This window comes from Rhinichthys klamathensis, unplaced genomic scaffold, assembly GCF_029890125.1.
Source record: "Rhinichthys klamathensis goyatoka isolate OS25496 unplaced genomic scaffold, OSU_Roscu_1.1 h1tg000289l_1, whole genome shotgun sequence".
Taxonomy (NCBI): Eukaryota; Metazoa; Chordata; class Actinopteri; order Cypriniformes; family Leuciscidae; genus Rhinichthys; species Rhinichthys klamathensis.
In genome coordinates this window covers 2,880,431-2,952,519 of record NW_026606808.1, presented here as the reverse complement: position 1 = coordinate 2,952,519, position 72,089 = coordinate 2,880,431, and the positions used below count along the sequence as shown (strand labels likewise).

The window sequence follows — 72,089 nt, the reverse complement described above, 5'->3', positions numbered from 1 at the left end:
GTGTTTTTCTGCTTTTTTTTTTTTTTACAACATGAATGTGCTGACTGCTGTCTCGGTTCGTGACGTCAAATTGCACCTCGGTTAATGTGTGAGGCTGGTTCGTGCGTTGAATGCAAAAAACCCTCACAGACACATTTCCTTTCCATCATATTTATCTGTCCATTGTGATGCAGAACATGACGACTTTAAAGGACAAAATAGATAGTCAAAATTTGAAATATTTTCCAATTCAAACTCTAAAAATTCTTCATGTTTGTTTTTGAAAAACGATGATGCCAATGTTTCTGGTTTTAAACTAAAATTTGGATTTAGTGATTATGTCAAGTGGTGTAACGGTGACCTTGATACTCAGCCATGAGGGTGAACAAATGGGTGAACATCAATATAAAAAATCTTGTCTCAAGGAGAACACATGATTGACAAATTTTTTGGATCAAGAAATGGATTTCAAAATGGAATCAATTTTATTAGAAACAAATAAATAGCTAAAATACATGCCATTATGTACGTAAGAAACACATAAGATTTGAATACATTTTGTATATTAAATAAACAAAACTATTTTTGTTATTTTTTCAAGCAATGTTTTACCAATTTAGCATGATTTCAACTCTTTTTGTAGCTCGACCACAAGCAGAAGAGGTTAGCAATAGCAAGATCCTGGGTCTGATTCTCAGAAAACACATGACAAATATATGCACTGTGTAGAAAGCAGCAGGGACTGGATGTGAGATAATTGTTTTGTAATCAGAAATACAAAGATACTTTTTTTAATATCTTACAATCTAAAAAATGCTGGGTTGTTTCAACCCAAATTTGGGTCAAATGTGGACAAAACCAAATGTTGGGTTAAAAATGTAATTAAAAAAATTACAGTTGAAAGTGAAAGTTGAAGTTGGGTTAACATTTTAAATTACATCTTTAACCCAACATTTGGGTTTGTCCATATTTGACCCAAATTTGGGTTAAAACAACCCAGCATTGTTTACAGTGTATTATGGCCAGTCGTTTATGTTTATATTATGATAATTATACCTGTCTGAAAAAAGCCTGGGAAAGATCTTCGACAGCAGCCTCAGGGATACAACATCCATCAAAAACACCTGCAAGGAGCTGGAGAGATGGCTGAAGAATGTCGACAAAACTGGGCTCCCTGGAAAATTTAAGGCATGGGTGTACCAACATGGGATTCTGCCAAGGATACTGCGGCCTCTGCTTCTTTACGAGTTTCCGATTTCTACCATCTCAGAACTAGAAAGGAGAGTCAGCCGCTATAAGGAGATGGCTGGGATTCCCGAGGAGACACCTGCAAGCTGGAGCTCCTGCTAAAATCCATCGAAGAGGAGTTCAAGGTCTTGCCCGCAAGAGAGGTGCTGAGCTCCATGAGTCTAGGGACCCCAACGTGTCCGGGCCAGGTGTAGAGGTCAAGACGGCCAGGAAATGGAGGGCTGAGGCGGCAGTAGACCAGGCAGAGTCACGACTCCTAGTGGGAGCAGTGGCCAGAGGAAGGGCTGGGCTGGGAACCTTTCAAGGGCCCCGGTTCGACAAGGCTCGGGGGAAGGAGAGGAGGCAGCTAGCTCAAAGCGAGGTGAGGGTGGCGGTGGAGGAGGAGAGGTCCAGCAAAGCAGTGGGAATGGCACGTCAGGGTGCCTGGACTAGATGGGACCTCTGGCGAGCAGAGCCACACCACATCAAGTTCCTTGTCCAGGCAGTCTATGAAGTCCTCCCCAGCCCGTCCAACCTGCACACCTGGGGTCTGGCCGATACACCAGGATGTGCCCTGTGCCTGAGAAAGGGAACCTTTGAGCACATCTTGAGCTGCTGCCCGAGAGCTTTGGGGGAAGGCTGATATCGCTGGCGGCATGACCAGGTGCTCAAAACAATTGCAGAGAGCATCCAGGTTACTATCAGCAGCTGCTGGAGGTCAAAGCCCTACAAACAAACCATCAGCTTCATCAGGGCCGGAGAGAAGCCAGCAAAATCTTCCAGGATAACATCAGGGCTTCTGAACACTGCACAGGATTGGCAGCTGCAAGTGGACTTGGGCAAACAGCTTAAGTTCCCCCAGCATGTCGTCGAGACCTGACATGTCTTGGTATCTGAGGCGACAAAGAACCTGATCATGTTGGAGCTCACTGTGCCATGGGAAGACCGAATGGAGGAAGCCTTTGAGAGGAAGAGGGAGAAATATGATGGCCTCGTCAGCGACTGCCACAACCAATGCTGGAAGGCAAGGTGCTTACCTGTGGAGGTGGGGTGCAGAGGCTTTGCAGGGAAGTCCCTCAACGGGGCTGCACTCGGCATCACAGGTGAGAGAAGGAGAAGGGCTGTTAGCAATAGCACAGAGGCTGCAGAGAAGGCTTCGAGGTGGCTCTGGATCAAAAGAGTGGATCCGTGGTTAAATGCTGCTAGGGCACAAGCTGAGGCCTGATCAACCTCAGCTTGGTTGCCTGAAGGAGGGTGTCTGATGTTTCGAAAGACCTGAAACACACCCAATGAGATCAGGAACATCACTGATGATGTGTCCTAGCTTAGCATCAGAAGATGTATCATTACAAAAAAATGAATGAATGAATGATAGATACATAAAGGATCAGAAAATCTTTGATGTGGAACTCGGTGTTGAGTCATTACAGTCAAACCGGATACAGACTCATCGAGCTCATCTCTCACAACAGGCTGTGCCGTGATACTGTCAACACACACTCACACACATCTGAAACGCTTCAGGGAATCAGTGTGAGCTGTCCATCTTCTACACCAATCAGAGGTTCAGGTTCACAGGTTCACTCAAAAATGAAAGACTCTGCCATCATTTACACTATTTAAAATAAAGGTTCATATAGGGAGGTTTTTCGCAGCGATGCCTTAGAAGAACCAAAGAAGAACTTAAGAACCTAAAGAACCCTTTATCCACTATAAAGAACTTTTATCAACTATAAAGAACCTTTTGTGCAGTGGAAGGGTTCCATGGAATGACAGATGCCAATAAAGAACCTTTATTTTTAAGTTTGTACTGTAACAGATAACTTTACAGTTAATTTTAATGTTAATAGTGATGTTACATGATGTCCAGAGTTACATGGGTTACAGAAAACATCTTAATCATCAGCAAAAGTCAAATTAATGATACTTTATATACTGTACTTTTGAAAAATGCTATATTTTTATCTCCTCCATCTCTTCGCCCTTCCCTGCTGACTCATTTTTATTCAGAAGATTTCCAAAATAACCAGTGTAACGGCCTGACAGCTAGGGAAAACGCAACGTGAGCGGGATATTTTGCATAAATCATGCATATTTCTGTTGAAATAATTGTTTTGCTTGTTTTTCTGTCTCGTTTTACTCACTTTCCTCTCAATTCGGCCAGCAGGAAGTGCAGAGTGAGACACTGTTTCCATTCACCTACTTTTATGCAAATTGTGGGATATTGCATAAAAAACATTGATAGAAACGCCAAGATGCACATTTATTCTAAAAATGCAAATAAAAATGTGCCAGTTTCTAAGGAGACAATTTTGCTCTCTTGAACACATGGGACATAACTCTGGAGGGTACATAATGTGCTTTCTTTCTCACAGATATTATATCACATCTCCATAGATTCTCAGAAAGTCTGATGTAATTAGAAATTTGTGTGTGCTATACGTTTTAGAATATCACGCTGTTAGCTAGCTTAGCAACATGCTAATGTCAAACTCCACTGAAATCAACTGTCAAGTCTCAAGTAGAAGCGTTATGGATATGAACTGACTAGCTTTACTAGCCCAACCCTGACAGCAAAGCAGCTCATAGGTTTTGGGTCAGCCTGTGTGTGTGTGTGTGTGTGTGTGTGTGTGTGTGTGTGTGTGTGTGTGTGTGTGTGTGTGTGTGTGTGTGTGTGTGTGTGTGTGTGTGTGTGTGTGTGTGTGTGTGTGTGTGTGTGTGTGTGTGTTGTCCTCTGTAATTGCTGTCGTCAAATCAGTTCTCTTGTTGTCATCACACACACTTCAATTTCCTTGTCCATTTCACGGTAATCTTCTAGAAAACTGGTTTGTGTATTTGTGTGTGTGTGTGTGTGTGTGTGTGTGTGTAGTATGTCTTTGTGAATCATTCTTGTTGCGGACGTATTTGTTTATGTATCTGGGGAAAAAGCCTCAGCAAACTGACTGGAAATTGATGTTTTTCTGTAGTTTTAACTAGACCATTGGTCCAAATTTGAAGTACGTCATGCATTTCGCTCATTTCAATCACTAGCCGTCCCACATTGCAGCTCTCTCTCTCTCTCTCTCTCAAACACACACACACACACACACACATATAACACTTTATGAGATGACACAATGCTGTTATGGGGTGTGCGTCATCATTTTTGAAAATTCACACATGTCCACAACACACGTAACTGTTTGATCGGCAAGCGGGACCATGGAAATAGAGGCCCTTTCATTGACGTTTAGCCATACTGTGTGAGAAAGTGTGTGTGTTTCTCCATTATTCACCTCACATCCAGGTTCTGATGCTTTTGAAGTGTTTTACCTGGAGAATACAGGCAGTGTGACTCACAAATACGCTGGCTCTGTTCCAGGAGCTGCCAGCATTTTAAGGCATCAGTGCTCTCGGCACAACGAAAAGTATGCAGCATATTTAAGATACCTAATTTTGACCAGTATTTTAAAGCAGCTTCACATCAACATGGACAGACAGTAATCAGATACATTACGACATGGTGAGTGAAAAAATGGCGGATGACGCAAGAGAAATGTTGAAATTAAGTAAAAATATAGTTAATTTATTAAAGTACTTGGATAGTTATCAAATAACATCCATAATTTTTTGTACAAAGTCAAGATTTTACATTAATATATATATATATATATATTTAAAACTAATAAGAATGACAAAAGCAAATTACTAAAACTTAAACTAAAATGCTAAAAAACTAAAAGCTAATTCAAAATATTAATAAAATACTAATAATAGTATAAAAATAATACTAAACTAAAACTGATTTTAAATGCTGTAATTTTTCCACCATTTTTAATCAGCTTTTAGTTTTGCGGTTTGTTAAAATAACACTGCGGTGTGACAAATATTTTTTTAATAAATAAGTAAATACTAATAATACTATTTACTATTTAAATACTATTTAAATAGGGTCCTTTCATTAGAATATCTCAAATATATTCTAAAAATAAACATTTAAAAAATATTATTACAGTAAGTAACATTAATTATTAATGTTATAAAAATAAGCAGCAATTATATACAAAATGATAAATTATAATATGTATAAATGAGTACAAAAAATACAACACACATTTTTCTATAAAGATAAGCAATAACTAAGATTATAAAGAGCATATATTTGAAGAAATGTTTCAATATTTTGCACACATTTTTGTCAGTTTTACGTTTTCACTAATTTATTATTATTTCCAAAGGTACAGACAGCAAGGCAGCTCAGAGAGCAGAGTCACTCGTGCAGGACAACGTGTTCGGATACACAAATAGTGGATGGGAGGAGAAACCTAGATGACGCCACAGTGCGAACGGACCCACACACAATGGGCCAGGGTCCTTTGTAGCTCAATGTAACAACAATAGACAGACGTCAAAATGAATAAATGTGGCGCCCTTCTAAATATGTCAGTCTGCTGTTTTTCAGCAACATAAATGGAGTTCCTAACGATTCAAAGAAACATATGAACCTTTTTGCCACTTTTATGAACAGTGATAGCGAGCCTGATATGAAATCATATTGTGAACGCAACTGCTGAGCTAACCACGGCACTTTTCTAAAGTCATTTTTGTTTATCTCCTTGATTTGTATACTGTCTCTTCATGTTGCTCTTTTTATCTTTTAAATGAGCAAACGTAGTGTGTGTGTGTGTGTGTGTGTGTGTGTGTGTGTGTGTGTATGTGTGTGTGTGTGTGTGTGTGTGTGTGTGTGTGTGTGTGTGTGTGTGTGTGTGTGTGTGTGTGTGTGTGTGTGTTATTGCGTCAATGTGTGCTGTCAGACAACTGGAAGCAGATTTTTCACTACAACGCCAGTGTGTGGAGGTATTGAGGGGATATTGCGTGTGATTACCCGTGTGTGTGTGTGTGTGTGTGTGTGTACACGTGTTCTCGGTGGGTAGCGGGGCGATGGGCAGGATGCTGCTGCATAAACAGTGGGCTCCAGAGCCGAGCCGTCTCTCTTGCGTTTCCTTCCCTGGCTGGGTGGTGTTGCCGGGGGACTCGTTTGCTCTTTTGACCAGCCAATACACCATAGCACTATCCAGAACACCCTAGCATCCACATATAGTAACATGCTAACATCACCCCCTAATAACTAATGTTTAATTAATGTTTGCATAATCAAGAAAGACATTAAAGGCCCACTGAAGTGCCTTTAAACGCACAGAATTATTCAATGTGTTGAGGCAATTTCCACTGAAACAGGAAGAGAGGGCGGGGCATATCGATCAGCTCCTCCCCTTTTTAAAAATAGTCAATAGTGTTAAGTTTATATCAAAGCTCAGCCAGAGCCGTTGAGCTTGATAAAGCCGCAGTTATAGCATTCTGTGCAGAATTCAAATGGGTCCGACACATTTTCTGTTCTGCGGCGACTCGATCATATGATCCGCTCTGTGTATCGTGTCTCTGGACCGGAGCTGCGGGGGTTCTTCATCTGACAATAACATGAAACCAGACTTCATTCGCCCCAATGGAAAGCATATTTACACTGTCTGAATCTTTCACTGTCCCCTATATAGTGCAATATGTGCCATTCACCATGTAGAAAATAGTGAATGTGTGAACTAGTGACTGATTTCAGCCGCAGCTTCAGCATCTATTTAGGGGGCGGGGCTTCGGATTCTAGAGAGCATTTGATTGGACAGAAAATCTGATGAGACGCTAAAGTACAGAGCGATGTCATCAAAATCATTGATCCATATTGGCGGAAGTGAGAGATGCAGTTTTGAATGCTTATATCTTCTCAATGCGAATTTTGTCATTGTTTTGGAGCAGACTAGATCACAGTAAGGCTAACATAATCATATACTAAAGGCCAAAAAACTGTATATTTTAAACATTCAGGGAACATTCCGAAATAATGTTTTCATAACTTCATGAACATTAGCTAAACGTTCAAAATGAATTTGTTTTCCAAAGATGTGCTTATGTTAACAAAGTATTTGAATGCTAGCATAACATTTGAGGTCAATTAGCCTACAACAACTGCAGTAGTAGGAACATGTGCTGACATGTCACAGCTTTGTCAGAGAAACAGACAGCTGAGTAAAAGCTTCCCACATCACACACACTCGCACACACACTTCGAGCAACAGATGAGAAGATTAGTCAGTGGCTCATTAGTAATAACCCCTCACAGACACACCTCAGCCCCACCCTGCGCACCCATGCAGTGGAATGGGGGTTTTACGCCGCGCTGGTTTCATTCTCACTCTTAATGGAAAGTGTGGGGGGACTCTCCCTTTTATAATCACACAACCTATTTTGTGTAAGATATCCACAAAGTGTGACATGAATGTCATGTACAGTTAAAACGATCTCTGTTCTTGTTGAGTCCTCGAGGTATGGGATTGGCTTGCGTTGTTTACATGCCTTGAGGATGTGCATTGTTTCTGATGCCTGGTTTCGCATAGCAGCCCCTCGTTGCCAGTCTAGATCTGCTGAGAGCTGTTCCCATTTCCTGTTAAACAGGAAGAGCCTCCCCCCCCCCCTGGTCTTTGTCACTCAGAGAGACAGGAAGAGGAAACGGCCCACAGGAAACGGCTCCCCCACTTGCTCCGAATCATCCCGCTGTTCGCTGCATGAACTTACATGCAGAAACCGTCCTCAGTCAGTTGCCCAACGGTAAAATACACTGTGAAAGTGAAGTTTACAGAGCTTATACTTTCATTGTTGTAACACAATGCAATCAGGATGATTTAGTCATATTAAAGAATTAGTTTGACTTAATTTAAAGCAATTAATTTAGGTCAATGTAGAAGCAACATTATAGACATCCGAAACTAAAATGTTGTATGAATAGTGAAAAATGTGTGTACATATATAATACATATAATATATATATATATATACACTACTGTTCAAAAGTTTGGGGTCAGTGAGAATTTTATTTTTATTTTTTGGAGGAAAGAAATCACTACTTTTATTTATAAGGACAGTAAAGACATTTATAATGTTACAAAAGATTCTATTTCAAACAAATGCTGTTCTTTTGAACTTCCTATTCATCAAAGAATCCAAAAAACAAAACAAAAAAACTGTACAACTGACAGACCAACAACTGTTTCAACATTGATAATAACAATAAATGTTTCTTGAGCATCAAATCCTCATATTATACTGATTTGTGAAGGATCATTTGACACTGAAGACACTGACACTGGTGATGCTGAAAATTCAGCTTTGATCACAGGAATAAATTACACTTTACTATATATTCACACAGAAAACAGCTGATTTACACTGGAATAATATTTAATACTATAACTGATTTTTGTTGTATTTTTAATCAAATAAGCGCAGCCATGGTTAGCAGAAGAGAATTCTTTTAAAAGTATTTAAAATCGTACCGACCCCAAACTTTTGAACGGTAGTGTATATATATATATATATATATATATGTGTGTGTGTGTGTGTATTTACAAACTTTTATGTTAGATGCAATTAATCGTGATTAATCAATATGACAACACTAATATATATATATACTTTAAGAAAAAATAATGACAGTATTCAATATATTCATTGACAGGGAACAATGAAAACGAAACCAAAACACAATGAAAACTAAACATAACGCTGACACTTAGTATGTGTTTTATTGACTTGAATTTTATTGTTGTTGATTAATGAAGTTTTGTATTTTTACTTTTTGGGACCCCAGGACGAGTAGCCTAGCCATTAGGGCATCCAAATAAACAAATAAATAAACAAATATTCTGTTTATTAGACACTCACTGGCCACTTTATTTAGTACACCTTGCTAGTATTGGGTAAGATCCCTTTTTGCCTTTAGAACTTCCTTAATTTTTCACAGATTCAACAAGGCGCTGGAAACCATATTGATTCTGGTCCATATTGACATGATACCATCACGCAGTTGCTGCAGATTGGTCGGCTGCTCATCCATGATGTTAATCTCCCGTTCTTCCAGCACATCAAAAAATCTGCTCTATTGGATTCTGGAGACTGGAGGCCGTTTGAGTTTAGAGAACTAATTGTCAAGTTCAAGAAGCCAGTTTGTGGTTTTTGAGGTTGAGCTTTGTGACATTATCCTGCTGGATAATAAGTAGCCATCAGAAGATGATACACTGTGGTCAAAAAGCGATGGACATGGTCGGCAACAGAGTCAGGTAGACTGTGTTGTTTCAACCAAGAACATATCCCACACATAATGGTGAGTTTATTTTATCCGATGTTGTAAAGCACATTGGTCAGCTGCTGCTGTTTTAATGGTGCTATATAAATAAATAAAAACTTGAAAACTTGAAACTTGATTACACCCCCACCAGCAGCCTGAACCGTTGATACACGGCAGGATGGATCCATGCTTTCATGTTGTTTACGTCATACTCTGACTCTACCATCTGAATGTTGCTGCAGAAATCAACTCTCATCAGACCAGGCAACGTTTTTCCAATCTTTCATTGTAGTTTTGGTGAGTTTGTGTGAACTGTATCCTCAGTTTCCTGTTCTCAGCTCACAGCAGTGGCATCTATGTGTGTGTGTGTCCTCTGCCGTAGCCTGTATGCCTTAAGGTTTGACATGTTGTTCATTCAGAGATGCTCTTCTGCAAGTCCTCAGTTGTAACAAGTGGTTATTTGAGTTAATGTTGCCTTTCTATCAGCAGAACCAGTCTGGTCATTTTCCTCTGACCTCTTGCATCAACAAGGCATTTTCACCCACAGAACTGCCATCCACTGGATATTTTCTCTTATTCTGACCATTCTGACCATATTAGTATGACCTTGTACAAAATGAGAAATAAAAAAAACACTAGAATAACCCCTACATTTGCAGAGTATTGTTCCGAAACTTTGAGTTCAGTGCACCCACTGACTGCATGTTGTAATGTTTCTTTCATTTTCATTCTGTCATACAGGATTCTTTCTTTTAAAGGGAAGTAACACAGGTGCAGTGTCACCACAATCTGACCAGAAAGAGATTCACATGCACACATCTGTGACTGACGCACCCACCCCAACCCCCATCGGTCCACACTGCTCTCAGCCCTCCACTGCGCCGGCAGCCGCTTCTGGACTGTGAGGGGGTGTTCGTGGTTAGTTTTCATATCCACATCCACATTTTGATCTCGAAAGCGATACTGAGGGAGAAACGAAGGTTGTTTCTGCCTCATTGTGTGTGAGGAGACTCTCATTGAAACTCCTCAAACCAAATGCCAAAAATGGATCATCAACATTTGTTCTCGGCATTTAAAAATAAGGAAGCGTTATTAAAATGACGGGAATTCACAGATATCCTTTATCAAAATACAGTAGTGTCATCAGTTTCTGTGACTGCACAGCGAAAATCATTGAGCTTCAAGATGTTTATATATTTTAATGAATGAATGAATGAATGAATGAATGAATGAATGAATGAGGCATTTATATAGCGCTTTCATATGTACTACTGTACACCCAAAGCGCTTTACAATCATATCAGGGGTTCTCTCCTCAACCAGCACCAGTGTGCAGCATCCACTTTAACGCATGGTTGCTATACAAACAAATTCTGATCAATTATTGTACAGATTTATATCTGATATATGTTTGGTATTATATACAGTACTATTAATACAACTTCCCCTTGGCATTTTTGAGATTTGAATATCTTGAGCGTTACGTCAGCACCCTTTGTTTCAGAGAAATGTATCTTCAAATAGGCTGTGTCTGTGTGTATGTGTGTGTGTGTGTGTGTGTGTTTGCTTTTCAACAGTCACATGAGTCATCGGCATGGTACTTCCAGAAAAATTATTCAAATGCTGCAAAAACAGTGTGGTCAAACACACCATGGTGTATATTTTAAAAAATAAATTCTCTATAAATGAGGGGGGGGTATTTGTGTATACGACGGGCCTATCAGGTCTCAAACACCCCGCTTCATTACTCCAGTGCAAGTGCTTTACTCATATAGCTTGTGTGACTCAGGTTTGGTATTTACTTTTAAGTGGTTGACTCATTGTAATCATACTTGCATAGTTTTAATAAGATGGCGGATTTTAGCACTTCACCAGCAGTTCTCCCACTCAACAGGTCTGTCTGCACCGAGACTGTTCATCTGCCATTTTCAGACAGTGCTGTCCTGTGATATTAATTAGCACCAAAACAATAATACGGTTATATAATCATACACGACTTGAGCACCACAAACTGCACTAAAAATGCTATTTTAAGTGCGGTCCATTTGACTTATGAGTTTCATTTATTAAAGGAAGATTTTTAAACCTTGTTTTACACCTGATTTACATTCTCTTGAACACAAATAGAGTTATTTAGCTGAATGGGGACTGGGCTGGTAAAAAATAATCCCACCTATTTCAACTTAAAAAGTTAAGTCCTCTAAACTATAGGCTACCTCAGCTTCAGTTCCCAACTTAAACAGCTTCAGTTCAGTTGCTGCCTTTTTCCTTTTAAGTATAACTTAAAATTGCTTGAATTAGTTTGATGAGTTAAAGTAATGTAAAAAATACAGTATGAATAAATAAATGGAGGAATAAATAAAAACAAACAAACAAATAAATAAATAAATTGATCCAAAAGGCCCAAAAGATCCTCATACAAAAAAATACATAAAGTTAGTTTTAATTAAAATCATTGATCAAGCTTAATTTGACCTACAGAAATGTCTAGTTATGTTAAATAGACAATAATGCAAACACCTGGCAAAAGGTATTTTTTGTTTAGTTTTTTTGGTGGTTAAATTGATATTTCAAATTTATTCAATTGATAATTATATTCAGAAAGGGCAGAAAATATGCTGTGGAAAATTAATATAATGTGTATAAAATGTAATGCTTGTATAAAATGTAATGCTACTTTGTTTATAAAAAAAATTTTGATTATAAAATATATTGTGTCTGTCTGTATGTATGTACGTATCTATATATGCGTGTGTGTGTGTGTGTGTGTGTGTATGTATATATGTACATGTGTATATACAGTAACAGTATATATATATATATATATATATTACGTGTGTGTGTGTGTGTGTGTGTTAAATATATAGTATTTTAAAGCAAAGGCAAAATGGCAAAATTAAGTAGAAAAACAGATTTGTCCAATAGCAGAAAATTACCAGTACCATTTCTGTTAAGCTTACGGACAATTCCTTCAAACCTAAAACGCAACACAATGCAGTGAGTAATTCAAAATTGTGCCTTATTCATACAGGCTTTTCTTACGAGTGTTCAAAAATGAACCCACTCCAGTTATTCAATATTATTCCCTACTGGTTTGAAATCACCACACACACACAGCCTGTCACAGCGTAATTAATGTTTTTCTCTGCGACACACATTTGAGAGTTTTACAGTTTGTCAGAGCCACCAAACTCGTCTTGAAGAATGTCATCGTCACCTAGAAACACATCCAGACACACTCGCACACAAACACACATGTGTGCGCCCACGCGCTTCTCACACACACGGTGAGTCACAGCAAGGACATGCAGACGAGCAACCATCCTTTTCTCTTCATCTCATGTAGATAAAGGCCGATGCATGTTGTGTTTGGTAAAACTGTATTGCACGTTGTGGGCGAAGAGTGTGTTTGTGTGTATGGAGAGCCCTGTCTGGTCTAATGAAGGCACTAGGTTACGATATTTTTAGATTCTGCCTCAGAGGAGGGGAGAAAACCTCCAGCTAAGAGATGTCACTCGTCTGTTGCCTTTGCCTTTCTCCACAACACCCACTCCAGCCCTCCTTCCTCTGATTCTTCATCCCTCCTTCCCTCCCAAGGGATCTCAGATCAAGAATATAGAAAAATGAGTCATTCTCTTCAGTTCTCCAGTGAATATAGGGATGTGGGATGCCAACTGCAAATGTGAAGTAGGCCTATACAATCCATATCAGGCTTTCTAAAAATACACAGAAACTTGCAAATGTTCAGGGTTCAAAAGAAGTTCAAAACACTGTCGTCGGCATCTTATTTTATCTTGTCAAAATAAATAAAAATCATGGATCAATCATTACAGTAATGCGCTTATAGAAGGCTATGGGGAAAGACATTCTGAAGGCTTGAAAAGCAGAAATATTCATTCTACAATACAAAAATGTGTGTTGTCTAAATCATCCAAGTGTTGGAACTACTTTTCTGGGACGGATGGACATTTGTTTATTCATTAGCCTATATAACAACAGAATTGGGCAGGCTATTCAGAAAATGTTGGTACCAACTGCACTTTAAAGACATCGTCTACATCGTTCTTTTAGTGGTGGAACTACTTTTCTGGGCGTATGAATGTTTGTTATTCAGAACATAAGAATGCTATTAGGCAAGCTATTTAGATTAGCTAGTTACTAACTGCACAATAAAACATAGCTAAGATTAGCTGACAGCTTTAGCAAAAGCAGCTTAGTGGTGAAACTACTCTTCCGGGCGGATGAACGTTTATTCAGAACATAACAACGGTTTTGAGCAAAGTATGCAGATTAGCTAGCTAAGCTACCAACTAAAAAGTAGGCTATGTTTACACATAACGATGTACAAAAACTGGAAAAGTGTTTTCTTTGTACAGATGACTGGGTTGTCAAAACCATCCCGTTAATAGGGCCTACGGATCAGTGAAAACGACTGAAATGGTTGTATTATTCATGCTAGGCCAGTATGGCGATGTCACTTTGTAAAGAAACACTACGCGTATAGACTGAACACTTAATACACATGTGCAGATGTCACTGGATTTGTAGTTTACACAGAGACGATAACGATATCATATTCAAAAACTTAAACTTGAACCCCGTTTTCAAAAGTTTGCACCGTTTTCGTGTAAATGATCGGCCAAGCCGTCAAAGTTTTCAGTTTTTAGTTGAAAATGGTGTCATGTAAACGGCCCCTTAGATAAGCTGAAAGTTACACTTTAACAAAGTTAGCTTTCCAGTTCAAGCTGTATATAGCAAAAGTATCTTGCTACCTTCATAATTTTTTCATATATGATACAGTAAAAATAGAAGGCAGGTTGATGAAATGCCTATATTTGGTAGACATCTTCGGAAGAGGTATAAAAACATTACAATATTGTCATTTGTTGAAAATACGAGGTAAAACACGTCATCAACAATGCTAAAACGCTAATTCTACCGCCTCACTAATGTTAAATAACTAAACTAATGGCTAATACAATTTTTTGCGATGCTACTGTCCATGCAAAAACAACTTTGCCATTTCTGGTACAATTTTGCACATTGTAGCAGGTTTTCTGGCTTTAAATGGTTATTTAATACAGTTGAGAAGTGGATATAACTTTGCTCGTAAACATTTGTATAGTCGCATGCTAACACATGTATACTGTAGAATTATGTTATAAACGTATTTCAAAAGTCATCTGACTATAGTGTTGTGCCCCATTGACTTTCATTGTACACACAATAGCCTATACTGTAAACATGACTTGAGTGAAACGATGAAATAGTTTCTGTGGTAAATGAAAACATGACACGGATGCTGTCAATACAGCTTAACTTGCATTGAACCCGAAACATTCCTTCAAGAAGAGTCATTCCCTGTGAAAACATTTCATGAAGGATTGTAAATGGTTGTCATAATAAGGGTCTTCCAGGGTGGAGAAAGTAGGAGGGCCGTTCAGCCCTGGCCTGCAGCAATCTCCCGCGCCATGGGGTGAGATCCGAAATCCCTCGGCCTCTCATTTTCCCTGTTTTTCCCTGTTTTTACGTATGTGTGGGAGTCAGAAAGCCAAATCCACTCAGCTAAAATTAAAGGCAGTGACCTGCGAAGACGGACGAGGAGGAAACAAAAGACTGAATCAGCTTCATCTGTGCCAGAATCATCAAAATCTTATAGCTGTCTGCTTTCTATCGCAACTGTAGGTAGTAAAATAACAGGCTAATGAAGAAATTAGGTATTTATTGTCACCATGAAATCAAACTGGACAATTTATGGAATATTGCAATATTTCTCACTCTAGCAGCGACATCTCTTTTCTTCCCTGATGATGCATTTACTGGCGCGAGGGCGGGGCTACCTGTCACTCACATGAGATCGACCAATAGCAAACCACAACCATCCAATCAATTCCCAATTGTTACGTTCCCTAGATAAACTAGATAAATAAATAAATGAATACGTCCCATGGGACGTAACACAATGGACAAAATCAAGTTCCGTCCTACATTTGTTCTTGTTCGAGAAGCAGTTTAACTCAGATTTATGTCACAATAGTGAAGAAAAGATTGCAACTTCCGCTTTGCGTCAACTTTAATCAAATGCTTGAGGGAATTCAACAGTGAATGACCAAGAATTCTGTTTTAAAGCTGCTGTCCGTAGCTTTTTTGGGTTAAAAATTATCCAAAATAATAATAATTAAAAAAAACATAACCAGCCAGTGTTCAAAAATATCCGCTTGCTTTTGCCCGATTCAAAACGGTTAGCTTGTAATAATGATTTTAATTCCAGTGGTACTGGTGGATTTCCGCGGGAAATTCGAGCATGTCTTTGCCTCATTACGTCACATCTGTACACATAAAGAAGGCGTCCCGGCTAGTCGGCTATATTGCGTGTGGATGTTGGAGGTGGACATTTTTAGCCTTTTCTCACAGCATTAAATAATTAAACTTATGGCGGATCCAGAAAGGTTCAAAAGACAATCACCAGTGACAACTGGACATTCACCACTTGTAAAACCCCAAATAATTCGGACTTCGGAGTGGGTAACGTTAGAGAAAAAAGAGACTGCAAACTGGCCCACGCGAAAACAAGGATAAACATCGGTTCAAAACGGACGCAGAGACGGCTTTTTTTCTTTTAGGACAGGTAAGACATTTCAATAGTTCAATCGTGTAACAGTAGCACACTTGTTCGCTTAATTCACACAGTTACGGAGTTTCCTGTCTTTATTCGTTTAGCTATTATGGTAAATATTTTGTGCTAGCTATGAGAGGGAGCAATTCACCTCTACTCCAAGCAAACCAAACCGGCCTCCTCCGAAATTATATATAGTTTTAAATATGCATCGGATTACAGATACGTGTTTTTTTTTTCTTTTCTTTTTTTCTCAAAGAAAACCAGTAAAGAAACATTAATTTATTGGTATGACAATTAGAAATTAGACTGCACAGAAATAGAAACTGAACTACAGGGTAATCATAATACACATTAAATGTAGTCACAATGCTGATGTTGATAATTTGAGAACAAAGTATAATTTGAAAGGTTTGACGCGATCGTTATATTTAATCAGCACGATTTACTGCAAGGCTTTCCCCCGTTAGTTGATGTGGATGTTACTTACTTGTTCAGATGACATTTTCCGATGAAAATTCGTATGTTGTCATGGTCATACTGTAGGCCTACTTCCAAAAGTAGAATGTGTGATTCTGAATGCCAGTTTCCACATCGGTGCGGTGACTGACAGACTCGCAGTCTCAAAACATTGTGTTCATCCGCGCTGTTTCATGCCGATGTGCAACTCACGCAAATTTAATAATTCCGCGAATAACTGCAATTACAGATTTCAAACAGAGATGGCGACAAAGAGGAAAAATGCCGGACTGCAGCTTTAAGTGATATTGGCAATACTCGCTTTCTAGACAAGGGAATATAAACGTGACATACCAAGTGTCTGAGGTCAGTATGTCTGTAATGAGAACAGCTGTAATCACATTTAAACGGGACAATAAGTTCATACCAGGTAGAACAATAGGGTGTTTTTTTACATCTGGAGTTTGCTCAGGGAAACCCCTGAAACCCTCGAAACTTTCCAGCTGAATGTCTTTGTCATCTGTGTAGATGATTGTCTCAGATGCTCATACATTTACAATAAGGTATGAGAATGTGCTTCCGTAAACAAAAGAATGGACGATTGAAGTGAGGGAATACAGAAACAACAATGAAGATCTATTCTAAGGTCTCGTTTTAAGTCTTGAAATACTTTTTGGTATTGATTGAAATATAATAATATAATGTACATATGTTCCATCACTCAAAGTCAGCAACTCTGTGCTCCAAACACAGTTGAATCCAGTAGAGTTTGATGTAAGCATGCAACAACGCAAGTCTGACGTCACGCGTCACAGTTTCCGGGTCGAACAGATCCCAAAAGCAAAATGGCTGTTGAGATTAAAAGTACTATTAAAGTGGTCCAGACCATTAAATTCCAGGCCATACGATAACTTTGTTTGATGATCAGACCAAAATTGACTTGCCTCAAATTCTTCCCCTCCACTCTTGCTCTCAACAGGTATAAATAATAATAATAATAATAAAAATGTGTTGCCTTAAATTGCAAAGTTTTACTTTAAAAATGGTCTTAATTCAATCTGCTCATATTGCATAAGTGAAGCTCAAATAAAGTCATACAGGTTTGGAACAACATGAAGGTAATGACAGATTTTCATTTAGGTTATGTGAACTATTATTTCAATTGCGACATAACAAGACACAGTTCTCCACTGTTGACACCGACTTGACCCACTGTGCCATACACTCACAACAACGTGATCTGATTATATGTAATTCTTAAGCTCTGCTGGCTGCCTCATGTTTCATTCTTAACCCGTTACTTATGGTTATCTGCTTGTGCATGTAAAAATAAACAACTGAAGCTCTTATTCTGACTTATATGATCCAGCTCTTGGCCTTAATGAAGAAATATTAGTGAGAGCCTGTGAAGAATCTTGTGACTGCATCTTCTGAGCTGGAGGTTGAGTTTGTGCCATTACTCATCTCGACGTCGATCCATTTACAGCGGCCAGTCATTTTCCACCCTCCCTCACTCAGACACAGAGACATCCTGACTGAGAGAAAGACTTTAGCTCCGATTTCAGTCAATTCCAATAGAGTTTGATGTTAGCATGTTGCTAAGCTAACAACACAACACTAATAAGCACACAAATATATATCTCACACAAATATTGAGTCGATTTGGTCCAAAATAGTACATTTGGATATTATATAAATACTTTATAGGTAATTAATAAAATATAAGCAGATTCACACTCAACATTTCTTTGGACTTGGTTCCCATGGTTCGCCATCTTGAACAGATTTTCCATTCTCTGTGAATGGCGTAGTACATGGTGCTTCAAAATGATGGCAAAACATGGCATCTTAGGGTGTATTCACACCTGCCTTGTTTGGTTCGATTGAATCGAACTCTAGTTCGTTTCCCCCCTTTGGTGCGGACCTTTTGGGCAGGTGTGAATACAGCAATCGAACTCGGGTGCGGACCAAACAACCGAACCGAGACCCAGCTGAAGAGGTGGTCTCGGTACGGTTCCAAACGAACTCTGGTACGGTTCGTTTACGGTGTGAACATGAACCGACCCAATTGCAAGAAAGCACTGCGCCTTTGAGTTAGGCTTCCGTAGTCGGAGTTGCGTTATGGGAAAGTGATCTGTTGTAGCCTACTACATTTGATAAAAATGAGTCGTGGTTTGACCTGGAGCTTCGAAGAGACGAGCTGCGTTATTAACATTTGGGCAGATGCCATGTAGCACAGCTGCCCATGTAGTACAGAATAACACAAAATTAGTAAAAGAACAAATATTGCAGTGCGAAATATCTCCATGCTGAGCCTTTTTTGCACTTCCTGATTTCCCCATTGAGAATCCTTGTCCAATGAATGGACGACCTTAGCACACGTGTGGTTTTGTTTACAAATTTTGGTTTACTTGCAAAAAGAGCAGTGTGAAAGCGAGCCGTACCAAACATTTTTTTATTTTTTTTATTTGGTCCGGACCAAAGCAAGTGAACTATCAGACTTTCCTGATGTGAATACACCCTTAGGGTGCTTTCACACCTGCCTCATTTAGTTCGGTTGAATCGCACTAGAGTTCGTTTTCCCCCTTGGTGCGATTCGTTTGGGCAGGTGTGAATGCAGCAATCGCACTCGGGTGCGCACCAAAAGCGGACCAAACAAGCACCGAGAGCTCCTCGAAGAGTTGGTCTCGGTACGCTTTCAAGCGAACTCTGGAGCGGTTCGTTTGTGGTGAGAACGTGATCTGACCTCGAACAGACCCAACTGCCAAAGAACTGCGCATTTTTGGACTAAGCCAGCTGCCGTAGCCAAACAAAACTATTATTTAGATTGTCAATAGCGCTCCCTTTAAGCCATGACTGACTTACCGCGTTCTACACTCTCACTAAAACTCTCGTCATAAATACTGAAGTTGTCCGCACTGTACAGTGAATCTCTTATTTATATCACGTCGAGACGGTTGTTTATGAGTAGCCTAGGAAAACCCAGACAACTTCCGGCAAATTGACGCCCCTCTGGAAATGATTTGTCTATGACGATTTGCCAGACCATAACTCAGTTACAACTGAAAATGGTCTGGTTTTAACCAGGCTAGTTTATGAGGGGGTTTGCAAAAGGATAAAGCTTGAGCTGATTCTGAATATACATTGTGAGGGACTTCTCCACATGTCTTCCGGATTTTCCTCCTCTTTGTTTACTTCCGGGAGTTCTGTTGGAATTTTCCCGCATGTTAATTCTGACCAATCGAAGTGCAGTTGTGGAAATATGTTCAAGACACATCTGGCCAACGAGTGATGTGGATGTTGTCACGTGACTGCATTTTGGTTCGTTTCATCAACTGATTCGGGCCAGAGCAATCAGTGTGGTGTGAAAAGGAACCAAAACGCCGGAAAAATGATACAAAGTATAATTTCTCGCCCTTAGTCCGGACCAAATGAACCGAACTACAGATGTGAAAGCACCCTTAGAATGTTGTTGCAAAATCCTTTGCATCAGGATGTTGATCCCTTAAAATGCTCTCTACACAGCTGATAAAAAGCTGTTCTAAGAAGGTTTTGCTGACATTCAAACGCAACGGTTTGAGAACATTATCAAAGAACAGATTGAAGAACATTCTGTTAACGATATTAGAAAAACGTTTGTTCATAACTTTGAGAAAACCTTGCAAGAATGTTAGCCAAAACTTACGAGAATGCTCCTGTTAGCTAACTAGCTAGGTCTTAAAACAGAGCTACCGGGTATGTCTAAATAATAATACAAATAAAGTAAATCTGTAACTGTCCACCTAAATCCATGTGAGAAGACACAGCTTTCAAAGTCTGGCTGTAAACTGAATATTTCCCTCACATGTGACAGAAAATAGACACAAGCTGAGGCGCAGACCGCGATGTGGTTTCTCGTTCAATCAGAGAGCGCCTGCGAGCACCTGGAGTCTGTGCTATTTTTACTGCTCCTGACTTAGAGACGCTTTGTTCTTCTGAATAGAGAAGGCGAGGTACATTTATATATATATATATATATATCTCTTTCCATGCCCTGTAGGACTGTAACATTAGAATGATCAGTAATACAGTCAGAGGGGTGTGTTGTGTGACTCAGTCCTGTGTGTGTGCTTTAGGAATGAGCCCTACTTTAAGAAACACAAATGAACATGATTGTTTGGCAGTGAACATTGTCCCATAAATTCAAAGGTTTCGGTTTGACCTGACGCAATGTGCGAAATTTCAAACACATGAGGCATTAAAAGCAACCAGCCAGTTTTAGTCGAAAAAAATGTATAACGTGGTGTTCCTGGAACACTGGTTCAAGATCCTGGGACGTTTCCATGTTTTGAAAGTCTTTTAACGCCTCTGCTTTTTCATCTTCGACTATTCTTGAGTGTCTGTTATTGATCAGCTAAGATGCATGGTTTACTGCGTGTGTCATAATGTGACCCACTGTGTTACCGGCACACAGCTGTGAGTATAGGAATATTTACCACTGTCAACATCATCATCATCATCATCATCATCATCATCATCATCAGCGTGGGGGCGGAGCTTATACCAGGTGCCCTCAGTGCACATATATTAGATTAGTGTGAAGCCTCTTAATGGCAAAGAGCCATGACGGAAGAGTGTGTGTGCGCTGCATACATCATTGACAGTATATATTAAGAAATGCATCGGTCAGCGAGGAATTTCTGTCGGACTCCAGGAAGCACCTGCATCTGTGTCTAGAGCACACAACTCATGTGGGTTCCATTGTGATTTTTTTTTTTTTTTTTATCCTACAACGTGCATACATCAGGAAGGCATTTTATACACGCACACACTCATGCTGTGGACAGAATAGGGAAGAAAGGGAATGACTCACACAGGGAGAAGATAATCAATGTACAGGAATGTTGTGTCAGGGCCTTCTAAAATGAGACAGACCCTTACATGGTATAATAACTTACAGTATTTTGAATTACAACAATATTTGAATCGTAATTATGACATAGAAATTCATCTATTCGACTTTTTATCTCTTAATTTTGCCATTTTGTCTCATAATTATGACTCAGTATGTCATAATCTCTACTTTATCTCATAATTTTGACTTTCAGTCATAATTTCAGTTTTTTAAATCATAACCTAAATAGTTGACTTATGTCGTAATTTTGAGTATCTCACAAAAAGGACTTAGTATGTCAATTTCAACTTTATCTAATAATTATGACTTGTCGTAACTTCAACTTTTATCTCACAATTCTGACTTAGTATGTCGGTTTCAACTTTATCTCATAATTTTGACTTTCTGTCATAATTTCAGTTTTTTAAATCTTATAATATAACTTAGTATTTCATAATTGACTTAGTTTTGACTTCAGCTCACAAAAATGACTTAGTATGTCAATTTCAACTTTATTTCATAATTATGACATTTTATGTAATAATGACATAAAAAGTCAAAATTATGTAATTCATAATGTTATTTTTTAATCTCATATCTTATAATGTAATAATTATTAGTATGTCTCATAACATACGAATAAATTTATCTCATAATTATGACTTAGCATGTCATAATTTTGACTTTATATCACAAATATGACTTAGTATGTCACAATTTAAACTTTATTTCATAATTATGACATTTTATGTCATAATGACAAAATGATGACTTAGTATCTCATAATTTCGACTTTATCTCAAAATTATGACTTAATATGTCATAATTTCGACTTCATCTCATAATTATGACTTGTCGTAACTTCAACTTTTATCTCACAATTATGACTTAGTTCATAATTGACTTAGTTTTGACTTTATCTCACAAAAATTACTTATTTCAACTTTATTTCATAATTCTGACATTTTATGTAATAATAACATAAAAAGTCAAAATTATGTAATTCATAATGTTATTTTTTAATCTCATATATCTTATAATTTAATAATTATGACTTAGGATGTCTCAAAATGAATTTATCTCATAATTATGACTTAGTATGTCACAATTTAAACTTTATCTCATAATTATGACATTTTATGTCATAATGACAAAATGATGACTTAGTATCTCATAATTTCAACTTTATCTCACAATTATGACTTAATATGTCATAATTGCGACTTTATGTCATTATGACATTTTATGTGAAAATGACAAAATGATGACTTACTATGTCATAATTTTGACATTAATCTCAAATTTAATCTCATATAATTTAGAATTTCACATTTATGCCTTAGCATGTCTCATAATTATGACTTAGTATGTTTTAATGTTGACTTTTTATCTCACAAGCCAAAAACCAAATGCGACAGTGAAGGAACCAAAACTCCATCAGTGACAGAATGGAGAAAAAAACCTTGGGAGAAACCAGGCTCAGTCGGGGGGCAGTTCTCCTCTGGCCAACAAACGAACAGTGTATGATTATGAGCATTACAGGTCAGAAGTGAGATTGGATCAAAACATTGAGAATATTATCCAGTTCCATCTGGCTGAAGATCGGATTCATCACGCCGGTATGGAGACGGGTTGAGGATCAGTGCGGATGGCTATCGTTGCTTTGGCAACTAACTGAAAAAAGTACTAAAATTACTAAAACTGAAATACATGTTAGCTAAAGTAATACATATATATATATATAAAAAAAAAAAAAAAACTATAATAATAAAACACAGACAACCCTGTTTCAGGGAATTCAGACTCTATTGATCCTCATTTAACACACACTCACTCATACATGCACAGTTACATGCAATTACATGTGATTTTTGCCTCCCAGCCTTTACTGCCATTCATTTTCGAGTGTGAGTGAGAGCGGGCCGTGTGTTACCCCAACACACTGTGATGTCATCAGCCGAGAGATTACACAGGGCCATATGGGTGACGGCCTGCCACAGTAATCCTCCAACTGCCTGCTCTTCCTGTCACACACACACACTCTCTCTCCTCGCTGTGGGATGCATTCTGGGAAATGTTGGGCCCTCGTACCAGTGAAAAACATTACTCATAAGCTAATAAAACAATATTTTGATTATGTTGCGTAATCTGATGCAGTGTGCATGTACACGGTGAGTGAAAACAAAGGTCTGTTGTATATTTCCTTGGCTGGTGATGTATAATCGCATTAGTGTGGGATTATGAAGAACGAATATAGGCCAGGTGGATAGAGTGAAGCGGAAGTTTATTACGGGTAATTTGCCATTTACCTGCGCTCCCAAGAAAATGCTCTTCACTGTATCGATGTCTGTTTTGATACTTCATTTAGTGTATATACACAACCTGGTAGAAATCAAATACAAATGCAACCAACAAAGGCCCGAAAAGGACGATAACCAGTGGTGGAGGAAGTACTGAATCTCAGTACTTAAGTAAAAGTACAAATAACCAGAGACATATTTACTTTAGTGAAAGTAGAAGTACCACAATGACAACCCTACTTAAGTAAAAAGTACCTGATTTTAAATGTAGGCTACTTTAAGTATTAAAAGTAAAAGTAGCCTACTTGCATAACAATTTATTCTCTTAATGTCTATATTCTAATGATTAATAAAACAGTTCATCCTAACTCATTCGACCTAATAATCCTATAATGATGTTCAATAATGATGGAAAAGACGTTATTTTAAAAGTTTTTGTCACCATTTCTGAACAAGCTTGCAATTAGGCAATATACACATCTAGCTTAATTTGACGGGGTTTGGCTGTAAACGCGATTAATTTATGGCTTAATTCTGAACCTCTTGGCTTGCTATACTAATCCTAACCAAACACACGCACCCCACACCACTACTAAACCTACCCATGCGTATCCTATGCACGTAAAAACAAATTTCCGCGTATAAATTGCACGATAAACACACTGCTTGACCGGGTTGATATGGCAACCAAACTTCACTGGTGAGACAAACGTGCGACGAACGGACGGTCAGGATGACGTTTTGGCAGGGGGAAACTGATCAGAAAATGTAACGAAAATGTAACAGAACGTTGTAGAAATGTAGTGGAGTAGAAAGTATAATAATTGCTGCAAAATGTAACGAAGTAAAAGTAATAAGTATGCACTATTGATTCTACTTAAGTAAAGTAAAGATATGTGAAAAATGTACTTAAGTAAAGTAACGAAGTATTTGTAGCTACTTCGTTACATTCCACCACTGACGATAACTATAACGATAACTAAAGTTTTAATAGCATTATGGGAAAAGGAAAGTCCATCCCACAACTGTAATGATAATGACAAAGAATAATAATAGGATGATTTTTTTCAGTCAGAATCATTCTGCTTTAAAGAGCTGAAGACAAAACTGCAGCGCACGCTTATAATAGACAGAACGATATTGTGCGTTGGTTTGGACGCTAAAATTATTGTTAACGGCAAATCACACCACGACGATAACCTTAAAGTTTTATTAATCTTCTATTCTTTGAGAATACTAGGGAAGTCCACACCACAACTATAACAAAAAAGACACAGAAGAACGATACCGGCAGAATCACTTTCAGAACGATTTATTCCCAGCTAATTAACTATAATCAGCCAATCAGAATCCATTAAAGAGCTCGAGCGGCATATGGAACAAACAATGTTATCATGACACTGTAAAATGTGATCATTTGACTTAACTTAAAGAAAGTGAGGAAACCCACTGCCTTAAAATTACTAAGTAAATAAACTAAACTAGAAAATAAACTAAACTAAACTAGTTGTGGAATTGTCAAGTTCACATAACTTAATTTTTTTCAATTATGCATGAAGTTTATTAATTCTAAGGCAAAGGGTTTCCTCACATTTTTTTTCATTCAACTGATCACTTTTTACAGTGTGGACTCTATAGCGAACAAGTTAGTCATTGTAAAAAAAAAGTTGCTGCCTTAAATTTTTAAAGCTGCAGTCCGGCATTTTTCCTCTTTGTCGCCATCTCTGTTCGAAATCTGCAATTGCAGTCATTCGCGGAATTATCAACTTTACGTGGGTTGTAGTTCAACACCCTCGACACTGTACAGCGCGGATGAACACAGTGTTTGAGGAGAGTGTGCAGCTGTCAGTCACCGCACGGTGTGGATATTGTCATTCAGAATCACAGATTATTCTTTTTGGAAGTATGACCAACATAAGAATTTTCACCGGGAAATGTCATCTGAACTAGTAAGAAACATTCACTTTTGTTCTGGTTCTGACATTACAGTAAATCGCGCTGATTAAATCTAACAATTGCTTATAAGTTATCATTTCACGCAAAACCGTGCAAAGTAGCTATACTATGTTCTCTAATTGTTAATGTTAACAACGTCAGCAAGCATTGCGTGACTACATCATGTAATGTCCTTCCGATATTATCCTTGTTTTCCAACGCATGGGTCCGGTTGCAGTCTCTTTTTTTCTGTAGCCACTCCGAAGTCCGAACGAAGTCTTTTGCATTTTACAGCGGGTGAGTCTCTAGTTGTCACTGATGATGATCGTCGTTTGAACCTTTCTGGATCCGCCATCAAATTGATAAGTTTAATTATATCAAGTGCTGTGAGAAAAGGCTATAAATCTCTACCTCCAACATCCTCACACGCAATATAGCTTATACTAGCCGAGACTCCTTCTTTATGTGTACAGATGTGACGTAATGACGCAAAGACATGCTCGAATCTCCCGCGGAAATCCACCAGTACCACTAAAATTAAAAACATTATTACAAGCTTACCGTTTTGCATCGAGCTAAGGCAAGCAGATAGTTTTGAACACTGGCTGGTTATGTATTTTATCAAATATGTATTTTGGATAATTTTTAACCCAAAAAAAGCTACGGACAGCAGCTTTAAGTACAGTCAACTTGGATGTTTAAGTCATTTCAACTTAAATTGCAAATAAATTGGCTTTAAAAAAATGAGTTGAATCTTTTATAACTTATTTAAAAAGTTAAAACTTATTTTGATGAGTTAAAGCAATGTAAAAACATATGTTGTCATAATTTATAGATCATATACTTTTTTACAGTGTTATTTATGTGAAAGGGGCCATAAGCCCACATAGCTGACCACTTTTAAATATTTTCAAGGATATTTAAAGGAAAATGGATTGGAATTACAAAAAAATGACACACTGTGTGGAGAAGTGCCGTGATGAACTGATGATAAATGTTCAGTATTCTCTTCTATCACACTCTCAACTAAGGGCGGGTTTAGTCAACAGAACGTAGGCGCGCTCCCGTGTCCGTGTGTCCATATATGGTTCGTGACGTCAAGCGCCGGAGGTTCCGTTCATATAAAACCGATCCGACGGAATCCCCTTGGAGGAAATGTAGACTCAGGCACAGTACGCAGGGTTTAGTAGGCAACCTACACCCCTGAAACATCCACATCCCAAATAAAAGCAGTCCTCCACATTTCACTTTATCGCTTCAACATGAAGGTCTCCAGCATAGACTGCCGACGCCTGCGGAAGATCATACGGAAAGAGAGTGGAAGTTGTCTTATTGTGGACTGTAGACCGTACTTCTCCTTCTCCAGCTCGAGCATCAAAGGATCCGTCAATGTGAACTTGAATTCGGTGGTGGTCCGGAGGTCCCGCGGCGGTCCGGTACCGCTACAGTTCGTCATCCCGGACGAGGAAGCTTTGTTTCGGCTCCGGGAGGGCAGCATCTCCGCGGTCGTGGCTCTGGATGACCGTACACCTCATTTACAAAAACTGAAGAAAGACAGTATCACTCAGATTGTCATTAATTCTTTGTCGCACTTGGCGAGTAGCGCGAGCATCTGCTTCCTTAAAGGTGAGTGAAGAATGTTCGACGGTTCGACTGTTTTGTTTAAAGTTTTCTCAAGAGGACGTGTTAAAATATTTTAAACTTTCATTTAATTGTTATGTAAACATTTAGACTGACGATGTCAGGGCAGAGCAAAACCAATTAATAAAAAATAAAAAACCTCAATAATTTTGTATAATTCGCTCTGAATTGTACGGAAATAATTACATTTTAATACCGAAACTAAAAGGCTATGTACTTTTTGGATACACACACACACACACACACACACACACACACACACACACACACACACACACACACACACACACACACACACACACACACACACACACACACACACACACACACACACACACACACACATTTGTATAGCCTAGATGTCTATAGGTATATATAATGTAATTTCTGATTTAAATGAAAGCTTTTAGATCAAATAAATTAATTTAGAATCCTGACATTCTAAAAGTAAATAAAGAATTACATATATATAGTAAAATTATATAGGCTACAATAAATAACAATGAAAGTGGATGTGAAATTTAAATGACACATTTTTATTATATAGGCTATATTATCATACAACACTTATAATTTTACATGAAAGTTCAACATTCACTGTTTATGCTGTTGAATTAATAGGTAGTTTGATATAGCAGATCAAGCTTTTGTCTGGTTTTCAAGAGATAAATTCTCGTTGTGCGTTGAAGGACGGATGAGTCAGAGAGGGAAGTATGAATGAGAACCAACACAGTAATATGTATAGCTATACCATACCATATTATTACTCATTCCAGTGATTCAAACGTACTCGGATTTCCAAATTGGCCTATTAAACAACGTGCCGTTTAAACTAGGAGATTTTGAAGAATGAAAAGAGCTCATGAACACGCTCCCTTTGTTGGTGGGATTTGCTTTTTGCCTCTCACACTCTGATCAGCTTGATCTGTCACACGAGAAGCTCTTGATAAGGCGAACGACTCAACAATCCTTGAACGCTCATAATAACTGCGCATTTCTCATTGCAGGAGGCTACGAGAACTTCCATTCCCATTACCCCGAGCTTTGCACTGAAACCAAGACTGTGGACCCGAGTGAAGACAAAAGCGAAAGAGGCGTCAGCAGTCACTGTGACAAATTGGCTTCTCACCACAAACCAGACTATGATCAGGTAAGAGAGAAGAAAGCAAACTGTTGTTTCCTCATTTTAACCCACTTCCAGCGAAACCACTTCCCCTCAACTGTGGGAATTTCTGCAACAACTCCCCCTCAAATCTAAGTCGAAATACAAAGAACAGGCCATGTTGTCAATGATAATGCTTTTTATACTATATAATACACATACAGTAAATGTGAGGTTATTGTAGCTGTTGACAACCATCCGTCTACCAAAGGGTCAAAGTTTCAAAGACACCCAGTGGACATCTGAGGTCCTTTTATGTCTGACCTTTGCTCATGCAATTCAAACGGTGCCTGTGTGCACCACCTGTTGGTCTTCCCTGAGAGAGTTTGAGTTCTGAGATCTGTGTTTTATTGTTGTTGTTCAGGGCCGGCCGGTGGAGATCTTGCCTTTCCTGTACCTGGGCAGTGCCTATCACGCCTGTAGACAGGACTATCTCAGTGACCTCCGCATAACAGCGCTGCTGAACGTCTCACGCAGGGACTCTCGGCCCGCCAAAGGACAGTTCGACTACAAATGGATCCCGGTGGAGGACAGTCACACGGCAGACATCAGCTCACACTTCCAGGAAGCCATAGATTTTATTGGTAAATATTGTACTATTTTATATATATATATAGAGAGAGAGAGAGTCAACATCTTTAATGTTATGTAAACGTCACACGTAAAACCATTTCCCAGAACTCAGCACTGACCTATAGATAGGGCGGCTTATTTCAGGTCGTTTAAAAATAAGACTTCCTCTGCCTCACTAACACATCATTTCCATAATCTGACCTGACTGTACCTTTACTTACACCTACATATTCCGTGATATACTTGTGTTCTGGGAAATCCAATTAAGAGCAACTCATGCAGAAACAAATAAGATGAAACATGTACAGTGATAAATGGACATGTCACTGTGAGTCACGGGTTAGACTAATCTAAGATATTACGTATCATAGGCGTGGCCAGTGTGTCAGTGGATGAGTCGATGATTAGTGGTGTTAGGTGTGTGTGTGTGTTCTTTATGAATGGACTGAAATGTGTTTTGTAGATCGTGCACTGCTTTATTATCAGGTAAATGTGTTTACACAATGATTTGACAACGTTTAGAATTAAATGGAAGTTGCGATAGTCTTTTCTTCCCTTTGTGACGTATATACGAGTGAATTGGCTTCTCAAACAAGAAAAAATGTAGGATGGGACTTGATTTTGTCCATTGGGAATTGGTTGGATGGTTGTGGTTTGCCATTGGTCGATCGCATGTGAGTGACACGTAGCCCCGCCCTCACGCCAGTAAACGCATCATCAGGGAAGAAAAAAGATGTCGTTGAAAGCAAGCAACCAAGCAAATTTTATTTATTAAAGAGGGAGGGGAAGTTATTTTGATTGAAGATTATGAGGGCGCATGAATTAAAAAAATAATGATGTGCACGGAATAAACCATTTATAATAAATACTGCAATATTCCAATAAATAAAGACAAGAATTGCCGGTTTTGATTTCATGGGGATTTTAAGGCGATTTATGGGTGATTCGCAGGAAACCTGTCGAAAACATGTCCAGATTCACCATAATATATTAAATGATAAACTTACTTTGATAAATAATAAAAAATAATATCATTATATAATATGCATAATGGTAATGATTGCTATACTGCCTTACATTTATGCTGATTTGAATAAAAAAATAATTCTATTACAGTAATTTTTACTGTATATTGAAATAAGTATAATAATAAATTGTCAGAATTCATTGCAGTAATGAGGGAAATGTTGGACACAATACAAAATATCTTAATGGTCCTAAAATTAGCTGATTTTGGGGTGAAATATTCTCTACACATTAGTTTTGTGAGACTCACTTATGTTATGAGTAACTTAAAAGTAACTAAAGCTCCCTGTGTGACCTGTTTTCATATTGCAGCTCCTCCGCTGGGGCTTTAACCATGTCATCCAGTGTCACAGAAAAATGTATTTTACATTTACCTGAATATAGACAATAATACGTAATCATTTGATGTCTCGCAGGAAAGCGATAGGAGTAAAATGAAAGAATAATCCATTGAAAGCGTTGGCTAATGAGTGTGTGGTAATATTTAGGCGCTTTAGCGAGTGTGATAGTCATTATGACGCCCACAGCTCGGCCCCGCTCCGCTCCAGATGGGCTTCAGGCGTGATTCACACCAGCGGATTTTGCATTAAAGAGACCAGCAGCGAGGGATCTCACATGAACACGCGCAACACTTCCCGGTGTGTGTGTCGTTGAGAGAAATAAGTCTGGAATCTGCTTAGCACTATTGAATTAGAAATATACACGCAATCTAAGCTTTCCATAATGGTGTGAGTGTGTGAATATATGGATTTATGAGTCAGAACCCAGGTGGAAATGAAACTGATACGACATTATGATAAAAAAGGGTCAGGGAGGAAATGAATTAGCTGAGCGATAATGGACTGTATATCAGAAAATAACTGTAAAAAGATAACCGGATGATTAATTTACTCCTTCCCTCTAACAAATATGCTCAAATATGCTCAGATATGCTCAAAGCCATTTGTTGGTTGTTTTCCCCCAAAAGTCTGAACATTTTTGTCTATGGGAATTCAAAACATTGGCTGAGTCCGAAATCGCATACTCTCTTGAGTAGGTACCTATTTTGACCGCTAAACCGCTAAAAAAGTACGTTTATATAGTATGAATGTAATCTGGATGTACTACATTCACCATGTTGTCATTATCATGTGATCTACCATCATCAGTCGCGTCGCTTCACTGCCACATACTGTTTTTCGCCAACTATATAGTAGGGAAGTATGCGATTCCGGATGCAGCCAATGAGTTGTTTGTTTGAGTATTTTAACCAGCCCAGCATAGCAACACTGGCTCAACCAATGGCATACGTTTGGGGCGTGGCTTAGTTGCTTGAGTGGCAGATGAGGGGCTTGATTTTGAAACTTGTTTGAAAACAGTAATTGCTATTCCGCAATTAGCTCTTTTGACTTGAAAAAAAACATGCTGTTATTTCAAGAGCTTTCATAATGAATTCATGTTCTTTTCTCTCCACAGAACGTGTGAAAGAAAAGGGAGGTAAAGTGCTGGTCCACTGCGAGGCTGGAATCTCTCGTTCTCCCACCATCTGCATGGCGTACATCATGAAAACCCAACGGTTGCAGCTGGAGCAGGCTTTCGAGGTCATCCGAAAGCGGCGTGCCATCATCTCGCCCAATTTTAGCTTCATGGGTCAACTACTGCAGTTCGAGTCGGAGGTGGTTTCTTCCACGCCTCCATCCATCACTCCTGCCGCTCAGGAGACGCCCACCTTCTTTAGTGGTGACTTCACACTCGAAACTGAGAGCTTCAAGTCCTCGGTTTTCACCTTCCCTACCTCCTTCCTGACACCAATGCCCATCCAACCATCAGTTCACCAGTTCAAACTGAGTCCAATAACTGCGCTGCCTTAAAATGGCTGCCGACTCACTGCAGTCTCAGTGTACTTGAAAAATAAAAGGACGAACAGAACAAAGCAATGGACTATCACAGGGAATACAAATGTTTTCATATTTAAAAAAAAAAATCATGAGACAGTGTTAGCTTTTTGATTTTTTTGCCTTAGAGAAAACCACTGCACAATGATTACACTGCAATACCTGCCTTAGCTTGATGATGTTCTGCCTATCAACAGCGCCTATGGGCAAATTAAATTATTGTTTTTTTTTAAACAGTTTCTTTTTTATGAATTGTGGATCTGTTAATAAACGTTTTTACAGTGTGCATTTTGTTCATGGTGTTGGCTTATTATCAGCAGGATTTACGCTCCTCTTCACACGTTTTAAACACATTCTGCAGATATTCGCGCAAAACTAGTGCCAGGTGAAAAGTATGTATTTAGTACAAATATACTATAATACATTTTTGATACATTTAACAGTACGTCTTTTTCACCTGGGGAAAGTCAACAGTAATTCACAGAAACATGCTTTTGTCATGAAAGGAACAATATACCACCCCATGCAATTGTTATTATACTGACAGACAAAAATGAAAATTATCCCATAATTTACAGCCAAACACAATCAAAGTTATATTAAATAATATTCTGGCTCTTCCAAGCTTTGTAATGGCATTGAATAGTTCCTGAGTTTTTGAAGCTCGAAAAAGTGCATCCATCCATCATAAAAGTAACATATGATCCAGGGGGTTAATAAAGGCCTTCTGAAGCGAAGCGATGGGTGTTTGTAAGAAAAATATCCTTATTTATAGCTTTATAAACTATAATCACTGGCTTCCGGTAACGGGCGTATGCTAATCAAGTTCCGGACGAAGAGTGACCTCTGACCCGATGCATGACGTATATAGGAGTAGCGTAAGCTTTGGTGAGAGTAGAGTGAGTGAACTATCCCTTTAAGAGCCATAGTAAAAAAAAAAAGACACAACAGTGACCTCTGCTGTGATAAATACTGCATCAGTATAGATATATACTGGATATAGCCTACTAAAATATACCTTTTAGTGGAACATAAGCCCCTTTTCACACCACACAAAAGATTAAGGCAAATTTAGGCCTATTTCAGCCCACATTTAAGATGCACGACGAAAGTAGTTTTGGCGACCCTTACAAACATTTTCCTCAGTAAAAATAATTTTCAATAAAGGCTCTTGTGGTGCAATATTAAAATATAGAGCAAATTACTCCCCCACTATTTGGAAAAAAAAGAAGGAAAAAAAGAGACTTTTGGCTTCATGAAAGTTCTGCACGCAGGAACACAAACCAAATTTGACTGAATCCAGATCCGGATCAGACGAGAAGCAGTTTGGATTCTGTTCTTCTGTGTAGACTGACTGGATATTAATGTAAATATGATGCAAATCTCATCTGGATCAGATCATTCTAAAATAATGATCACCATTTTATTATTCTATTTTTTAAGAGAAATACTCAGTGTAGTAACCCAGAATAAATTGTGTGCTGCAGTTCAGTTATGCAGGAAAGTTTTGTGTGAAAGAAAGATTTTGAATTATTTTCATATTCATATGACAGCTACTTAGCTAAGTCATAAATATATAATAGCTTCTTAGTCGGAATTATGACATTAAAAGTGTCATAATATGAGATAAGTCATAACATAAGTCATAATTATGACTAAATCAAAATTATGAGATTAAAAAGTTGCCTAAGGTTGAATTCTTTACCATAATTATGGCTGTTCATGCATGTAGACTTGTATGTAATAATTTTGACTTAGTATGTCATACTTATGACTTTGAATGTCATTACTGTGACTGTACGATCAACTAGTTTTATACAGTCTATGGATCATAATCAATAGAATTAATTGTTTTCTTATGTGGTGGAAATGGGCTTCCATACTTTTCTGCGAAATAAAGAAAATGAAAATAAAGAAAAATGTAATAAAAATGAAAAAGGGAATATAAATAAATGAAACAATACAATAATATCAAGAGTTTATTCTACAGCAGCTGTCTTGGCGCCCAATCTCTTCCAAGACGGACTAATCTAACTTTACAAAATAGGGGTAACGTTGTGGACGAACTAGATATGAAACTAAAGTAAAGCAATGAGTTAATTTAACATTCAGCTAGTACAGATATAATTAAGTTGTCTTGAAAATGTTAGGCTCGTGCGGTCCATTTGCTGCTCTTTTAAAAATTTATTTTAAATTATACTTATATGTCCCCCTAAAAAGTCAAATAGACTCGTCCGTTCGTTCCGCCTCTGTCGCCATTTTGATTGTTATGTCTGCTTCGTGAGGGGAGGCAAAATAAAATTTGATCGTACAGAAGAGTAAATATCGGACAAATTTATTCAGTGTGCAGACATATTTATCTTCACTCAAGCCCTTCTTCTCTCTGAGGAGGAGGGTGTTTAATTCAGCTTTGTTCGGCTGGTTTCTGAGGAGAGTTTTGTGCATAAACCGCCATGTACATTAAACAGGTGAGTGAGTGAGATGCGACTCACGCGTTGCTTGTAACATTATGATATATATGTTGAATAATGCTACTAAACTACCTATTTACATTTTTAAATATAAAATGTGCACAAATATAAGTTTTTGTTAATTTTGAGCTCGATACGTTGTAAGTTGTAGCGAGTGTATGGCCTTCAATGAAGTTAGCATTAGCTTTAGCATTAGCTGTCAAACCCCCCCAAACATTGCCATAATTATTCAATATTTTTAAATCTCTCATATTGAAATTAACTTAAATTGGCTTCTGCCCATCATATGTGAGGATACTGCTAGTAGAAAATTAAGCTATTTCTCATGTAAATACTTGGAACTCCGTTATGTATTATGTAATTCATAATACATAAAGTGTTGTATACACAAACACTCTGTAAGTTTTTGTTTAGATTGCACTCTTTATTTGAGAGCAGGTTTTACTTTCAGTATATTTGGAGGAAAAACACTCTAGCAGGTTGTATTGCTATAACACTATGTTGACATTATATTTAATATAATTGTCTTTCAGGTTATTATTCAGGGGTTTCGCAGCTACAGAGACCAGACTGTGGTTGACCCCTTCAGCTCCAAACACAATGTCATAGGTATGATTTTCATCAGATTTATACATTTTTAATCACATTGTTTGCTTTTTAAATTTATAAACTTTCAAAAAAATGTTTTAACATTTGTTTTAAAAAAAAATCACTGTTTTTACAGTTGGAAGAAATGGATCAGGAAAGAGTAACTTCTTTTATGGTAAGTAATTATTTTTTATAAGGGTGCTCCGATCAGGATTTTTGGGTGCAATAACCGATCACTGGGATCTGTGTTGGCCGATATGATCACTGATGTAGATCACCAAAATAAATAATAGCTAACTATTCTTAACAATAAATCAAATTAAGAGTTAAGGAACTATCATGAATTGAAGACTCTTTATTTATTGGCCAGCAACATATTCCATTCCAATTGTCTTGTGTTTTTTGCATCATCTGAGTCGGACCACCGATCAAACTATATAAAACTATTATCGGCCGATAATGATTCGGAGCACCCGTAGTAATTTAATATATCAAAACACTGACAGTGCTGGTGAATAGTTTGTTATGAGCACTTCATTTGTTCCCCCATCAGCCATACAGTTTGTGCTCAGTGATGAGTTCAGTCATCTTCGACCAGAGCAGCGTCTGGCTCTGCTTCACGTGAGTAACAGTGTATTTTGTTTCAATAATTTAAAAACAGCTTTGCATGATAATTGATCAGTTACTTTATGTAAAAACATTTTATTTTAGTACATTTAAGTAATTTTCACTAACCATGTACTTGCATGTATTTTTTAGGAAGGCACTGGTCCTCGAGTCATTTCAGCCTTTGTGGAAATTATATTCGACAACTCTGACAACAGGCTGCCGGTAAGAAATGCATCCTAAAGGCCCTGATATACTCAACGGCGAAGCTCTTTTTCGTTCTTTGTTTGGGGGTAAAAATAAGTTTTAAATACTTTTGCATAGATATTAGGGCTGGGTATCGATTCAGATGTTCAAATTCGATTCGCAAGCTCTCGATTCGATTCTCGATTCGACTATAATGAAAATAGATGTAATACAAATCCTATATTTATCAAAAAGAACAGTGGACATAAGTTTACAAGTGGTTAATTAATACAAAGAAATGAAGAGCCACAAACCTGTATATAAAACTATTTTTATTTTAGGTACACTATACACTAAATGCATATAATGAATAGACAGGATTTTGATGCAAGATGCGAAATTGATGCTAAAAATTGGACAAGTCAGAACAGTCGCACGCCTTGATCAAACAGGATGAGGTTATTTTATGTTTAAGATAGATAGATAAATAAATATCAGTTATCATTTTTTAGACAATTACTTATTACATTGATCTCACCTAAATGTTTGTTTTTACAATGGGGTAAGTTTATGCAACACATGGAAGCTTGATTTTAATCTTTGAATTAAATTGAAAAAAGTAGCACAAATAAATACAATAGGCCTAAAGACACAAAGAGACATAAAAATAAAAGTTTTTGGGTAGGTCAGAAATACTACAGAAACTGAATAAAGTAATCCAATGTAAAATAACACTGTATAGTCTTTTAGTCCTGACTGAATTAAATACATAGGCTATTAATCTGATTCCTTACAATTAATGCTATATTATGTTGTTTTGACAACAAAATTAATGACAGACACATATGGCTGCGTTCGCTTTAAGAACTAGTGCACGGATCCATTACTGTTTCATTCTACTGTCTGTCACACGCGTTTTCTGCTTTGCTTATTTAAGACATAACCGACTGTCTTTACGAGGTTACTCACCAAGACCAGAGTTTTGACATCATTTTGCGTGTTTTTAACTGTTAAAGCGATATAATCCACGAAAAAGAACTTTTGTTACTGGCGAGCTGTTTGTGAGGCGGATTTAGGCTTTACTGAATGTGCACGCAGTGAAACACATCTCTGAGAGCGTGCGAGCACTGGATAGTTTAAAATTGCTTGAATGTTTAAACTGGTAAAACTTAAAAAGACGTGAAAATGATAAACGTTAGTTACGATGCAATGCTGGCCCGATTGTGCAAGTGAATCATGTCCCGACACCTAAACACGAGTGTGTATCGACGCCTGCAGCGCTTGACTCTTGCCTTGTGCAGAGTGAGAAGACGCAGCACCGCCGCGAGCCCTGAATATGGAAAAAAACGATTCGTGGCCGTGGAGAATCGATTTTGAATCAACCACCTTTAAAAAAAAACCTATTAATCGAAAAATCGATTTTTTTGCCCAGCCCTAATAATCCCAATGCTGTCCACGCTGCGGAGAGCGATATTTAGTTGAATATGTAAATATGGGATGTGCAAGAAAACCGCAGTGATGAAAAGCATCTGATCAGAGCGACGTGGACATGTTTGCATGAGCTCCGCAATTCGACACACCAGTGAAGTATATTGGGGCCTTAAATGATGGGAAGTGGACTGAGGTAAAGGCAGGTGAATAACATGACCTCATTGCTCTCAGATCGATAAAGAGGAAGTGTCTCTGCGCCGTGTCATCGGAGCAAAGAAAGACCAGTACTTCTTGGACAAAAAGATGGTCACGTAAGTTTATTTTATCGTAACGCATCAGAGAAGCAGCAGACTGCCAATGATTAGAGATGTGACTGAATGCATTGTGTTCTGTGCGTTTCAGTAAGAACGACGTGATGAACCTGTTGGAGAGTGCTGGTTTCTCCCGCAGCAACCCTTATTACATCGTCAAGCAGGGAAAGGTATGCTAGTGTCTCTTGACATGACAAAGGATTTTTATAGCTATTCATGAATTTATTTAAAGCTTGTTATCGCCTAAGATGCAGCTGCAACTGTTTTCCAGCCCTCTTGGATTGTAGCAAATAAAAGCATCTCTCTCATTAACATTAATGGTGATTTACAAACAAGAATGTGGCTCTTGGGATTAAAGTGGTACTAATGCTCATTCTAAATGAATTTGCTCACTTTGTTTTGCCCTTTTGATTGTCTCAAACACGACAATAGATCAATCAGATGGCGACAGCGCCAGACTCTCAGCGTCTGAAGCTGCTCAGAGAGGTGGCGGGCACCAGAGTCTATGATGAGCGCAAGGAGGAGAGTATCTCGCTCATGAAGGAGACAGGTAGATCCTTCTGAGATTTTTCTGTTTTAAATGTATGATTAGGGTGAAAATTACATTTTTCATTTCCAATCTGTAATTCTCTGCTAATTTTAATGAAAGGCAAAATATTCGCAGTTGACCTTTTTCTTTACGTAATTGTAGAGTCGCTCCATTAATAGTTAAAAGATCGCAATCTCGATTCAAACACCCACACGATCTTATTCCTAAATGAAACCGATTCAGCTGTGTCTATTAAACCTTTGACAAGTGTGATCAGCGAACATTCAAAGTCTGTGTCGGCGCTGCCGCTGAGCCAGAGAGAGCAGTTGTCATGTAAGCTTATGAAACAGCTTCACAAGCAGTTTTTATGTTATCATTATTTCTGTTACAATCATTCAAATTCTCACTGAAGTACTGGGATAAAAGTTTATAGTTCTTAAATACTGATGTCTACGGTAGCGATCAAAATAGAGCAGATCACCTTTTGAAAGTAACTTGATGCTGCAAATAAAGATTGTATCGATTACATTTTAAGTCACTTGTCGTCATCTTCTGGTGTAACAATGTATTTGTCATTCAAGAGATTTCGTCCAAAAACGCTGATTAATCAAGTGTTTATGAGTGAGTCATTGAATCATTCTTTCATCTATTCAGAATCATGGGAGAATCGTGATCTCTATTTTAAACAAATAAAATCACGATTCTATATTTATTCAGAATCGTGCAGCTCTACTAGATAGTGCGCACGCTTTAATGGCTCAATGTGGTTTTGTCAAAATAAATGTTGGTTTAAAAAATGATTTAACGGTCGAACATTAAAAATACAATGCTAATATTTCTGGCTGTCTTAATTTCTTAATGTAAAATAAAACTATATTGTTTTTGTCAAAATTTTTACAGTGAACTATTACAATAGTAATGTATTCTTGTTTTAATTTAGTAATTTTATTTTTTTACTTACTAATAATAATAATAATAATTTTATAGCCATATTGATATATATAATCACACAATTCTAGCCGAATTGTGCGACCCTACAAATAAGGACAGCAAACCTGGAATTTATTTTAAACCGCAATTGCAATATTTATCAGAAAAATGGCAATTTGCTTTTCCCCCCTAAATCGTGCATCTAACGCAATATGAAAATGTGTTGTCTATTTATTAGCTTTGTATTATTTAGTGGAGCCAAATCTTTTGAATGAATCACTAAAGCATTGCAGAAAACACTGCAGGAGATGCTTTACTGTTGTTTTTTATAGTCAAAGGTTTGTAACATGCAGTTTTCTCTTGTGTGTGTGTGTGTGTGTGTGTGTGTGTGTGTGCGCAGAGGGAAAGCGAGAGAAGATTAATGAGCTGCTGAAGTACATCGAGGAGCGTCTGCACACTCTGGAGGATGAGAAAGAGGAACTGGCTCAGTACCAGAAATGGGACAAAATGAGGAGAGCTCTGGAGTACACCATCTACAACCAGGAGCTCAACGAGACCCGGGCCAAAATGGATGAGGTACACACACACACACACACACACACACACACACACACACCAATTCTTACTTGTCATCACCTTCTCGAGTTTAATTCGGTTGTGACAGTAAATAAATTATTATTCAACACTTTAGTACTTTGTTGCTGATGTGTGATTAACATAATAATTTATAGAAGGTGTGATTCCCTCCTCTAGTTGTCCAGTAAGAGAGAGACCTGTGGAGACAAATCTAGACAGCTGCGAGATGCGCAACAAGATGCTCGAGACAAAGTGGAGGTAAACTGAGCTTCTCTACACATCACTGATATTTATTCATGTTTCTTGTTCTGCAACCGTCCTCAACAGCCTTACATCATGATGATGAAAATTTGCCACAATTTTTTTAGAAAATTAAATGAATCTAGTAGATTACAATTGATTTTTACCTGCCTCTGCAGTCACACATCAAAAGCCATTTCATGGAAGAATTATACAAAAAGAAACTTTGAATAAGAAGAAAAAAAGAAACTCCTTTTTCCTTTAGATTAACATGCATTGATGAATCGAGCACAATAAACCAGGAACAATGATTGTAAATGGGGTCACTTTTGATTTCACGTTCACTTTTCTTCCAGTGTGTCTGCCCCACTAATTTAAAATAAAGTAATGAAAAGTGAAGATTCCCTAAAATGTGCTTTTGAAAACTGCTTTTTACGCGTCATACAGCAGCTTACATTGGGTCATCTTATCTAACCTCTCTCTCTGTGTCTCTGTAGGAGACGGAGCGTGTGGTGAGGGAGCTGAAGGCTCGAATCTCCGCCATGAAGGAGGAGAAAGAACAGCTGAGCGCCGAGCGACAGGAGCAGATCAAACAGAGGACCAAACTGGAACTCAAAGCCAAAGATCTGCAGGACGAGCTGGCAGGAAACAGCGAACAGAGGGTGCGACTAGCAGACGCACACACGCTAACACATGCACACGATACAGGCACACATATGCACTCAACACACACATTTCGAAGAAGTGCAATCTAAGAAAAGTGAAAGTTACCGTCTAGAAAATATTGCTTTGATTTTGTCAAATACATTTTAAGCTGAGTTGTTTACGCTACTGTTCATTAACTTGGAGATTTAGTTTTAGCACGAAGTCTCTTATGCTCATCAAGGCTGCATTTATTTGATAAAAAAAAATACAGTAAAATCAGAAATATTATTACAATTTAAAAAAAATCTGTTTTCTATCTTATATTATTTTAAATGTTATTTATTCAGCGTCATTTCTCCAGTCTTCAGTGTCACATAATCCTTCGGAAATCATTCTAATATGATTTGCTTTTCAAAAAACATTTCTTATTTTAATTTCTTATTTATGTAAAAAAAACTATTTAAAACATAAATGTCTTAAATGTCACTTTTATTCATCATGGGTACATTAAATTGATCACAAAAAAAATAAAATTATTGTAGTTATATCATTTACATGGAGTAAAGTAAGTTGACAAATTATCCAATGATGTTAATTATCACAGCTCTAGTTGAAAGAGCTACATTCAATAACATGCAATTTTCTTTTTTACTTTCCTTTACTTGTGGAGTACATACAAACATTCCTAAGTTTAAGCCCCATTTCCTCAAACAAATACCCACCCGCTTGTTCTTTTCTTATTGCTGCCACTGAATTGAAGTGGCTCATGCACAAACAAAGCGATGACTGAATTCTCACACACAAACACGCGGGATTTATACACATGCTCGCAAATGCAAACACTCGCATTATATATACACACTGAGAGCCAGAGATCTGTAGGAAATGCTGGCAGGCACTAGTGAACAGAGGGTCTGCAGTGTCTCCGTCTGCGTCACTAACTACACACGCTCACTCCAGCTCGGGCTCGCAGCCAGACGCAAACACACACATAATGCTTGTGTATCCCTGTATGTGTGAAATACACACTTTTGGTCGGCCCTCCCGCATCCCGGCTTGGCTTATAGAGGGATTAGCCCCACCTGGCCAAGTGTGTGTGTTTTCCTATGGAGGAGAGGCAGAAATGCGTCATTTGCCCTTTGATTGGTGAATGTAGGTTTGCTCAGATGGAGATCCCCTTTGTTCTGCTCATGACACTGAATCTACACACCTGTTTATGCGCATTTCATTCTTCTTCATTTAAATATGAACACCTCCTCCTCACGCATCTGCACAAAATGTATTTAGGCTTTCTATTAAAAGAGGAGAGAATCATGAATTGATGCCGCTACTTGTGATTAAATACGGTCTCACTTCCTGTCCAACAGAAACGGCTGCTCAAAGAGCGCCAGAAGCTTCTGGAGAAGATTGAAGAAAAACAGAAGGAGCTGCAGGAAACAGAACCCAAGTTTAACGCTGTGAAAGAAAAAGAGGAGCGAGGAATTGCCCGGTAAACTTTTTGAAGCATTGAAAGGGCCCATGAAGTTGGGAACATAGTTTTCTTTCCTGTGTTGATGTATTTCCTATTAAACAGGAAGTTGGGGTGGGACGTGTTAAAGTTATTTGTGGGACATATTAGGTGCGTTTGGGACTCAACTAATATTACGTTACATCACAAAACCATAATTTACGTATTGCTACTGCTACTACATTATCATTTTAGAGGTTTGTGATTGGATGATTCATCATCACTGTTATTTCATAAAAGTAGTAGTTTGTTTTCCTAATATTTTATCAAATTGTCAATATTTCTTTCTTTAACATTTGCCTTGCTTTTTTTTATGGCAGGGGCAATAATATTGCCTGTTTTTCCATAATCACATTTTTCTAGTTTTGTTCTCACAAATTATTTCAATTATTTTATTTCACAAAATGTCACATTAGAGGACATATGCATTACAAATGCTGTTTAGTGTCTTTAACCAATAGTTGAAGTATGATTAATTTGTTTGTGTGTTTTTTCAGACTGGCTCAAGCCACACAAGAGCGAACAGATCTGTATGCCAAGCAGGGCCGAGGCAGCCAGTTCACCTCTAAAGAAGAGAGGGACAAATGGATCAAGAAAGAGCTGAAGTCTCTGGATCAAGCCATCAACGACAAGAAACGGCAGATCGCCGCCATCCACAAAGATCTGGAGGACACAGAGGCCAATAAAGAGAGAAATCTGGAACAGTACACCGTAAGATTCGTTAAAAGCTTGTTTTGGTATTCAACAGTAGAGGACAGCATTTTTTTTTACTTTTGCAATATTTATGGATGGTTTTGAATGTATGACGCTTGACTTCGGTCACAGAAACTGGACCAAGACTTGAACGAAGTGAAGACTCGAGTGGAGGAGTTGGATAAGAAGTACTACGAGGTGAAGAACCGAAAGGACGAACTTCAGAGTGAGAGAAAGTAAGACCCTCCTGTTCTTACTCCCAATGCATCATGGGAAATTGTCTGACTTTGGCCCATTTTCCAGCATCCCACCCTTTCTTATTACCTGAACAAACCGTCCCTCTCCTCACCTGGCATTTTAGTTATTAATAATCCACGAGCCATAGGTTTCCCAGCACGATGAGGCTTGACGGATGGGCTATAGAATAGGGTCTCCTGCTGAACGCAGGCGTAGTGTTTGTGAGCCAGAGCTGATGGGTGTGTCTGTGTCCCTCCTGCAGTTACCTGTGGAGGGAGGAGAACGCAGAACAGCAGGCGCTGGCAGCCAAACGAGAAGACCTGGAGAAGAAACAACAGCTACTGAGAGCAGCCACCGGAAAGGTTAGAAACCAAAACAGTCATCTGTACATTATTTATTTAATGTAATATCTTTCTACATCCTGCTGTTGTTGATTTAAGCAAGCCTTTAATGAAACTTAAAATATTTGGAGGGAAAATGTAATGTAAGATCCCCCCCCCCACTGCCTTCTATTTCTTCTATTTTTTTTTTTTACTGCAATTGCACAAAAAAAGCTCCAAGATTGCAGTCTCATTTTTGTAGAGCTGCACTATTTGGCCAAATATTTTTTATTATATATTATCAATATGACTAATAATTATAATTTAGTATATTACTATTGTAATATTTACTGTAAAAAAATAATACACTTTATTTTTACAGTACAACAGTAAATTACAATTCTAATATTCATGTCATGTTTACTTTTCTTTAATTTCTAACGTTAAACCATCAAGTCCACCTCAGAGTTCATTATATCTAACCAACATGCATATGTATTTAAAAATAATGCCGCCCACACCAGTTCACTATGTATCGGCTGAACTGAACCATATCTGCTAAGCTCAACTTGGCTGCTGGATCGTTTCTCAGGGACTGAGTCAGTCACTAATTATAGCAACTCTCCCGCGTTACAAAAATATACATCAGTATAGATGAACTCGGATTATCGTCATCTGGGCTTGAAATGAAAATACGAACTTAGAAATGCAATGTTTTGCATGTTGTTTGCTTTTCCTCCAGGCTATCTTGAATGGTATTGACAGCATTAATAAAGTATTGGAACATTTCCGCCGGAAAGGCATCAACCAGCACGTCATAAACGGTTATCACGGCATTGTCATGAACAACTTTGAGTGCGAGCCTGCCTTCTACACCTGTGTGGAGGTGACCGCTGGCACCAGGTCAGACACACACCGTTTTATTATTAGTGTTTCCTGCTTAATGCCGTGTGTCACACGGATGTTTGTGGCAGTGTGTTGACAGTAATGAAGTTGTGTTTGTTCAGGCTGTTTTACCACATTGTGGAAACGGATGAAGTGAGCACCAAGATTCTGATGGAGTTTAATAAGATGAACTTGCCTGGAGAGGTCACCTTCCTGCCTCTCACCAAACTGGACGTCAGGGACACCGCTTACCCTGAGACTAACGTAAGCTGACCACATGGTCACCTACACCACTGACATGACTTTTAAAATGGACCCTTACTTAGTGTCTGCATGAAATGAACATTCAGTCTGTTTTCTAAATGCATGTTATTGATCTTAATGTAAACGATTCATCCATGCACGTTTCACTTTTTAAAGCATTTTTTGAGCTTGTAATTTAATCAACTCAACCTTCCAATGGAGTGACAGACTTCTTTCTGTTGACGTATACCGGACTTCTCCAATCATGTAGTCTGTTTAAACCAACTACAAGTTCGCATTCAGATCTGCCTCCATCTAATGAACAACCGATGGATAGAACCAAGTCCCCACCCTACTTTATTTTCTCAGTGATCCATTTCACTCGGATGTACGTCACAATACGGAATAAAAGATCCGTTGCTATGTCTGTAAACATTGCGAAATGAAAGTGACTTATGTGTTAGTAGTAGGGATGCACCGAATCCAAGATTCGGATTCGGATTCGGCCGAATATTGGGCTTTTTAACGGGGTTCGGTTTCTGCCGAACCTCAGAATTTTTTTCCACCGAACCGAACCCTAGGCTTGCACTACGCGCGCTACGTCGAAGTCACCGATCAGTGAATGACATCAAAGTACCGCGTGAACGAATAGAGAGCAGACGGCTCATTATGCTTTTGAATTGCTCTCGCGGAGTCGCGGTACTTTGATGTAATAAACTGATCTGTCTGTGCAGCGCTCAGGTTCAAGTCGAACAAGCCTGTAGTGTAACGCGTTGTGTCAGGAAGAAAAATAGGGATAGCTCACAGCTAAAGTTATTTCAGAGGCCAGACAGACTCACGGAGGCGATTGGCATCTCACAACTCGCACTTTATTCCACAATCGAACTTGTGTAACTGTCTGTCACACGTTCTACCGTCCACAGCGTTACTTAACAAAATAAGGTAAAAATGAGCATCAAACAGAAATAAACTGCATACATGGGCATGTGTTCGAGGCGCACGACACATACGGCGCGCAGTTCTTAAAGGGGCCACACCTTATTTCCACTCGCTACAGTAGGTGGACCGTTCGAATGCAGTAGGCTGTGAGAAAGTGAAAATGGAACTCGTGAGCAGAAAAAGTGTTGTTTGGCAGTACTTTCAGTGAAAAGAAGGCAATTCAAGTCGAGCTACATGTTCAATTTGCAATGCCGATTTGTCTCATGGTGGCAAGAACTCTAAACAATAGGCTACACAACATCGCCACTGTTAAAATGCATAATGTTTCTTATTCTTTTTTTTTCTTCTTTTTTACAGTTATAAAAGTAAAAGTAGTTTATTATTTACAGTAATAAAATAAAATGAAATATCCACTTTGTTTACTTCATTAATGTGTTTACTGTGTTAATGGACTGAGGATGAGAGTAGGATTCGGTATTCGGTTTCGGATTCGGCAGAATCTTAACCAGTGGATTCGGTATTCGGCCGAACCCCACAAATCTGGATTCGGTGCATCCCTAGTTAGTAGTGCTGCCCTATTGACAATGAACCATTTTTGTAGGTGAAATTATGCTAATATAAGAAAAAAAGCCTGGCTTCATTCTGGAATGCCCACTTTAAAACATCCAATCAACTTCAGATGGACAAAACCAAGTCCTGTCCCTTTTTTTTTTTTTTTTTTTTTTTTTTACATTGTGGACGTAATTAAAAAGGGTTTGACTTTAAAAATGAAGCTTATTTATCTTCTATTTCTTATTTATCAATTTATTGCTATTTTTTGCTGTTCTGTTAAGTGGAAATATACACATTTTCTGTAGGACGCAATCCCCATGATCAGCAAGCTTCGTTACAGTCAGAACTTCGACAAGGCCTTCAAACATGTGTTTGGGAAGACTCTGATCTGCCGCAGTATGGAAGTGTCCACTCAGCTGGCTCGAGCTTTCACCATGGACTGCATCACTCTGGAGGGTAAACAGAAGTGTTCCTATATGTGTCGTTTTTTATTATTAAAATGATTTCTGAGCCCTTGTCATTGTGTGGCTTTGGTATGTGTAACAGGTGATCAGGTGAGTCATCGTGGCGCTCTGACCGGTGGCTACTACGACACGCGGAAGTCCCGTCTGGAGCTGCAGAAGGACATGAGGAAGGCCGAGGAGGAGCTTGGAGAGCTGGAGGCCAAACTCAACGAGAACCTGCGTAGAAACATTGAACATATCCTCCACATCTACACCTCACTCACAGGGTTACTTGTGGCATGAAATCGAATGGATTGTAAAATTCTACTTGTGTGTTTCTTGGCCAGTAGGGCTTGCTGGTGTAATCGGCCTAGATGAGACAAGGTCACAGGGGATCGCTGAATGAGTCAGCTAGTCATTAACGTGTATGTGGTCATGTGTGAACTGCACACATTTTATTACTGTGTTTATACTGTGTTTTATTAGTAATGGAGGGATGATAATGTGTAGCTGGATTGGAGGATGTGATTAAGGCCTCGAGTGAAATTCATTTCAATCCTTGATCGAATCACACTAGATTTGCGTGGCTCATACTCTGACTAATTCAGAACTAATATGATGACACAACCATCTTTTCAGCTTCAGCAAAAACAGGCCAAATAAAAGTATTCAACAGCTCTTCAAAGAATGAGCACAGCTGAGAAGCATAAAGCAAATATAAAAATAAAAGTTAATTACAAAATATTAATAAATACTATACAAATAATACTAAATACTGTCAAGAAGCAGATTATCTCAAGTGATGCTGCTTTTCAGGATTAAACTGGATCACAAGTTCTTGTGAGCTCCTTAACTCAGTTCTTCACGTATCAATAATGAAATTGACCAGCTGATGAATCAGATGCAGCAAATCGAGACCCAGCAGAGGAAGTTCAAAGCCTCCAGAGACAGTATACTCTCTGAGATGAAAATGCTGAAGGAGAAGAGACAGCAGTCAGAGAAAACGTTCATGCCCAAGGTAACGCATAGTATATTTTCAAGCGCTAGTACTAGAACGCCCATTGTTTCTCTATCAGGTCTTTAATTTGGTTTCTCTCTACTGTTTCCCCCAGCAACGCAGTCTTCAGAGTCTGGAGGCCAGCCTGCACGCCATGGAGAGCACGCGGGAGTCTCTGAAGGCAGAGCTGGGAACGGACCTGCTCTCTCAGCTCAGTTTAGAAGACCAACGCAGAGTGGACGACCTCAATGACGAGATCAGACAGCTGCAACAGGTTGGCCTGCTTGATTTATGGCAAAAGTCATGAACATTTATTTTGGTCTATATTGAGATCACGATTGCGTATTGACATTGGAACCATCATGAATTTATTGAACTTTGTAAAAAAAAAATATATATATATATTAGGGCTCTCAGTTAAACGCGTTATTAACGGCGTTAACGCAAACCCATTTTAACGGCGTTAATTTTTTTATCGCGCGATTAACGATCTTTTTGGCCTAGCAAACTTTGTAGTTTTTTTTCACATGCTTTTGCAACAGGATGTGTTGCTATGACAGCGCTCCGCTATGAAACCCATTCATTTCAAAGGACGTTTTGTTGCTTCGTCGACCAAAGCGCAAGCGGATCTAGCTAGACCGGAAACAAAACAACAGGCACGACGCACACACTTGTTTGGGCTTGCGAGCCGGCCAAATAGTTGGTTAACGCGTTTTGAGTGGATGACGAGCGCGAGACGCTGAAATGGATGCCAATAAGATTCAGAATGGAAAGCTTACTTTTAAAAAGTTGCCAAATGGTTCCAGTGACAAGACCAAAGTGATCTGTGTGTTTTGTCGTTGTGAACTGAGCTATCATCATCGCAGCACGTCCAGTCTGAAATACCACTTGAAGATGCCCAAGCACACACACACACACACACACAGCTGATGCGAATTCTCCGCCCCCTCGTCAATATCAGGACCTCGTCAGTATTTCTTTCACCCTTTTATTGATGGACAGTGTTACATTGTGTGAGAGATTATTTGCTCCAAGTGAGAATGTTAGTGTGAAATTGAACACAGTATATGCCAATGTTGTTTTCAATAAAAAACATTTGCACAAAGCAAGCCGATCCACTTTTCCATGTTGATAAGAGCATTAAAATGAGAAAAAAGAATGGGACAAAAAGAAATCAAGAGACATTTAGAATAGATAAAAATGTGCGATTAATTGCATTTAATCGCGAGTTAACTATGACATTAATGCGATTAAATATTATAATAGTTTGACAGCACTAATATATACACATACACAACAGTATATTAAAATATATTAGACCAATAATAATCATTTTATCGATAATATCTTGATTTCATAATCGATGGAAGCCAAAATCATGAAATTTGATTAATTGCCCAGCCCTAACAACAGCATGGCTGTTTGTGTGCAAAACGCATCTTAATACCAGGTGTAAACAGGGCCTCTGATTGGCCAAGTGACCATGTGTGCGGTCCCAGGCCACAAGGAAGAACTAGTTGCTGTGACATTATATGTGTATGATGACTCCATACAGAGGCTGTAATCTCATCTGAAAAGTTAGTCAATGTGAAGCTCTGTTAGATGTGTGCGGGAATAATCGCTGAAGCCTGAGGCCACAGCTGCAGCTCTTTACCACCTCCAGCCTGACACACGACACACACAGCAGACAATTAAAAAGCTACTTTAAATGTTGCATAACCGGCCCACATCATTAGCCTTTGTTTTTTTTTTTTTGTATTGCCTTCCATTTGGTTTGCTAATTTGTCTGCTTTTGAATTTTCAGGCAGGCTTTGCCTTTAAACATATGCATATAATTTTCACTTGTTCTTTTAGATGTACGTTCACGTGGCCAAAAGCCACATCATCTGTTTTTTAGACTTTATAATAAACGATTAAAACCGAACATGTTTCTTTTGGCCCTTCAGTCTGGGGTCAGTTATAGATGTTTGTGGTTCATGTGTGTAATGTTTGTTACTATAGGACAACAGACAGCTGCTGAATGAGCGAATCAAGCTGGAGGGAATCATGACCAGGGTGGAGACGTACCTCAACGAGAACCTGCGCAAGCGTCTCGACCAAGTCGAGCAGGTGAATATTGCAGTTTTAGCTTTTGGCAGTATAACCTGTAATGAAATACAATGGCATACAGTGCACTAAAAAGTGTGTGTTTGTGTAGGAATTGAATGAACTGAGAGAAACTGAAGGAGGAACCGTCCTCACTGCGACAACGTCAGAGTTGGATGGCATTAATAAACGCATAAAGGACACTTTGGCTCGCTCTGAGGGTGAGTAAAGACTCAAATCATTGTTTTTTATTTTATTTATTCATTTTTAATTAAATTCTGTTGCATTTTGTTTCTCATTTTTCAGATTTGGACACCCTCATTGATAAGACGGAGGTGGAAATAAAGGATCATCAGAAGAGTATGGAGCGCTGGAAGAACATTGAGAAGGAGCAGAACGAAGCCATCAACCATGACACCAAGGAGCTGGAGAAGATGACCAACAGACAGGGCATGTTACTTAAAAAGAAAGAGGAATGTATGAAGAAGATCCGCGAGCTGGGCTCCTTGCCGCAGGAGGCCTTTGAGAAGTACCAAACGCTCACGCTCAAACAGGTACACAGCCGCTACAGAAAACATGTTTGAAGCTGCTGTTTGTGCTTTTAAACCCTGAAATGCAAGATTTATGGTCAAGTTGCTAAGAATTGAACATATAATTTCCAGTGACTCATTTAGAGTGATATCAAACCCTTTTTTCCTTCTTGTCGTAAATGAGGTCATAAACGAGTATTACATGATGAAGGGCACCATTTGTCCGGTTACCCTTTTACCACCTCCTCGGCTCATGTCTGGCTTTAATTTTTCCTCTCATCCCCCTCCAGTCTCGCAGCTCTCCCACCTGTCTCATATTCTTTCTCTTAGTTGATCTTCCTCCTCTCTCTCCACCTCTCCAGTCAGGGGCTCTGTTGTGTGTCAGCCCTCCTACACAGAGGTGACTCATTCTTCATTACCCCATGCTTGCGCTCCTGTTTTTTTCACCCTGTCTTGGTGAACTTGAGTGCGTGGAGTTGAGGAGGGAGGTTGAATTGTGCCATATCTGTCTTGTTTCTTTAGCTATCTTCTGGAATCTTCTCTTGTAGGTTCAGAAGTGGTAATAATGGCACAATGTTTATTCAAGTGATTCTGTTCTGGAAAAATGTACTTTTTACATTCCCTTGATAAACTACATTTGCTTGCAAAGAACGCTACTTTTCTTTGGTGAACGCAAAGCATTGAAATATAATTTTTCCTCCCATCTCAAATTGCTTTCCATCATCATGTCCCCTCGATACTATTTCATTGGTTACGTGTTGTGTAATGATTGATTGTGTGTGTGTCTGTGTAGTTGTTCAGGAAGCTGGAGCAGTGCAACACAGAGCTGAAAAAGTACAGCCATGTGAATAAAAAGGCCTTGGACCAGTTCGTCAATTTCTCAGAGCAGAAAGAGAAGTTGATTAAGAGGCAGGAAGAGCTGGACAGAGGATATAAATCCATCATGGAGCTCATGAACGTCCTGGAGCTGCGCAAATACGAGGCTATCCAGCTCACCTTCAAACAGGTACGACCATCAGACAGACTCGCTCACACTCAAATATCTTCCGCTGACAGGATTCTTGTATGTTGATGATCTTGAGAAGTTCCTGTAAAGTAGGGTTTACATTTCAATTTTTATTTATTTACTTATTTTTTTTTAAATCTAGCCACCAATAATAATGTAGCTCTGTCAGCTTTCAGCTCTTGCCCTGCCAAAAATGTATTTAAATTGGCAATTTAACCCTCTAACATTGTCAAAAATGTCAATTTCAATGAAATTAATGTACTATATTTTAGTTTGATAAAATTTTTTTTTTTTTGTATTTTAAAGGTATTAATAATCCATTTATTACCTGTTAACCACTGAATGAGCATAGCCCTGAAAATGAAATTTCCAACTTAAACAGTCATAAATCTTGAATGCTTTGGAGCACAGACATAAGTTTGGTCTCTTTTAAAGAAAGACAATTGGCAGATAATTAATACATTTTAAAAAAGTGAACTTAAAGTAGAAGTTTAAGTGTTATGAAAAATGCGCAAAAATGCTATTAATTTTTTTTTTAATGAAACATGTTTAAACACTTTTGACCGTGAGGATTACAAGTGTGACTATTTTATTCAGGACCATTCAGCCGTTTTGATTGAATTAAGTCCATGATTTTTTGTTCACATAGCAAGTGCCAAGACCTTTACCAAGCTGTGGTCAAAAATGACTGAGCAGCAGAGGGTTAAAAACACGTGCAAATTATCAACTTCACACTTCAGTTCACTGATTGTGACTCCATCCACTGTCACCAGCACCTTTCAGTCCTTCTTGTTTAAAACACATTATCAGTGATTATTTTATTTTTATTTCAATCAAATTCCCACCGCAGTCGGCACAAATAAAAACAAACATTCTGTATCCTGTTTTAATAACGTGCTCTGTCTCCCGGCAGGTGTCCAAGAATTTCAGCGAGGTGTTTCAGAAGCTGGTTCCCGGGGGTAAAGCCACTCTGGTGATGAAGAAGGGAGACACTGAGGGTGGACAGTCTCAGGACGAGGGCGAGGGAGGAGACAGCGAGAGGGGGTCTTCCTCTCAGAGCAGTGTGCCCAGTGTAGACCAGTTCACTGGCGTGGGCATCAGGGTAAGGGCAGCATGGAGAATCAAATGATTGTGTGCTTATGTACGTGTAGTTATTACATGCTCAAACTTGACAAACCGTGTGTGTGCGCGTCAGGTGTCGTTCACGGGTAAACAGGGAGAGATGAGAGAGATGCAGCAGCTCTCTGGAGGGCAGAAGTCTCTGGTAGCTCTGGCTCTCATCTTTGCCATCCAGAAATGTGACCCTGCTCCTTTCTACCTGTTTGATGAAATCGACCAGGCTCTGGATGCCCAGCACAGAAAAGCAGTGTCAGGTACCATCAGCTAATGCATTGTTGACATTACAGATGCAGCGAAATTTCAGACACTGAAAAGAGGATAACAGGCAGAAAATCTGGACCAAAAATAAACCACTTCATCAAAAAGAAGTGATCTGGTTTTAATCAAAATAAGGCTTAATTCTAGCATATCGTCGTTTGTTTTATCTTTTCACTACATACAAAATGTTTGGTTTTGGGAGGTAACAAGCTTCCGCTTGGAGTGAATAAGTGCGTCAATGCTTTGTATTGCGGTCTTTCAGACATGATTGTGGAGCTGGCTGGACATGCTCAGTTCATCACTACGACCTTCAGACCTGAGCTTCTGGAGTCAGCAGACAAATTCTACGGCGTCAAGTTCAGAAACAAGGTAACGGCATTAGGGCTGGGCAACGATTAATCGCGATTAATCGCATCCAAAATAAAAGTTTGTGTTTACATAATATATGTGTGTGTAGTGTGTTTAATTATTTTGTATATATACATACACACACATGCATGTATATATTTAAGAAAAACGTGTTATTAATATATCAAATATTTATATTTATATATAATATTAATTATGTATAAATATATATAAAGTATATACATGCAAATATATACATGCATGTGTGTGTATGTATATATACAAAATAATTATACACACTACACACACATATATTATGTAAACACAAACTTTTATTTTGATGCGATTAATCGCGATTAATCGTTGCCCAGCCCTAAACGGCATCATTAACACCTTGATGTGTGAAGTAATTAGCAAATGCAAACGAGTCTTGTGCATAGAAAATGAGCTATAAATGGAAGTCTTGTCAAGCTGCAGATGATGATTTGCCTAGGCTTACTCTCTCTCTCTCTCTGTGTGTGTGTGTTTGTTAGGTGAGTCACATCGATGTGATCTCAGCAGAGCAGGCCAAGGACTTTGTGGAGGACGACACCACTCACGGCTGAGAGAAACAATACCCCGCTATCACTCATTTTCCTTGTTTCTCACCACCATCTCAAGTGGTGTGTTTCCTTTTTAAAATCCCAGTTGGAATGAATGAATGAAAAGCAAAAGTTTGTTTTTCTTAACCTGCTTGGATTCAGAACAGGATATGCTGACTTATTGTTGTTTTACAATTTTATATTTTCTTTCCTCTTTGTTGATTCTCGTATTTCAAGGATAAAACACTGAAAACATTTTTTTTAAATATTTGATGAAATGTGCCGTGCTTCACACTTGGCTTCAGCCCGAGTTATTTAAAGATGAGGAAGTTCAGACACTCTGTTTCAAAAGTTATGCGTCAGTAAAGGAACAATTGTAGTATGCTAAGACTGAATACACAGGTAGGTGTATGTTAAAGAGCTGTGGTTTGCAGTCTGCCGTTTGACACCAGTTCTCTCTTTACTAATAAACCAGCATGAGCTGTTTCATCATACTCGCCTTTTTAAGTGGTATATGAAAGCGGCTCGTTTTGTAGGTTTTCCGAATGAGCTTACATGTTTTTTTTATCATTGTTTTGTTGATGTTTCATTTATTCTTTAGGTCATTGTGATTATAGTCTTCTAATGTGTATTCTGTTACCCAAAAAGAATAAAATTACCCTGGTCTTTATCAAAGCTGATTCCACTGGTTTCTTGTCGCTAGAGGGCGCCGTCACACACATTGTACAGTTTTGATACTATTACATCATTACGTGGTTGCAAAGAAATCAGCGATTTTGAGGCTGCTTTTGTCATGTGGAGTGCAAGTAAGTTATTTTTATGCATAACTTAAGTAAATATTTATAAATATAATGTGTGTGTGTGTAAAATTAAATGTTTTTTATTTTTTAATTTTATTTAGGTTTTTTTGAGCTTTTGAGAAGTTGTTCCTTATTAAACAAATCTCAAGGTAAAATTTAAACGCAGCCTACCATTTCAAGAAATATTTATAATATACTTATTTCTATTTTGTAATGCTTGTGTCATTGTTTTCATCCCAGTGTCTTTCAAACCTGAGCTTATGCAGATCAGAGCTGAGTGAGGAGATCCGGCTTTGGAAATAATCATGCATCTGTGATAGGTTTGTTGTAGTCATTCTGTTGAAGGTGAGTCATGTTCACTGAAATGATCTGGGGATATTGGATCCTTTTTCCATCTGCCAACAACACAAACACAGTTTTATCTGGCAGATCTACTCCGCTGATGATCACTAAACTGATCCAAGAGTCTTCTGGGCCTGTCCATCTCTCTTCTCTTAACTGCTCACTGCCAGAATCGCTCTCTCGCGACCCTTAACATAATCAACAGATGAAGCCAGCCCATAATCACGGGGAGGCCACGATAAACCTCGCATAAATCTGTCCCTGCTTTACAGTCGTTCACCACACGAGTTAATTTGTTGTCTGACAGGTGCCGTGTCAAACCTATAAGCACCGAGTGCCCTTGACTCCGTCTGTCTCTGTGAATAGTGTCGGGGTCCCGTTAAACTTGTCAGTTTTGTGAGCGGGGCCTGCTGGGAGAACAGATGCTGCCGTCTCAATGGCTCTTCACACGAGTCGCTTCACTGTCACGGGATGAACTTTCAGCTGTCTATGCAATCGCCATCTTTTTTGGGGTCATTTGTTAAAAAATGTTTAGGCTAAACGCATATAACACATAATTTATTTTACATATGTATATGTGAAATAAAAAAATAATTGTTTTTAAAAAAAATTTTTAGCATGACAATTATTTATTTATTAGTATACTTGCATTATTTTTTTTTTCTAAAGTAAAAGCAGCTTTTCTTAGTGGACAAACATTTAAATTCCCATTATGGACTTTTAAGTCGCAAATCACTACCAGTATTTGTGACCAGTTATTAAAAAATGCCCTACTTATTCTATCATCATTTCATTAAAGCAATATATCTATAATATTTTTTTTTTTTTTTTTTTTTGTAGCAGAATCCTCCAGCAATCTACGGAGGCGTATTGCATTCACTTGAAGAAAAAAATCTACTCTGTTTTTGTGAATTAACGAGTTAATTATCTCAGAATTACAAGATAATGTTTCATGGAAAAAAGTTTTTGCTCTGTTTTTCTGAATTAATGACTTGATTATCTCAAAAACTCAGAAATTCAGAAAAACAGAGCAAAAACTTTTTTTCCATGAAACATTATCTTGTAATTCTGAGATAATTAACTCGTTAATTCATAAAAACAGAGCAAAAAACTTTTTTTCCATGAAACATTATCTTGTAATTCTGAGATAATTAACTCGTTAATTCAGAAAAACAGAGCAAAAACTTTTTTTTTCCATGAAACATTATCTTGTAATTCTGAGATAATTAACTCGTTAATTCATAAAAACAGAGCAAAAAACTTTTTTTCCATGAAACATTATCTTGTAATTCTGAGATAATTAACTCGTTAATTCAGAAAAACAGAGCAAAAACTTTTTTTTCCATGAAACATTATCTTGTAATTCTGAGATAATTAACTCGTTAATTCATAAAAACAGAGCAAAAAACTTTTTTTTCCATGAAACATTATCTTGTAATTCTGAGATAATTAACTCGTTAATTCAGAAAAACAGAGCAAAAACTTTTTTTTCCATGAAACATTATCTTGTAATTCTGAGATAATTAACTCGTTAATTCATAAAAACAGAGCAAAAAACTTTTTTTTCCATGAAACATTATCTTGTAATTCTGAGATAATTAACTCGTTAATTCAGAAAAACAGAGCAAAAACTTTTTTTTCCATGAAACATTATCTTGTAATTCTGAGATAATTAACTCGTTAATTCAGAAAAACAGAGCAAAAAACTTTTTTTTCCATGAAACATTATCTTGTAATTCTGAGATAATTAACTCGTTAATTCAGAAAAACAGAGCAAAAACTTTTTTTTCCATGAAACATTATCTTGTAATTCTGAGATAATTAACTCGTTAATTCATAAAAACAGAGCAAAAAACTTTTTTTCCATGAAACATTATCTTGTAATTCTGAGATAATTAACTCGTTAATTCAGAAAAACAGAGCAAAAACTTTTTTTTCCATGAAACATTATCTTGTAATTCTGAGATAATTAACTCGTTAATTCATAAAAACAGAGCAAAAAACTTTTTTTTCCATGAAACATTATCTTGTAATTCTGAGATAATTAACTCGTTAATTCAGAAAAACAGAGCAAAAACTTTTTTTTCCATGAAACATTATCTTGTAATTCTGAGATAATTAACTCGTTAATTCATAAAAACAGAGCAAAAAACTTTTTTTTCCATGAAACATTATCTTGTAATTCTGAGATAATTAACTCGTTAATTCAGAAAAACAGAGCAAAAACTTTTTTTTCCATGAAACATTATCTTGTAATTCTGAGATAATTAACTCGTTAATTCAGAAAAACAGAGTAGATTTTTTTCTTCAAGTGAATGCAATACTTCCGTAGCAATCAAATAATATACTTCAAAAAGTAAAGTACAGAATGACTTCTATTTTTGTAACACTTCTTAACTTCCTCTCCGGTAATTGCGACAAGAACGTGTCTGCCAAATATGTCATAAATACTTTCACGTTGTTATTTGCATATGTACTTGTTTCAGTTGTTGTATTTACTGGCTCGACTATAAAAACGAGGTCAAACTCTTCTCGACCTGCAGATCCTTTAAATTTGCCCCAGCAACTACGAGCTCTACATATAACCACTCGCTGTGTCATTGCCGATCCATTTTTACCCCTGTAAACCATAACCGTACGTGAAAAGGCATTTACAGCTCGCCGCTTTGAGTGGGAACTGCATTCGTTCCCTTTTTAAAGCAGTTTTATGAGGTCATGCAGGAGCTTTATGGGAGCAACAGCAACAAACTGGAAGTCTTCATTATATTATATGCATATTTGAGCCATTATCGTTTTCCTGACGAGTGACGTTTGAGCGTTTAAATCCCGTGAGGTATAAACATTGGGGTGTATAGGGGCGAGTTATCACGAATGGCATTCGCAGTAGAGATGGGATTTATGGCTCTTTGAGGAGATCCGGATCTTTGCGATCCGTTCCTTTCAAAGAGCCGTTCAAAAGAACGGCTCTTTTGGCTCTTTTTAAATATTTAGTCAGTTTAAAGAAGCCAGCTTGGGGGAATCTCAGTTTATCCTGGAAATAATCACTGGGAGGAATGATGAGGTGAGATTTGTAGTCAATTAATTAAAACTCAGATATCACACACCAATATCTGAGTTTGAATTATTCTGAAATATTGATTATTACCTCATTTGTCATGTGTGGACTATATTCCATAGGGTTGCACAACATCCCTCTGCTTAGAAAGTGATATCACTATTTTGGATTTACCTTTAGTACAAAGTATGTGTATGTGTAAAGCTATGTTGACTTATGTTATTCATACAATACCACAAGAACATTTTGATAAAAAACAAAAACTATTTAAAGTTGTAAATATATACTGTAGATACAATAACATGAACACAAAATGCAATGTAAATAAATACAAAGCAGTTCCTTTGTATTTATTTACAAAGGAACTTAGTGTTACTTTAGTGGGGTTTTTTTTTTTTTTTTTTAACTGGAGTAACCATGTGACGGCATAAGTCATTGGCTCTGCTCCTACCCAGAGCCGTATAAAGAGAGAGTTGCGACAACTCCATTGACTCCAATGGAACGTTTTTTTTACAGCAATGGCGGCTCACGGAGCCTCTCAATAGTTCCCGGAAGTAGCAGCAGCGCGGTAGAGTTACAGCAGAACAGACCGTTGGGGATGCACTTTTAAAAGGTAAGACGTTTAAAGAATAAGATTGTATATTATCAGTACATCTGAATCAAATTTACTTGTGTATTAAAGCATGCTAGTTGATTATTACTCTCTAAATGAGTAGTTTTAGGGACGTTATCAGATAAAAGAAAGGTAATTGGATACAGTTAGTAGCGCATAACAAACCACGAACAGCCTATTAATAGTTAAACTCGTTCTATTAATGTAGTTTTATCCTTTGTTGTGTAATAAGAGAGAAAGGCTTCTAACAGGGGTTAAATATAACATTGGGGATTGTGATAGTGATATGTTAGGTGGAAGTGATAAAATGCACCCCCCCCATAAGGGAGATGGAAGTTTGTAAGATTAAAAACAATGCTTAAAAGCAGCAGCAAACCGTTTAGATCAAATCACACTAGGCTAAATGGGGTATCATACTAAGGAATAACTGTATTAAATACAGGTGAAACTCAAAAAATTTGAATATCGTGCTAAAGTTATAATTTTGATGATTATGGCTTACAGCTTATGAAAACCCCGAATTCAAAATCTCAGAAAATTAGAATATCACATGAAAGCAATAAAAAAGGGATTTTAAATACAGAAATGTCAGCCCTCTGGAAAGTATAATCATGCATATGTATATAGTTATATATACTAAATATATTAGTTTCACCTTTTAATTTGAATTACTGAAATACATGAACATTTGCACGATATTCTAATTTTTCGAGTTTCACCTGTACTACTAGTACTACTGTATAATTTATCCAATTTGTCTCTCCTTTATCTCTTTCATCACAAGAAGCACAAAGGGATTCAGTGGATCCTGAAGACTCTCCCTGCACTGACGCTGTACCCTCACCTTCAGTCTCAGCTCCGTGGATTTTGCAAGACTTTCCTTGCTCCTTATTTTTAATAAACATTAAACTTCCCAGTGTTGGTCTTTGTGAAAAAGTGCAGATACACCTAAGTATGATTAGCACAAAATCTTTAGTTGTATTTAGATTGTTCCTGCTGACTTGAGCATATTTTCTCCTCTCTGTGTCGGAAAGGACAGACAACATGCTTGACGTTTATTAGACATTTATAAATCCCATTGTGCTAAATCAGTGCAAAAGTATATATATATATATATCATTGACAAATTAACCTTAAAAAATTGTGTTTTTTAAATCTTTTCAAAACTTTTAAAAAATGTATTCTTAAGACACCATTTTAAATAGTTTTTTAGACTGTTCATTTGTGGGGACAGTTGCACAACCTGACATTTTTGGGGATTTAAGATAACAAAACACAAAATATGTATTTAAATGTACTAAAAATGATATAGATCATAGATTAAAGTTATGTATGTCATGAATTTATAAAATTATGTTAAAAGGAAATTATGCACTTGGACACTGAGGAAATAATGTGTGTGTGTATACTCATGTTTTGTTTTAAAATTAAATATATTATCTATTCATTTATATAGTAATAAGTGTATGGGGTGCATAAGCATTGTAAACATTAAGATTAAAGAAATTTTACTTGTTTGCAATGGATTTTTTTAAGACAATCACCTGTTTCCTGCAAGTCTCCTGTCCTTGTGAAACCATAGTGAATATTATGTGATACCCTTAAATAACATACAAGTTTAAGAACACAAAAATACTTCAAACCAACTGCAATACGGTCTTTAACCAAGGTAACGTTAGCCAGAAATATGTTAACAAAGGCAGACAAGGCTGGTTGAACACACTAAACATTAAATATTATCAGATTTTTATCTTTTAAAAACAACATTGCTGTACCTACATACACATACTACATTCACGTGTCAGTATATTATATACATATTGTAAATCAATACATTTATTGACTACAAACTACCAAAAATCACAGTTCTGCTCTCTAACTCCATCGATTTGAATTGGCGCCGAATCACTTCCTGGAACTATCTGAGGTCTACGCGAATCACGTGACAACCAAGCATTTCGAACTTCCGTTGTCGCAACTCTCTCTTTATACGGCTCTGCTCCTACCCAATGACAGCACGTAGGGTTTTTTCCCACTGGAGTACTCACGTAAAGGATGCGCGCGCGTGCACAACTATCATCATGCTGTTAGGCAGTAGCACCCCTGCGCTGGGTGCGCCCCTTCCCCTATAACTGAGGAGCTAATTTGTGTGCATCTGTGTGAAACACGCATGAAAAAAGAACGACAGAAAGAACGGCTCCCCTTCAGCCGCGACTCGGCTCCCATCGTTCATGTTTATGAGCCGTTCAAAAGAATCGGTTCCTTCGCGAACGTCACAACTCTAATTCGCAGCTGAAGCTGAACCTTTTTCTGAACCTCAATCTAGTGTAAAGGGGCAGCACAGGTCTCGTTTAAACAGGGTCGTCACGTGGCTGCTGCTTTCTGCCCCTTTTCAACAATATCTTCGTAAAATACTTCTTACACTACTGACAATGTCCATGATATGGCCATTTGTGCCATATTTTATTGTTTTGTTTGAAAGTAATTTCCACCAGAATGTCACCAGTGTTTAATATCACTCCATTTATAGCATAAAGTAACGGACTCCTTTGTCTTGCTAGGGAACATTTCACTGCTAAAATTGTATTTATCTGAATTGCAGTTAAATCATATTCTGACCCTTTTTATTTTATTATTATTATTGGGGGAAAACGGTTGTGGAAATGACGGCACAGTTGAGGGACGGGATTTTCATAGTTAAGATTGAAAGTGGTTTGAAAAGTAAATGGCGGCGTAATCTTCTGGATGAAGTGCTTCATGCGCAGCTCCACCTGTCGCCGCGGCCAGCGCGCTTTCTGGGGGTTTTCTGGGTGCAGTTGTCCTGCTGATGGGGAACATTTAGTCCAGCGCTTGCAGTTTCAGTGTCAGTCAGTCTCTAAACAGGATCTGCTTTCCTACAAGTCAAGAATACTCTGGGATTGTGGCAGTGAATGTCACACACGTCTGCGGGAGGCTAATGAGGCTCCCCAAGGATCCAACGGGGATTTTGTGCATTTGCTGTAAATTAAGTCGACAAGAGTGGCAAATTAAAAACCTTTATTCTTACATGTATATTTTATTTATTTAAAATCTATCTCTATCTATCACTCTATCGCTCTATCTATCACTCTATTATCTATCACTCTATTATCTATCGCTCTATCTATCACTCTATCTATCACTCTATTATCTATCACTCTATTATCTATCGCTCTATCTATCACTCTATCTATCACTCTATTATCTATCACTCTATTATCTATCACTCTATTATCTATCACTCTATTATCTATCGCTCTATCTATCGCTCTATCTATCACTCTATCTATCGCTCTATCGCTCTATCTATCGCTCTATCTATCACTCTATCTATCGCTCTATCTATCGCTCTATCTATTATCTATTATCTATCCCTCTATCTATTATCTATCACTCTATCGCTCTATCTATCACTCTATCGCTCTATCTATTATCTATCGCTCTATCTATTATCTATCACTCTATCGCTCTCACTCTATCTATTATCTATCGCTCTATCTATTATCTATTATCTATCCCTCTATCTATTATCTATCACTCTATCGCTCTATCTATCACTCTATCGCTCTATCTATTGCTCTATCTATTATCTATCACTCTATCGCTCTCACTCTATCTATTATCTATCTCTCTATCTATTATCTATTATCTATCCCTCTATCTATTATCTATCACTCTATCGCTCTATCTATCACTCTATCGCTCTATCTATTATCTATCGCTCTATCTATTATCTATCACTCTATCTATTATCTATCACTCTATCGCTCTATCTATCACTATCTATCGCTCTATCTATTATCTATCACTCTATCTATCACTCTATCTATTATCTATCACTCTATCGCTCTATCTCTCTCTATCTATCTATTATCTATCACTCTATCGCTCTATCACTCTATCTATCACTCTATCTATTATCTATCACTCTATCTATCACTCTATCGCTCTATCTATTATCTATCACTCTATCACTCTATCTATTATCTATCACTCTATCGCTCTATCACTCTATCTATCACTCTATCTATTATCTATCACTCTATCTATCACTCTATCGCTCTATCTATTATCTATCGCTCTATCTATCACTCTATCTATCACTCTATCTATCACTCTATCTATCAATCTATCTATCGCTCTCACTCTATCACTCTATCTATTATCTATCACTCTATCTATCGCTCTATCTATCACTCTATCTATCACTCTATCTATCGCTCTCACTCTATCACTCTATCTATTATCTATCACTATCTATCGCTCTATTTATTATCTATCACTCTATCTATCACACTATCGCTCTATCTATTATCTATCACTCTATCTATCACTCTATTGCTCTATCTCTATCTAGCGCTCTATCTATCACTATTACGCTATCTATAATTCTGTCTATTGTCTCTATCACTCTTATCTATCTGTTCACACTATCTATCACTCTGTCTATTGTTGCTCTGTCGCTCCATCTATATCTATCGCACTATCGTTCTCTCTGCCTATATATCATTCCATCTATCATGCTATTGTACTATATATCATATCTACCCATCCGGCTTTCAATCTATGCTGTAAAATGACAGATTGGTTCATTAACTCCTCCTGTAGTGAGAATTCATTATTGCAGGTTTCATTATTGTGTGCATTTCAAGTTTCAAACAAATTCCACCGACTCCCCCAAAGTCTGTTATCCAGGTTGAACTCGAACACATCTTGGTTTCATTGAGAAGATCTCATGCCCAATTTTTAAAATCAAATTGTACCCAAACACAAAATCCTCCAGCCAGCATCCAGATCTCCAATAAACCCAGTCCAGTTTAGTGTCTGGGACCGAACCCCGAGCAGCAGCCTCTCCGTCAGCAGTTAATGCTCCAGTCCAGAGCGTTACAGTGAGAGAATCAAAGGCTTTGCACATGCACGTGCAACAGGGGCCTCTTTGTGCCCCGCTAAATGTTAATGGTCGGAAATGTTAATAATCTGCGCACGGGGGTCTGGCCTTTGATAATCTGTTGACGAAACTGATCCGGCACTCTTGAGTGACTGGCTAATGGCATTCCTCACACTTGCTCTATCATTGGCTGGAGAGAGAATGAAAGTGTACGGCAGCCCTCGGGGACTCCCAAATGGTCAAGTGCCTTTAACGTCCCTCTTCCTGTCGTATCCCTCCAGCCCTCATCCCAGCTTTACCAGCAGCCCCTTCGAGCACACTTTTTTTAATCTGCACTTTTTTTAGACTTTTGCAGGTCTGGCAGGAGCTCAGTGAGAGGGCGCAGAGAGTGGGCTAACTTTCACTACCGCTGTTGATCCCGGATTCACTGGAGGCCGATTCGTTACTGCACAGAAGGACAGGACCTCAGTCGGGATTCACTGCAGAAAAACCTCCTGCAACTTTTCGGGGAGTGACTCATTGGATTTTCCTGTGGGTAGAAAGTCTTTTCTACCATGAACCAAACTTGGGACAAGGGTGTTTTTGAGAACGGACAGTCAAAAAATCCAGGGAATGTTGGGAAAGCGTGCGCGGAGCACCTCCAGAGGTAAGGAATGTGCTGCTGTGGGAAAAGGCGTTTGTGCTGCATGGAGATGTATGAAAAATCGATTAGTTAGCGAGCTGTTTTGGGGGATAAATCACGGTCGAGTAGCAAGTACAGTAAGAAATCATCTAAATGCTTGAAGTGGCACGGTTCCTCAAGACACTGGGATGATGGATGGGTTTGATGAGTGAAACTTTTGAGCTCTTTGCCAGAGTGTAATGCTGTATTATTGTAGCCACAGATCTCCAACATAAACCGTTATCACTCCGGCTTATTCCGTCATGCTTTGTCTCATCACAAATGTAAACATGCATTTCTATAGATTTAAAGCAATATGAATGTAATATAATCAATTGATTTTGTGATTTTTATTAAATCTTTTTTATTATAAATCATTTTATTTTTGTTATACTAATTCTCATTTTACAGTTAAACGTACTAATTTTTATTCGTACTAATTTTACTAATACTGAAAATATATTTATTTGGTTCATATTTACCAGCGGGTAAACCGTTTGTTAAAAGAGTTAACGACACTGTTAAGTGTTGGGGAAAAAGATCTATAAATAAAAGCAAACAATAAAAGATGTTAAATGTGATTATTGTTAGCACTCCTTACTGATATTCATAGCATAAATAATAGTGTTTATTTATTTTAAAACTGCCTGTTTGAGTTTGTGTTGAGAATAGCTACAGAATTTTTGTAAAATTAATTTGGCGATGAGTTTCGTGGTCCCCAAAATTTACCTTTTCGAACTCTGAACGTTTAATATAGTCATGAAATAGTCATTATATAAAAATATTTTATTTTAGCTGTAAATCATCTAAATGAATTACTATTGTATGCTAAACTTTTTTTAAAAAATATTTATACACTGAAACTCAAACTCTTGTTTATGAGTTGATGATCCAAACTTAAATGACATGTCTATTGCAACATGAACGTTTAAAACACAAAAGTGACTTTTTTAATGTTGTATAATGTAGGATATGACAGCAGATAACGATTCCCTTCATGTTGTCAATTATGAAGAAGAAAACAGCTGGAAATTGTATAAAATGATGAACTTGGGTCTCCAGTCAGTCAGCACATGCGTTTGGTCCCAGTGAGTGTTTTCAGCAGATGTTACTGGTGCTATTTGTTTATTGTTGATAAATGACAGGCTTGATCAGTGCTGATGTGCACATAAGTGATGACCACATTCCTGCAACATGCCTCTCTATGAAATCACTCAACACTAGTCAAAATATAATGCTAATTATGCAACAAAAAACAACTTGTATTTTATACTGTGCAGTTCATTTATATTTTTGATAATAGTCAGTCTTGCAAAGTTTACATAGTTGCATTGGCAAATCGTGTACAGAAAAGTTTGTCTTGCTCATTCACTAGTGTTCGTCAGTTGAAGTGCTATGTAACTCGCTCTAGTACAGGCGAACAAAATTAGCCCTGTAAAGGGGACGGACATGGCAGTGATCTCCAGTCTTCAGGACACCCTTTAGTGCCACCAGTGACTGACGTGTAGAATCAGGACACACTCTTCCGTGTGAGTTACTGACAGAAATGTGGATGCCAATTTTGTTGCGGCGTTACAAAGGTGTCCAATTATGGACATGGCGTCCACCGTTTCTATTTTAAAACATTCTCCGTTTTTGCACAACACTTCGTATGAGTGTGTCCCAAAATTGTGCGGGCATAATTTCTTGCTAAAAATTATGAACAAATGCAAAAGCGAGAGAACCAATGAATTATTAATAATTGATTGTTGTAAAAAAAAAGGCAGATAAATACCTTAACCAAGAGTTTCTTTCTTCTTTCATATTTATATAAAAAAAAAACTCTCTCAACTTATAGTATATATATATATATATGCTTTTTGTTTGTTATAGATGCATATGTTGAGATAATGTTAGAAAATTGTAAAATCAAAATCTGAGCAACTATAGGTTTTAGTAAATATGACATTCGCATTGGTTTACTGATTTGAAGAATAATTATGCAAAAATAGCTGTATATAATTAAGTAAATTTTCATATACATTCCAAAAATATTAATTAATTAATCTAATTAATAAGGAAATGCAGTGTTTTTGTGCAGTTTAGTTAATCTGTGCAGTTAAAGTGTATTTGTGAACACTTTTAATCACAAGCCAATGCTCTTACGGTGACATTTTAACTGTTACTATTATAACTTTGTGACTTTGTGACTTTGTTTGAGAAATCTGTCATGCGAAGTCAGCTTAATTGTTTTACAGTCCCATGCATATTGGCTCCTGCATTTAATGCATGAAATCCTCAGCTGCCCGCGTGAAGCTTTTCACAGCCAGCGAAAGGTCGTGGGCTCTGACCGTGCGGTGAAAGATGGGGCATTTTTGATGGATTGTTTTTAAATAGCGCAGTGGGCCGCAGCATTATGACTGGTATTGTCAGGATGTGTCGGGGCTGTGTTGTGTTGGCCCTTTTTCCCTCTCGTCCGCCATGGTGTATCGCTCCCTCTCTCTTCTCCCATATATCCCTCGTCAGCTGCTGTCTCTCTATCACTCTGCCAGCCGAACCCAGAGAGGGAAGTTTCCTCGCACCCCCGGGAACGTGAGGCTGATGGGAGTCCCAGACGCCATTCTGGGCTACAGCGCTTCTGCTTTTTATCCGGATACTTTGGGGTAAACGGCCGTGTGAATATGACCCTGGAAAGGTATATTGTGTTGTTAATTTTCATTGTAATATTTAACTGTTGTTCCACAGCTGTCGTGGTCTTTGGTGTTGTTTGACCTTTGAACAGTTGGATCTAGATGTTTCAAGCACCGTATAGAGCAGTAAAAGTTATATACTCGTTGCTTAGTGAAGGCCTGAGCGCTGTGTTGACCTTGGTTCTTCATAGCTTGCGTGTTTGCCGGTATTACCAGGGATGCTTAAATCACAGCTGGGAAATATGTTGTGAATGCCTTTGTCCCTTCAGATCTTAAGACTACCGGCTATTCGGTTGCCTTTTGTCATTAGTTTCATGTCTATGCGCTCATGAATAAAAAAATCAGAGGGAATCTTTTTTTAAATGGTGTACTGACCCCTACTTTTGTTCAATTAAAAAGGGGATGTTGGATGTGTATCCGACTGGCCTATCCAATCGAAAGCTTGGTAAGAGAACGGTAGTTTTGTTTCTTTTTACGACATTGTACAATGTCGAGCAACACTTAATGGATGTTGGGAATGACTTCCAACCATAAATCTGCTCTTAAAGTCCATAAAGTATTGGCTGGCAATTGTATGATTAGGGTATAAAGAAACAAAACAGCAAAACTACCATCAGCTTAGCGAGTTTTCAATTGTCAACAAAGATGTTGATTAGCAACCAAATAAGGGAGGATTTACACATCTGATGATTGGGGAACAAAAAGGTTTTAGCATAAAATGCCCAGAAACGGAGCGGCAATGCTAACATTAGCTTTATTTTCAATTTGTAAAGTCATCAAGGAACCAAACTGGGAAAGAAAAACACTGCAATGCTGGCATCTTCATGAAATTGTTATTAGTTTTAAGCTATCTACATGCCGCCACCTTCATGTGATGTTGGGATACCTGAAAACCAGCAAAGCTTCATGCTTTCATTCATTTAGTAATCCTCTAATATTTTTAAATAGTAATTGCCGCAGCCAAATGGTTCTGACGCCATTTGTCTAAATTGTGAGTCTCAGGCAGTGTGTTTGAATGTGCCTTGTTTCCTCCCGTGGCTTGGGTCACATGACAGTTTATTCAGGAAGGTGTGATCTCTCAAATATCAACACTCGCCCTTTCAGCAACCATCGCACGGGTGCTGTCAGCTCCTTTGATCGATGGACGCTGGTAAAAACTGAATGGCCATTAATTATCAAAACCAGTTTGGTTGGTTACATTTGGGAAGTGTCAGTGTTTGCAATGACATAGGACACAAGCTGCTGTTTTCTTCACGTTCACACACAAACGTGACTAATACAGTGTGAAAATATTTGTCTACAAGGCGCCACGTGAGCCTGGTGAAGAAGTGCGAGGCTTGGCCCTCTGCGGGTGTCAACCACTATCAGCCTATTTGTGGTGACACTTATTTGTTTCCATCTTTGTTGAATTGTGGGTTTCCTGCTGTGGTGTTCTGGCCTCTCAGCATGTGTTCATTGCTTTGACATGTAGAGAAATGGGCTAATCTTTATGTTGAAAGTATAGCAGTCTTAAGGCACCAGAAACTTCTGCTATTTCACAGAAAGGGAATTTCTGTATTCATTTTATCAGCTTTTTTAAAATGTATTTAGACTGTCCTGTGTCAAATGTACTTTATAATTTTTTAGCACATTTAGTCAACCAAAAAAACGACTTAATGTCGTCACACAGAGGTCGCGTAACTACAGTTATTCAGCATCAACAATCGCAAGTATAGAGTAGATCCATGTTTGGATTTATTACAGTTCTTCACTGAGAAGGTTTGATTGTGAAGGAACACAGACTGACTGAACGACACCTTCATTTAAGCAGGATACCTCAAATGGAGATCGCTAAACTCCAGCTTACTTGTTTGTCAGTGTTTTCAGATCATCAGTGCTTCTTGTGGGTTGCCAGATTGCAAATATGAAGTAAATCACCAGGTAGAAAACGTGTTCTTTAAACAGAAAAGCTCTGATTAAGGGAGTTTAAATTGTCGTAATCTTTTGTCTCCTCTTTTATTCGACAAAAACAAACAATGATTTTGGTCAAGTTTTTATTTTTTTAACTACATTTTACTCTCGCCTTTTTTCGTCAACGATATTGCATGTTGATATACTCACAGTTATCGTCTAGTGACGTTGGCGTCGTCTCGTCATCGTCTTAGGTCATCAACGAACAGTTTTCGTCATAGATCTCATTAACGAAATAAAGCGTCGCTTCAGTTCCATTCATAAATCCTGTCCCGTGGCCTCATGGGATGGTGAAGTGTCCATCGAATGCTGTATTCTGACATACTACTCTTTGGTATATTGTTTTTCGCACACTATATACTAGGGAAGCATTCGATTAAATTGTTATTGATAATTATCATCATCAATTATTTATTCAATAAATGATTTACTTTTTGACAAAAACTGAAAAGCCAAGTGCATGACCTTGAGGTCTGATGACTTCAGTGTATCAAAGCAAGTTTTGCCCGCTTGTATATCCATTTATAGCTAAATCAAATAAATTGTGCCGTCTCATCTGCACGAGTTCATACTGGATGTAATTAGAAATGGGAAGTCAGCCCCATGACCACTGCTTCACACCAATCCCGATGCGGTTTCCCTTTCCAGAAAGTGCTCGACCTGACATCACCGACAGCTCTATATGTGTTTGATTGAATTATATGTAATAATAAGCACTGCTGTATCGGCACTGTAATGGCAGTCCTGCTGTGTGCCGAACATATGCTGAGAACACGTCGGCCAAGTGTAAAGGTCCCTGGGTAAACATGGTCTAAAATTAAAGAAGGTGTTTATCCGAGTTTAATTGGACGTCTGTCCCTGAGCAGAATCAAGGCACGAGGCAGATCTGCTTATAAACTAGATTTAGCCTTTATTTGATTGTTAAAGCACAAGGTCCTGGATTGGCCCTGGCACACACACTAGCTCGCCCGCTTTTGGCCCGACAGTGGAAACACGGCTAATGACTGCATCTGTTTTTCCCTTAAAGGGGTCATATAATGGTACATGCACTTTTACAAGTTGATTGTACTGAAATGTGTGTTGGCAGTGCCTGTACACAACCATCATATAATGATAAAAATCCATCCAGTGGTTTTGTTTTAATCTCCTTATATGTTTTCCCCTGCTTCAAATCGAGCCGTTCGTTTTTGTGACGTCAATAAAACGGACGCCCCTCCCACGATTGTTGATTGACGGGAGCGTTTCAACACAGACCCGCCCTCGCTCATGAGGGACCTGTCAATCATAGTCTGCGCGGCGCGGACCGGCGCGGTCATTGTTGATATGCTGGAGCACTGTCTATGAGCAGAATGGCGTCTAAGCGATTGTGGTGTTCTGTTCTTGGGTGTAATAACGAACACAGCAGTCATTTTAATGTTCCTGAATCCGAACCGCTGAAGACGCAGTGGCTGTGTTTGTTTTCGAAGGGAATATTCCACACGAGCAACGTCAATGCTCTCATGTTTGCGCGAATCATTTCACACACCAGACTGCTTTATAAACGAGGGTCAGTATAAAGCTGGATTTGCTAAGAAGCTTTGCTAAAAAGGATCGGTACCAGATATTCGTGTTCCTGCTGAACCTCCAGAAGAACGGAAGTGAGTGAAACGTTTTATTAAACTTTATATTAATATATTAATCTTTGCAAATCGCTAGCTGCACGCTTCACAATGAATGTGTCTAAGGTTTACACTCAGTCAGGGTACATTACGGCATGTTTTCTATGTATGACGTTCTCAATATAATTCATAATTCCACGTTTATACTGAACAAACGTTATGGTTATTGTGTTATTGTGTTACAAACGGTGTATGCACAGAACAGAGGGGCGGGGTGAGCAAAGCTCATGATCATTTAAAGGCATATGCACTGAAACGGCGTGCTGAAAACAGAGCTGTTTTTGACCAGGTAAAATAAGTGTTTTCTTACAATACTAATGAGAATTTTTGATTAAAGTATATTACAAACTTTTAATTTAGACCCTAAAGAATCATATTAGCTTGTACAAAAATGGCATTATATGACCCCTTTAATATCCCAATCAATTTGGTCAAGTGCCCCTTTATTCAGTCCCAAATCACAGCTGTTCCTTTAAAAAGGAAATTCAGTCATAATTTACGTTCATGCCAAAGCTGTATGCTGCTATTTTACCATAGAATACAAATATTTTATTTATTTTACTCTCATTTTATAGTGCTCAGCACCGTCGTAATGGATTATATCTATTTTACCAATCCGTTCTGCAGAATTCCACAGATGTTCACCCAAAATTAGCAACTTTATTATACTTAAAACAAAAATATCATACCGGATGTCATTATGATTAATATTATTAAAGTCACCTTTAAACAAAAAAAAAAGCCAATACTGATGGTAAAAAAAAAAATCGAGCCACCAAATAATGCCAATTTAAAAAAAACTAGCCCGTACACATCATACAATTTTTTTTTTTAGGAACTCTAAAAACAACGTGATTAATCATGATTAGTTATTTAACCCACTGATTAAATATAAGTATACAAATGAGTATTTTTAAGTTGTATTGTCTGTGTTTAGGTGCAAGCACCCCTGGTTGGGAGTCAGCGCTGTGGCTGATGCAGAACATGTCCTGTAGACGCATTCATCTGAGATGTATAGTTACGCATTGGCATGTGTTGCCATCTTATCAAAATCTCACAGCAGGAGGACACCTAATGTGATAGGGACAGCATTACTATCAACCAATCAGATTTTAGGGTTAGTGCTCGAGGCATACATTGTTGTGAATGATTACTTTTTCTTTCTTTGTACTAATGAATCATGCACAACACCAGAAGCATGTGTAAAGACTGTAAATAGGCTCAGTTTTGAGGTCCTGTTGACTTTAATGGCGTTCTGTGTGGCGCTCCCCCCTCTTTTCACGTAACTAACATGATATCACAGACCTTTGACAACAGCCCCGTCATGCCTTAATGCCAGGAATGTGTGCGGTTTCTCTCGAAGACTTTGAAATCTCTTGCTTAAAGCTCAGGGTTGCACAGATGCTGCTGCTCAGTGTAGTGCGAGTAGTTTGTAGCATGTGTGTTCACCATAAAGGCATTTTGCTTTCATCTATACGGTCATCTCGCGTTTAACCATCTGCCATGTTTTTTTGTTTTTTACAACCTGTAGCTCAGTTGTTCATTTTGTGCCGTTGTACCATCCTTTATGATGTCTGTATTCATTTTATAGTTTAGCACCAAGGCACAGATATAATGCCTTATATGAGTTTCTGTATTGTAAAGCCAAAGATATTGAAACTTCAATGAGGAACCCTTTCTAATGTATAATAGTTCTATGTTAAAATGGGTTTAGTAAAATATTTTAACATAGAAATATTATACATTGGATCCTGTTCTGTTCCTCATTGAAGTTTCAATATTTTTCAGAGACCATAAGCAAACCAATTGTAGGTAAAGGTTTTTTTTTTTGGTTTTTTTTTGAGGATTCGAATCAGCCCAACATAGCAACGCTACAGCCAATAGCAGAGTTTGGGGCGGAGCTATCTCTGTTTCCCTAACCAATGGCAGACAGAGTCTTTGAGGAAAACCCTGTTTGAAAACAATTATTGCGATTCCATTACACATTTCAACGTTTAAGTTATATATTTTAAAATTATATTGAATTAATTTAAAACTATTAATATAGAATCTCAAATTCTCAAGCTTGTCTGAGATTCAGGGTGATTGTGACTCATCTCAGCTAAATATGATTGTGACCATTTTGTAAGCCATTTTGTTTCTGCTTGAGGTAGATTGTAGCGGTAGGATTTCTCAATGAAATCTTTATAGGGTGTAGTGTAGGCTTGTAAGTGTTCAGGGTGCTAAGTACTCTAGTAAATATTCCTGTCATTGATTTCAGCTTTATGGTGGTTCACACATTCTTTCCTCTCAGGTCTTCAGTATACCATAAAATGGTACTTTAGGTCCAGCTAAAACACATGTGGCCTGTTCAAAGACAGCT

The 72,089-nt window shown here is 38.0% G+C and overlaps 3 protein-coding genes across 3 annotated transcripts in view; all 3 read left to right on the top strand.

The window, feature by feature from the left end:
- Positions 1-26,670: 26,670 nt before the first annotated feature.
- On the top strand, positions 26,671-32,102 carry dusp5 (dual specificity phosphatase 5). Its single transcript, XM_056269721.1, has 4 exons — positions 26,671-27,167; positions 28,190-28,332; positions 28,709-28,928; positions 31,399-32,102. Exons 1-4 carry the CDS (start codon positions 26,804-26,806, stop codon positions 31,791-31,793), a joined length of 1,122 nt encoding a protein of 373 aa, XP_056125696.1. The 5' UTR covers positions 26,671-26,803; the 3' UTR covers positions 31,794-32,102.
- Positions 32,103-34,074: 1,972 nt separating this feature from the next.
- On the top strand, positions 34,075-53,748 carry smc3 (structural maintenance of chromosomes 3). The gene is made up of 29 exons (XM_056269664.1): positions 34,075-34,285; positions 34,822-34,897; positions 35,013-35,051; positions 35,430-35,497; positions 35,636-35,707; positions 37,331-37,410; positions 37,502-37,580; positions 37,843-37,960; positions 39,270-39,445; positions 39,623-39,703; positions 40,183-40,347; positions 41,698-41,819; positions 42,335-42,548; positions 42,663-42,766; positions 43,030-43,129; positions 43,830-43,990; positions 44,095-44,236; positions 46,012-46,162; positions 46,253-46,405; positions 47,016-47,167; positions 47,262-47,420; positions 49,148-49,255; positions 49,344-49,452; positions 49,538-49,785; positions 50,555-50,767; positions 51,681-51,869; positions 51,963-52,140; positions 52,407-52,513; positions 53,026-53,748. Exons 1-29 carry the CDS (start codon positions 34,271-34,273, stop codon positions 53,095-53,097), a joined length of 3,651 nt encoding a protein of 1,216 aa, XP_056125639.1. The 5' UTR covers positions 34,075-34,270; the 3' UTR covers positions 53,098-53,748.
- Positions 53,749-63,177: 9,429 nt separating this feature from the next.
- rbm20 (RNA binding motif protein 20) overlaps positions 63,178-72,089 on the top strand; it is a 68,822-nt gene continuing 59,910 nt past the window's right edge. The window contains exon 1 of the mRNA XM_056269738.1: positions 63,178-63,435. Coding sequence (XP_056125713.1) covers positions 63,344-63,435 — 92 coding nt within the window. The 5' untranslated portion in view covers positions 63,178-63,343. The remainder of the gene's footprint in view (positions 63,436-72,089) is intronic.

Excerpts from the sequence above, each read along its gene's own strand:
- dusp5 (XM_056269721.1), top strand. The coding sequence starts at position 26,804 with ATGAAGGTCTCCAGCATAGACTGCCGACGCCTGCGGAAGATCATACGG. Across the intron at positions 27,168-28,189 it reads GAGCATCTGCTTCCTTAAAG|GAGGCTACGAGAACTTCCAT; the intron begins GTGAGTGAAGAA and ends TTCTCATTGCAG. Across the intron at positions 28,929-31,398 it reads GGAAGCCATAGATTTTATTG|AACGTGTGAAAGAAAAGGGA; the intron begins GTAAATATTGTA and ends TTCTCTCCACAG.
- smc3 (XM_056269664.1), top strand. Across the intron at positions 35,052-35,429 it reads AAAGAGTAACTTCTTTTATG|CCATACAGTTTGTGCTCAGT; the intron begins GTAAGTAATTAT and ends TTCCCCCATCAG. Across the intron at positions 49,256-49,343 it reads GTCTCGACCAAGTCGAGCAG|GAATTGAATGAACTGAGAGA; the intron begins GTGAATATTGCA and ends GTGTTTGTGTAG.